We start from the raw sequence: 72,089 nt of genomic DNA on the forward strand, positions 1-72,089 counted from the left end.
GACGTCGTAAATAAGAGGAAACTACGAGTGTGATGAGTTCAAGTGCTTTGTGACGTAGTAAATAAGAGGAAACTACGAGTGTGATGAGTTCAAGTGCTTTGTGACGTAGTAAATAAGAGGAAACTACGAGTGTGATGAGTTCAAGTGCTTTGTAACAGTAAATAAGGAAACTACGAGTGTGATGAGTTCAAGTGCTTTGTGACGTAGTAAATAGGAGGAAACTACGAGTGTGATGAGTTCAAGTGCTTTGTGACGTAGTAAATAAGTGGAAACTACGAGTGTGATGTGTTCAAGTGCTTTTGCAACATAGCAAATAAGAGGAAACTACGAGTGTGATGAGTTCAAGTGCTTTGTGACGTAGTAAATAAGTGGAACCTATGAGTGTGATGAGTTCAAGTGCTTTGTGACGTAGTAAATAGGAGGAAACTACGAGTGTGATGAGTTCAAGTGCTTTGTGACGTAGTAAATAAGTGGAAACTACGAGTGTGATGTGTTCAAGTGCTTTTGCAACATAGCAAATAAGAGGAAACTACGAGTGTGATGAGTTCAAGTGCTTTGTGACGTAGTAAATAAGTGGAACCTATGAGTGTGATGAGTTCAAGTGCTTTTGCAACATAGCAAATAAGAGGAAACTACGAGTGTGATGAGTTCAAGTGCTTTGTGACGTAGTAAATAAGTGGAACCTATGAGTGTGATGAGTTCAAGTGCTTTTGCAACATAGCAAATAAGTGGAAACTACGAGTGTGATGAGTTCAAGTGCTTTGTGACGTAGTAAATAAGTGGAAACTACGAGTGTGATGTGTTCAAGTGCTTTGTGACGTAGTAAATAAGGAAACTACGAGTGTGATGAGTTCAAGTGCTTTGTGACGTAGTAAATAAGGAAACTACGAGTGTGATGAGTTCAAGTGCTTTGTGACGTAGTAAATAAGAGGAAACTACGAGTGTGATGAGTTCAAGTGCTTTGTGACGTAGTAAATAAGGAAACTACGAGTGTGATGAGTTCAAGTGCTTTGTGACGTAGTAAATAAGTGGAAACTACGAGTGTGATGAGTTCAAGTGCTTTGTGACGTAGTAAATAAGTGGAAACTACAAGTGTGATGAGTTCAAGTACTTTGTGACGTAGTAAATAAGGAAACTACGAGTGTGATGAGTTCAAGTGCTTTGTGACGTAGTAAATAAGAGGAAACTACGAGTGTGATGAGTTCAAGTGCTTTGTGACGTAGTAAATAAGGAAACTACGAGTGTGATGAGTTCAAGTGCTTTGTGACGTAGTAAATAAGGAAACTACGAGTGTGATGAGTTCAAGTGCTTTGTGACGTAGTAAATAAGAGGAAACTACGAGTGTGATGAGTTCAAGTGCTTTGTGACGTAGTAAATAAGGAAACTACGAGTGTGATGAGTTCAAGTGCTTTGTGACGTAGTAAATAAGTGGAAACTATGAGTGTGATGAGTTCAAGTGCTTTGTGACGTAGTAAATAAGTGGAAACTACGAGTGTGATGAGTTCAAGTGCTTTGTGACGTAGTAAATAAGGAAACTACGAGTGTGATGAGTTCAAGAGCTTTGTGACGTAGTAAATAAGGAAACTACGAGTGTGATGAGTTCAAGTGTGTTTCAGAACAATCAGCTAAAGGCTTAAACTGTTTCTCTGTCGGGTCAAAGGTCAAAGGTTTTCTCATCTACAGTTTGTGTTTTTTACCGTAATAACGAGAGCTCCTGAAGGCAGCGTCACTCTTTCCTCCTCTTGACTTGCTGCTGCTGTGGCTCCTCTGAGCTCACACCCGCCTCCGGCGTTTGGAAGGTCCAGGTGCCCGAGGAACATCGGTCTGACCCACATTGTGTGTTCAGAGTGAATGAATGAATGCACTGTTCTCACATATACAGTTGAGCTTGGGATCATTTAATTTTGTTGAATGTTTTAGGAGAAACAACAGCTCAATGTCCAATGCTAACTGATTCATGTAAACCAATGGACGCCGGCTAACCCATAGAAATGAGTGAGCGCTAAGCTAACATGCATATTCATAAGTTTCTAGAAAAACGCTGCTCCTTTCAACTTGGTGCAGCACCAGTGATCAGATCCCACAGTTCCACAATGAATGCATTTAGTTTTACAGTTTTATTCTGGGTTTAAGTGAGAACTTTTAACTCTAGTTTCGCAGCCAGTTTCCTCCTTGGCTGCGCTCTGGAAGCTCACCATCTGATTGGCTGCCCATCAGCTTTTCTTCGCAGCTTTTTTACAGCAGCAAAAAAAAATAAACTTAATTTTTTTCAATATGGTGGTGAAATGCGGATGCAAAAAATTCAGATACATAAATTCAGTGTATAAAAAACACCTTGATAATAAAAACACAAATTAACCTTCATACACAGTGTCCAGAGCCCAGGCACCTCCTCACCCTTCTCTCTCTCTCCTTGTTACGGCGTTTGGCAAGGGCCTTCTCTCCGCCCCATACAGAGCCTCTCGAAAGTATTCATACACCTTGAACTTTTGCACATTTTGTCATGTTCACAACCCTAAACATAAAGATTTTATTTTTATTTTTTTACTGAACGTTCACATACAAGTAACAGACAACTGTGAAGTGAAAGCAAAATGATACATGATTCTGTTATTTTTCAAAAAATAGAAAAGTGAAAAGTGGGGCGTGCATAAGTATTCATACAGCATTTTCTGAGTCCATTAAATTGCCTTTATAACATTTCTAATGACTCCAGAATGTTCACACCTTGGCCTAACGGTTAAATAGAGGCACCTGTGTGTAATCTACTCTCAGTATAATTTCAGCTGTTCTTTTAGGCCCTCAGAGCTGTGGTCGGAGTGTGTTGGTCACTGAACAACATCATGAAGGTAAAGGAGCACCAGAGAGGTCAGGGATAAAGCTGTGGAGAAGTTTAAAGCAGCGTTAAGTTATACAAAGATTTCCCAAGATTTAAACATCTCCCAAAGCAACTGTTCAATCCATCATTTAGAAATGGAAAGAGTAAAGCACCACTGCCAACTTACCAAGGCGTGGTCCTCCACCTAAAATATCAGAGCGAACAAGGAGACACTGGTAAGAAATACAACCAAGTGCCCCAAGATAACTCTGGAGGAGCTGTGAAGTCCTGCCGCTGAGCTGGGGGAATCTGGACATGGGACAACTGTAAGTCGTATCTACACAAATCTGGCCTTCATGGACGAGTGGAAGAAGAAAGCCATTATTGAAAGGAGGCCATAAGAAATCCTGTTTGAAGTTTGTAGAAGTCATATGGAGGACACAGCTCCATGTGGAAGAAGGAGCTTTGGTCAGATGAGACAAACGTTATGTATGGAGCAAACCTGACACTGCTCATGGTCCTGAGTGCACCATCCCCAGTGTCAAATATACGGGGGGGTGCATCATGCTGTGGGGCTGCTTTTCCTCAGTGGGGACTGGGGAGATTGTAAGAATAGTTGTGAAGATGGATGGAGCCAAATACAGGGACATTTTGGAGGAAAACCTGCTGGAGTCACAAGAGAACTGAGGCTGGGGCGGAGATTCACCTTCCAGCAGGACAATGACCCTAAACACAAAGATAAATCTACAATGGAATGGTTCAATAAAAACATATTAATGTGTTAGAATGGCCCAGTCAAAGTCCTGACCTAAATCCTATTGAAAATCTGTGGAAAGACCTGAAAACTGCTGTTCACAAACGTTCTCCTTCTAATGTGACAGAGCTGGAGTTGTTTTGTAAAGATGAATGGGCTAAAATGTCAGTCTCTACATGTGCAAACCTTGTAGAGTCAGACCCCAAGACTTGCAGCTGTTATTGCAGTAAAAGGGGGTTCCACAAAGTATTCATTCATCTGTATGAATACTTATGCAAGCCCCACTTTTCACTTTTCTATTTTAAAAAAAATAACAGAATCATGTATCATTTTGCTTTCACTTCACAGTTGTCTGTTACTTGTGTGTGAACGTTCAGTAAAACAATCTAAATAAAATCTTTATGTTTAGGGCTGTAAACATGACAAAATGTGCAAAAGTTCAAGGTGTATGAATACTTACGAGAGGCACTGTAGGTTCTGATCTCGTTGTGCCTTATTTAATTTAATATGTTAATGCTGCTGTTGGAGTCCTCGTCTCGGATTGGTGGATTGGTTTCCTGCCCTGATGGTGGTTCGTTCATCCTCTCCGAATATCTGATTGGTACAGCGCCTCTACGCCTCTCCAATCACCTGCCTCCACCTATCAACACAGAGGACCAATAAGTCCTCCAAAGTGCCGCTCATCTGTAGTTCAGGGCGGCTGGGACTGAGAAGTGCAGCTCGCCTCAGACTTGGTTGTGTCTCGTGTGTGTGAAGCCAAAGATTGTAAAATTGTGAGACACTCGATTGGTGAATTCGTTGTATCTGTTTGTTTTTCGTTTGGACTATTTTTGTACTCCATTTAGAGCCCACTTGTGTTATTATTATTTGCCTTACATATCTAAAATAAACTTTCTTTTACCCACAAACATCTTGGGTTTTATGTTACTTCCCTTCACCCTAGAGAAGCAGGTCGTAATACTCCTCCTCACCCTCCTCTCTCCTCCACCACTGTGCCACCACACTAACCACCGTGCCACCACACTAACCACTGTGCCACTGCCTGTTGTTTCAGAGTCGTCCAGTCTGAGGTTGGTCGATGGTCAGAGTCGGTGTCAGGGGCGGCTGCAGGTGCAGAGGGCGGGACAGGACTGGACTGATGTGTATCCAGGGCGGTCCTACATCCCTCTGTGGTTTATAAACAGAATGTGTGAGGAGCTGGATTGTGGTTCACTTGTGAGTCTGAAGTACGAAAGAGTTTCAGAAAGAGAAGTCGTTCTTCTCGATCCTCGCTTCTGTGGCGACTCTTCACTGATCGGCTGTTTTGCCTCGCGCACTGGTCGCTCTGACTTCAGTATGGATCTGAACTGTTCAGGTGAGTCTGAAACACCACAGTCATAAATAATCCTACTCATAGTTTTCAGTGACTTAAAGGGCAGTAACCATGGCGACCAGCGCAGGAAGAAATTACAGGAGCAAATACTTTACTGAAGTAAAAGTATCCAAGTACCTACTTTCATAAGTACTTTCAGTAAAAGTCAAAGTATTTGAGCCAGAATTCAGGGGGAGGAAGTGGGGCAGAGGGGAGGGGTGGTTGGGGGAGAGGGGGAGGGGTCGTTGGGGGAGGGGTCGTTGGGGGAGAGGGAGGGGTCGTTGGGGGAGAGGGAGGGGTCGTTGGGGGAGAGGGGGAGGTGTTGGGCGAGCGCTGAGCGAGCGCTGAGCGAGCGCTGAGCGAGGGCTGAGCGAGCGCTGAGCGAGGGCTGAGCGAGGGCTGAGCGAGGGCTGAGCGAGGGCTGAGCGAGGGCTGAGCGAGCGCTTAGCGAGCGCTGAGCGAGCGCTGAGCGAGGGCTGAGCGAGGGCTGAGCGAGGGCTGAGCGAGGGCTGAGCGAGGGCTGAGCGAGGGCTGAGCGAGGGCTGAGCGAGCGCTGAGCGAGGGCTGAGCGAGCACTTAGCGAGGGCTGAGCGAGCGCTGAGCGAGCGCTGAGCGAGGGCTGAGCGAGCGCTGAGCGAGGGCTGAGCGAGCGCTTAGCGAGCGCTTAGCGAGCGCTTAGCATGGGCTGAGCGACCGCTGAGCGAGGGCTGAGCGAGCGCTGAGCGAGGGCTGAGCGAGCGCTGAGCGAGGGCTGAGCGAGGGCTGAGCGAGGGCTGAGCGAGGGCTGAGCGAGGGCTGAGCGAGCGCTTAGTGAGCGCTTAGCGAGGGCTGAGCGAGCGCTTAGCGAGCGCTGAGCGAGCGCTGAGCGAGGGCTGAGCGAGGGCTGAGCGAGGGCTGAGCGAGGGCTGAGCGAGGGCTGAGCGAGCGCTGAGGGGGTTTAAAAAGAATCAAACCAAACTCAGCAGAACAAACAGTGCAGGACAAACATGGACTCCCCACAGCAAAGCTCAGGTCTAAAGAAACTCTCGCGCACTGGTCGCTCTGACTTCAGTATGGATCTGAGCTGTTCAGGTGAGTCTGAAACACCACAGTCATAAATAATCCTACTCATAGTTTTCAGTGACTTAAAGGGCAGTGAGCGAGGGCTGAGCGAGGGCTGAGCGAGCGCTGAGCGAGCACTGAGCGAGGGCTGAGCGAAGGCTGAGCGAGCACTGAGCGAGCACTGAGCGAGCGCTGAGCAAGGGCTGAGCGAAGGCTGACCGAGGGCTGAGCGAGGGCTGAGCGAGCGCTGAGCGAGGGCTGAGCGAGCGCTGAGCGAGGGCTGAGCGAGGGCTGACCGAGGGCTGAGCGAGCGCTGACCGAGGGCTGAGCGAGCGCTGAGCGAGGGCTGAGCGAGGGCTGAGCGAGGGCTGAGCGAGGGCTGAGCGAGGGCTGAGCGAGCGCTGAGCGAGCGCTGAGCGAGGGCTGAGCGAGCGCTGAGCGAGCGCTGAGCGAGCGCTGAGCGAGGGCTGAGCGAGCGCTGAGCGAGGGCTGAGCGAGCGCTGAGCGAGGGCTGAGCGAGGGCTGAGCGAGGGCTGAGCGAGCGCTGAGCGAGCGCTGAGCGAGCGCTGAGCGAGGGCTGAGCGAGGGCTGAGCGAGGGCTGAGCGAGCGCTGAGCGAGCGCTGAGCGAGCGCTGAGCGAGCGCTGGAAAACTCTGGTCTGGAAGAACCTCCCGCAGGTGCACACTGCCATTGTGTCCATGAGCTCCACACTTCAGCCGCCTTGTCTCAGTGTGAAGGTGGTGTGAGTGAATGGTGCTACATAAAGGAGAGACTTCCTGCAGAGCGGCTCAGACTGTGACCTCATCTTCATACACAGACTCGGCGCGGCTGGTCGGGGGGCGGAGCCTGTGTTCAGGATCTCCTCAGATCCAGAACCAGTCCTGGGCCGGGGTCTGTGAGGGGGCCTTGGACCGTCGCGGGGCAGAGGTGCTGTGCAGGGAGCTGGGCTGTGGGGCTCCTCTCCTCCAGGGGGCGCTCTCTCCTCTGGGGCAGACGTTCCACTGTGAGGGCAACGAGTCTAAGCTGATGGACTGTCCCCGGACCAGGACTGGCCCAGAGACCTGCCCCACTCTCAACCTCACCTGTGCAGGTAAGGGGCGGGGCCAGGGGCGGGGCCTGTAGAGGGGCGGGGCTCACCTGTGTTTGTGTGCAGAGCGGCTGAGGCTGGTGGGAGGGGCCAGTCGCTGTGAGGGGGCGGTGGAGGCGGAGCTCGGAGGAGAGTGGAGACCAGTGATGACCTCTGACCGCTGGGACCTGGAGGCGGCGGCCGCCGTGTGTCGAGGCCTGGACTGTGGATCAACTGTTTCTACAGGAGAGAGAGACGGGTTTAAGAGGAGTGAAGCGTGGGGGGTCGGGACTGACTGTGTGAAGAACAGATCTACTGTGAGAGACTGTCTCGACTATTATTTCACATCTGTTTCCCGCCGTCGCCTCGTGGTTTGTTCAGGTTGGTTTGAATCCAGAGTCTCTTCTTCTCACAGTCTCTGCTCAGAGTCAGTTCACTGAATGTGGCGACGCCCCCTAGAGGAGGACACAGATAATCCTCTGCTCCCATTGGCCGAGGCGGGGAGTACTCACTTACTTTTACTCCATTACTTTTATTTAACCTCTTACCCCCCGCTTTAACCCAGCACATGTTCACCAGCTCGGCTTTACCCAAATCTAAAGCTTCAGGACTGGAGATCACAGCCTATAGGCCAGAGCAACGCCTCATTTGAAAGCTAAGAACTAACTGATCTTTATCTTTTTAAAAGTTTTTAAAGTTCTTTTTCATCTGATTTTTGTCTCTGTTTTGTCGCTGTTGAAGCTTTAGATTTGGGTAAAGCCAAAGTGGAGAAGCTGTGCTGGGTTGAGGCGGGGCTTAAGTAGTGAATCACGCAGTACTTTTACTTGTACAGTAGTTATTGTGTATCTGATATTCTTCTCTCTGACCAGTGTTTATGGATTATTCTTTTTCCCTCAAACTGAAACATAAATCCTGGTCTCCCTGATGCTCTGAGCGTCTCCCCCTTTGTCTCCTCAGATCTGCTGAAGGTCCCGGAGGTGTCTGTGTCTGAGGGGGTGTGGGCTCCGCGGGTAGAGGGCGAGCTCTGGGGGCCGCGGGCACAGGAGGGTGAGTGGGCGTCGCCGGGAGAGGGCGGGGCCTGGGTGCAGATGGGGGCACATTTCCGGGTCAAATGCTCCGTGGAGCCGCAGTACCCGGGAGGCTCCTTCCAGCTGCTCTCTCCCACTCTCAACCTCACCCTGCCGGCCGTCAATCACTCCGCCCACTTCCTGTTTACTGACGTGAGCCCCGCCCACAAAGGGAACTACACCTGTGTTTACCTCCTGCAGGTGTTCAACCACAACTTCACCTCCACCAGCTCCCTCTACATCCACCCAGGAGGTAAGGGGTACGGGGCGCCGTCTGGGACACAATTCAGAGCAAAACCACACAGGAGTTCAGCATCAAACACAGCTCTTCTCCTCACACGTCCCTTTAATGTGGACGTGGGAGTCACTCCTGCTGAGCCCCCTCTGGGTGGAAACAAAGCCCACAGTTATATTGGTCCATGTGAGAGCTCTGGGCTCATTTCTCCTTCTGGGGATCAAATATTCCTCCACAGATTCAGAGCCAGAGGAAAATGTCCGTTCTCGCTCACGGACACATCAGTTCACTGTCAGAGGACGATCGAGAGCTTTTTGATTTTGTATCGATCGCTTCCACCTGTCAGGAATCATCATTGGGGAAACAGCTCCCCCTGGTGGCCGCGCATCATGAGCCAAACTGTTCTGTTTATTCCAGCGTGTGTTTCTTCTGAACTATAGTTGAATATATTTGAAATGTGAGGAGAAAGACGTGTGTCTGACCAGGCGAGTGTGTCATGGCCCTTTGACGCTTTAGACTTTTTAAACTTCGTCAGCGTTTGGGCCGAATTAATGATTCTCTGGCTCTAAAAACGCACTTTAACCTGAACAATAGTTCAATAAAAGTTAAAGCTGCTCAGGGACATTTGACTTCAGTGAAAGTATTGAAAGAAATGGAAGTTTCTGACCCGCAAACACAAGGAAGAATTGACTTTTTTACTTCCAGGCCTTTACAGAAAGTATCAAGTTCTAAACAGAAATACTACTCGAGTAGATTCTTAAAAACTCCACTTTAGTACTGAAGTAAATTTACTTTGTCTCTGACCACCTCTGGGTCGTATACGAGCGAATGTGTGTGTGTGTGTTCTTGTAGTTATGACATTGTGAGGACCAGTTTGAGTTTTAACAGAGTGAGGACATATTTGTAAAGTCAGGACATTTTGGGTGGTCCTCACTTCTTTAAAGGACTGTTTGAGGGTCAAGATGTGGTTTTAGGGTCAGGGTTAGAATTGGGTTAAGATTAGGGCTCAGGTTAAAGGCTTAGGGCTCAGGTTAAAGGCTTAGGGCTCAGGTTAAAGGCTTAGGGCTCAGGTTAAAGGCTTAGGGCTCAGGGTTAAAGGCTTAGGGCTCAGGTTAAAGGCTTAGGGCTCAGGTTAAAGGCTTAGGGCTCAGGGTTAAAGGCTTAGGGCTCAGGGTTAAAGGCTTAGGGCTCAGGTTAAAGGCTTAGGGCTCAGGGTTAAAGGCTTAGGGCTCAGGGTTAAAGGCTTAGGGCTCAGGTTAAAGGCTTAGGGCTCAGGGTTAAAGGCTTAGGGCTCAGGGTTAAAGGCTTAGGGCTCAGGTTAAAGGCTTAGGGCTCAGGTTAAAGGCTTAGGGCTCAGGGTTAAAGGCTTAGGGCTCAGGTTAAAGGCTTAGGGCTCAGGGTTAAAGGCTTAGGGCTCAGGTTAAAGGCTTAGGGCTCAGGTTAAAGGCTTAGGGCTCAGGTTAAAGGCTTAGGGCTCAGGTTAAAGGCTTAGGGCTCAGGTTAAAGGCTTAGGGCTCAGGTTAAAGGCTTAGGGCTCAGGGTTAAAGGCTTAGGGCTCAGGTTAAAGGCTTAGGGCTCAGGTTAAAGGCTTAAGGCTCAGGGTTAAAGGCTTAGGGCTCAGGTTTAAGGCTTAGGGCTCAGGTTAAAGGCTTAGGGCTTCGTTCCGCTTTAATGACGTGTGTCCCGTGTGTTCCAGTGTCTGAGCTCCAGACCTTGGTCCGAGCGCTGGTCCTTCTCCTGCTGATGCCGCTGAACTTCATCCCGTACTTCTTCTACCGCCGGGTACGAGCGCTTCCTGAACCGGTGCTTCCTTGTTGCCGTGGTTACACACTGCAGCGCGAGTTAGTGATTGTTTTGTGCGGTGTCGTTTCAGGCCACCAGAGGGCGGGAGAGAGCACAGAGAGCCAGGAGACGCAGAGCCCGCCCTGAAGAAGAAGAACGCACTGACGTCGTCTTTGACCAGATGTGATCCTGATACTTCTCCTGTTAGAGGTCGACCCATAAATCAGGCCAACATTTGGGTTCAAAGAAGCACCAATTATAAAGGAATGTTTTAATGAATCAGACCTGTGCCCCTATTAAAGCGCCCCCTACTGTCACGCTCAAAACAAAGACATTTTTACAGTTCTGAAGCTTCGTACGCAGGATTATAGACCAGACGTTTGGAAACATCTGCCATAAATATGCTTGAATAATATGTGCGTATCTTAGAAAAAGCCGCCGGTCTCCCTTTAGACTGCCCCATGTGGTTTTCCTTTAACCGTTGGTATTTAACCAGAACCATCGCAAATCATCAACAACCCCCATGTTTTCAGCTGGGATCATTTGGGTCAAAGCCTCGTTAGAAATCACTTCATATAAAAGATTATAAAAGCATCATAGTGACGTTTGTGCTGTTTGTGGGCTTGGACACACATCTTATAACATATTACGGAAAAAGAATAAAGACACAAATATATATTGTTACATTATATTAGGATGATTTATTCATGTGTCTGAAGTAAATGTAGGAATTCTCCTGGCGAGATCCCACGGCTCCCGGAGTGGCAGAAGGACCAGGGAGGCTTCGTTTGAAAGTTTCCAACACAAACGAGCGCGAGATTAAAGCGCAATGCAGCCCCCGCTCCAGCAGGTGGCGCCATAGATTATTATTATCATTATTATCTACCCGCTGTTTAAAGGACGCAGGTTCTTGAGTCGTCGTCTGGACTCTGCAGTTGAAGTGTTGGACGTTTGGGGGGAGGCTGTACTCGCACCTAAAGGAAAACAAACTGCAGAGTACAGATGAAGACTCAAGAGCCTTCGTCCTGACACAGACATGGTTCTATCGTTTTATTATTGTGTTTTACTGCGATTGTTCTGAGACGAGGATTTATGGAAACAAATCAAACGGAAGTGAAGAGACGACGGACGACGGACCATAAATATTGTAAATAACTTTAGACGTTTTATTGAGCTTTAGTGTCTTTTGTTTCCACGACTGTTGCATCTGTTCAGAGACAGATTAAAGTCGTCATTATGTTCATCCCCATTCAGTTTGATCACTTTAATGGTTTTCACAGAGTGTGGGGCCGGTCGTCACAGAGTGTCAGGCCGGTCGTCACAGAGTGTCAGGCCGGTCGTCACAGAGTGAGGGGCCGGTCGTCACAGAGTGAGGGGCCGGTCGTCACAGAGTGTCAGGCCGGTCGTCACAGAGTGAGGGGCCGGTCGTCACAGAGTGTGGGGCCGGTCGTCACAGAGTGTGGGGCCGGTCGTCACAGAGTGTGGGGCCGGTCGTCACAGAGTGTGGGGCCGGTCGTCACAGAGTGAGAGGCCGGTCGTCACAGAGTGTCAGGCCGGTCGTCACAGAGTGAGGGGCCGGTCGTCACAGAGTGTCAGGCCGGTCGTCACAGAGTGTGAGGCCGGTCGTCACAGAGTGAGGGGCCGGTCGTCACAGAGTGTCAGGCCGGTCGTCACAGAGTGTGAGGCCGGTCGTCACAGAGTGTGGGGCCGGTCGTCACAGAGTGTCAGGCCGGTCGTCACAGAGTGTGGGGCCGGTCGTCACAGAGTGTCAGGCCGGTCGTCACAGAGTGTGGGGCCGGTCGTCAGAGAGTGAGGGGCCGGTCGTCACAGAGTGTGGGGCCGGTCGTCACAGAGTGTCAGGCCGGTCGTCACAGAGTGTGGGGCCGGTCGTCACAGAGTGTCAGGCCGGTCGTCACAGAGTGTCAGGCCGGTCGTCACAGAGTGAGGGGCCGGTCGTCACAGAGTGTCAGGCCGGTCGTCACAGAGTGAGGGGCCGGTCGTCACAGAGTGAGGGGCCGGTCGTCACAGAGTGTCAGGCCGGTCGTCACAGAGTGAGGGGCCGGTCGTCACAGAGTGTGAGGCTGGTCGTCACAGAGTGTCAGGCCGGTCGTCACAGAGTGAGGGGCCGGTCGTCACAGAGTGTGAGGCTGGTCGTCACAGAGTGTCAGGCCGGTCGTCACAGAGTGAGGGGCCGGTCGTCACAGAGTGTCAGGCCGGTCATCACAGAGTGAGGGGCTGGTCGTCACAGAGTGTCAGGCCGGTCATCACAGAGTGAGGGGCTGGTCGTCACAGAGTGTGAGGCTGGTCGTCACAGAGTGTGAGGCCGGTCGTCACAGAGTGTGAGGCCGGTCGTCACAGAGTGAGGGGCCGGTCGTCACAGAGTGTCAGGCCGGTCATCACAGAGTGTGAGGCCGGTCGTCACAGAGTGTGAGGCTGGTCGTCACAGAGTGTCAGGCCGGTCATCACAGAGTGAGGGGCTGGTCGTCACAGAGTGTCAGGCCGGTCGTCACAGAGTGTGAGGCTGGTCGTCACAGAGTGTCAGGCCGGTCGTCACAGAGTGTCAGGCCGGTCGTCACAGAGTGTGAGGCTGGTCGTCACAGAGTGAGGGGCCGGTCGTCACAGAGTGTCAGGCCGGTCGTCACAGAGTGTGAGGCTGGTCGTCACAGAGTGTCAGGCCGGTCATCACAGAGTGTGAGGCTGGTCGTCACAGAGTGTCAGGCCGGTCATCACAGAGTGAGGTGCCGGTCGTCACAGAGTGTCAGGCCGGTCGTCACAGAGTGAGGTGCCGGTCGTCACAGAGTGTCAGGCCGGTCGTCACAGAGTGTGGGGCCGGTCGTCACAGCGTGAGGGGCCGGTTCATTTTAGTTCTTCACAAAAATACTAAAGTTTAAAAAAATATCTAAATATAAAAATATAAAAAATAAAAAATATTTTAAAGCCAGTTTAAAAAAAAAAAAAAAAAAAAAAACACACATATCAAAAGTGAGTTTGGGTAGAATTTGGATTTACATTGAAAACACTCTGGGGTCAAAGGTCGGGAACTTTGATTTTTACACTTTTTTATTTTTTCTGTAAAGTTGAGTTTTCACATTTTCTCCCATTGACTCCCATTATAAACTCACTTTTTCATGGCTCGGCCATCACACTTTAAAGTCAGATTGTTTTGGTTGTTTGTGTTTCTTCTGATCAGAGGAAACATTTGTGGTTTTTATTTTTCAAACTGAATTTCGAGCATTTACCCTGAAATTACATTTCCAATGCATTTCTATGGGAGAAACCTGACATCACAGTGAGGCTGTTTCTGTGCAGTTATGAGGCTCATGGGGGAGGGGCTTATACGGGGGGGGGGGGGGGGCGTTGGAGTGATTTGGGGGTAGTTGTCCATGGTGGGGGTAGTTGTCCATGGTGGGGGTGGTTGTCCATGGTGGGGGTGGTTGTCCATGGTGGGGGGTAGTTGTCCATGGTGGGGGTGGTTGTCCATGGTGGGGGTAGTTGTCCATGGTGGGGGTGGTTGTCCATGGTGGGGGTGGTCGTCCATGGTGGGGGTGGTTGTCCATGGTGGGGGTGGTCGTCCATGGTGGGGGTGGTTGTCCATGGTGGGGGTGGTTGTCCATGGTGGGGGTGGTTGTCCATGGTGGGGGTAGTTGTCCATGGTGGGGGTGGTTGTCCATGGTGGGGGTGGTTGTCCATGGTGGGGGTGGTTGTCCATGGTGGGGGTAGTTGTCCATGGTGGGGGTGGTTGTCCATGGTGGGGGCGGTTGTCCATGGTGGGGGTGGTTGTCCATGGTGGGGGTGGTTGTCCATGGTGGGGGTGGTTGTCCATGGTGGGGGTAGTTGTCCATGGTGGGGGTGGTTGTCCATGGTGGGGGTGGTTGTCCATGGTGGGGGTGGTTGTCCATGGTGGGGGTGGTTGTCCATGGTGGGGGTAGTTGTCCATGGTGGGGGTGGTTGTCCATGGTGGGGGTAGTTGTCCATGGTGGGGGTGGTTGTCCATGGTGGGGGTGGTTGTCCATGGTGGGGGTAGTTGTCCATGGTGGGGGTAGTTGTCCATGGTGGGGGTGGTTGTCCATGGTGGGGGTGGTCGTCCATGGTGGGGGTGGTTGTCCATGGTGGGGGTGGTCGTCCATGGTGGGGGTGGTTGTCCATGGTGGGGGTGGTTGTCCATGGTGGGGGTGGTTGTCCATGGTGGGGGTGGTTGTCCATGGTGGGGGTGGTTGTCCATGGTGGGGGTAGTTGTCCATGGTGGGGGTGGTTGTCGGGTGTTTTTGTTACAAATATGGCTGTAATTAAGCAGCTCTTTATAAAACACCTAAACACAGATTATAAAAACACCCCAAAAAGTGAGTTTATAATGGGAGTCAATGGGAGAAAACGTGAAAACTCAACTTTACATAAAAGCTAAAAAAACGACTAAATCAAAGTTGTTCCTGACCTTTGACCCAAGAGTGTTTTAAAGTTTTAAATCCTAATTCTGCCCAAACTCACTTTTATATGAGAAATGAGTCACTGTTTTCTAAATTGTCTTTAAAATATTTGAATATTCTGTATAGTTTTGTGCAGAGCTGAAGTGGATTTACATAATTATGTGAAAAATATTACTCAACAATATTTTTCCGGCAGTTGAAAAAGCGTCAGTAACTTTTACGGCTGAAACAGAAACAAATAAAGCAGAAGTGAAGAAACCAGACAGATAAATATTGTAAATAACTTTATTGACTTTTCTGATCGTTTGTTTTCAGCGACTGCATCAGGTCAGATCAGGGGGGCCCAAACTGTTAGTCTCCGAGGCCACAGTGTGGCCCGCGGGCCAAACACGGCCATGTCAAGCCAACTTCCATCCAGTCCCTTTAACTCTGGCAAAAGCCTGGTTTTAGTGGAACAGAATCAACAGCCTGTATCTACAGCAGCGACAGTGACTTGACCTCATTCACTGACCTCAAAGAAAAAGCCACATTAGATCATTATCAACATTATTTTATAAGTCATGTCTGATGTCGATGCTACGCTAACGCTCTGTGATAAACACCAAGACGCCACAAAGGAGTGAAACAGCGCCCCCAATATGACGCTGGTGGCCAAACAGTGTACTGCACCCACATTTACCATTGACAATGAATGGGAGAGAGTTGGTCTTAAGCAGATGAGGCTCAAAAGGAGGTCACTCTCTGGACAATGGGATTGTTCTGGCCACATTTGTCCCGCGGGCCCCACTTTGGGAACCCCTGGTCTAGACTCAGATTCAGTGGTCATGATGTGAATGGAGTTTTACGGCTTTAAGAGTTTGAATTTTGATACTGATGACGATGCTGATGTTGAAGATGAAGTATTTTCTGCTGTGAAACGTTTGTTTCTTTTGTGACAGATTGAAACGTGCATTAGGGGAGAGAGAGCGGGGCTGGTCGTCACTTGTTTAGACTCCAGTCTAATTCTCATCCACAAAACGTCCCACAAGAGTCGCACAGACGGAACAACAAGTCTCTTCCTTTGATACGACGAAAAACAAAACTTTCTCTAATTATTCAAAAACGACTTTAACAAACGCTCAGTTATGAAAATAGTTTCTACTAAATAAAGATACAAAGACATGGAGACAAAGAGCAAAGAGGTTCAACAGCCCATAAATACATGAATAATGGAGAACATGAGGCTTCATGTCAGCATTGTGCTAATGCTAACGCTAGAGTTAGCTAGTGTTTTGCTCCTGACTTAGTTTGTACGAGATACATGAGTTTATTTCTCGTCAGAAGATGAAAACATGAGTAAAAAACTGTGTTTCCCCCTCAATGAGGCCACACCCCCTTCTATGACGCCATGTCGTCTGTATCTATTGACGACGTACAAAGACACGCCTCTAAACATCCATATATGGGCATGACAAGAGTCTGTACTGAGTTCATCAAGTACATGAGTACTTTATAAGTTCTTTATAAGTACTTTATAAGTTCTTTATAAGTACTTTATAAGTACTTTATAAGTTCTCGAGTCATTTTGATTTCTTATTGAGAAACATCATTTTAAATAAAAAAAACTCTTCCTTAAAAAAAATGTTTCCACAGAATAAACGTCAGTAACAAGATTTTGATGAAACATGAAAAAGAATCAAAGTTGAATTATTTAAACTCTGTTAAACCAGGACTTAAAACGATCAGTTATTGAAATTATAATTATAGTTTTTTTGTTGCGACATCAGTATTTGAAGCCGTTTTATTGACGACCAGCCCCGTCTGAACTGATCAAAAACAGCAGAAATGAGAGATTTTGTAAATAAGCAAAGTTTTTTGAAACGGTGTCATTTATTTCCTGATGTTAATCCTCAGTTTATACTTTTATTCTTGTATCTTTCACTGATGACATATTTCTTGCTGATTCTGCTTCTTATACAATATTTGACTTTTATGAGTTGATTCATGTTTTAGACAAAAAAAACAATAAAAGTGAAGAAAACCTCTTCATCCCAGAGTGACGTGTCGTCTCTGCTCCTCTTCATCCCAGTCGCTCAGATCAGAGCCGACCAATCAGAGCCAGGACCGTTCTCTTTGTCCAACAAGCTCAAGATCACATGACTCTCCTTTGAGCCAATCAGCACGAGGCTGGCTGTGTCTCCACCACACGAGACGCCATGAAGGGCCCGAGTAGAACATCTGTGAACATCTGCAGCAGCTCCTCTTCACTGGTTACAATCCCACACTCACCAAACACTGACCTGTTCCTCCTGCTCTGAGGACTGGACTAAAGTCTGAGAGAGTTTCAGAGAAGAAGAAGCGTCAAAGTCGGGTCTGCTTAAACGTAAAGGTGCTTTTGTAAACATCAACACTGGAAAAGTTACTCCAGAATCATGAGCCCACACTCACCACACAGGCCCTCACTATATGTGTCTGAATGTCCACCCTCGTCTCTAAACCCTCAGGGAGTGAGAGGTGACAGAAAGTGAAGCTGAAGTATGAAGCCACATTAATGAATATTATTTCTCTCACAATAAAAACACAACTCATTTTGATGCTCAGACGGTTTTATTCCTGCATGAGGAGGAGGAGTCGCTTAGAAGAAGGTCGACTCCATCCAGCCACGTCCACAGTTTACCCGAATAATTTCTTGGCAAAACCGATGATGTGACTTCATATGTGGAAAAGACAAAAGCAACATGTGTAAGAATTAACAGCACATCTGCTTTAAAGTCTGAATGTGAGAGAATGTGCTTCAGTGAAATGTTTGAATGATTAAACTTACTGAAGGAAAGGATCAGGCTCTGGTCCAGAAGCCAGTGCCTCTGGTTCTGCCTCAGCCTCTGGTCCAGACGCCAGTGCCTCTGGTTCAGGCTCAGGAGCCGCCTGAACTGCTCAAACAAGAAACAAAACACACTTATCATGTGCAGTGACTGACTCCAACAGCTTCCACTCAAATGAACACAGAAGCTGTTTCTCCTTATCCTGTAGAGAGGAAGATCCACGAGTCCCAACAACAAGGATTCACTCAAGTCAAAGGAGGAAAATGACCCCTGACACTGGATAAAGACTCCTGTAGGAGACTCTTTGAAACAGATACAGCTGATGTGTGTGTTTGTGAAGACTCTCAGTGGTCCAGGAAGTATTAGTGAGTCTAAATCATCACCTGGACTGGGTTTGGTAGAGCTGAGGACGTTTGGAGCCTGAGTCTGATATAAGACACTCCAGCTTTGGGTTCAGTGTCACATTCTGATCACAAGAGCTAAGACTCTGTGAATAGAAACGTCCTGGACTCTGCCAAACCCCGTCCAGTCCACCATTTAGCCTCACTATGACTCTCATGAAGTGGTTGTTGACACTGACCCTCCAGCAGTGTCACTGAGGCCCAAAGACTCTGCTGTCATTTAGAAGCAGCTGTATGAGAAGTGTTTGAATGATTCAGACCCATTGATGGAACAAACAGCCCACAGTGTGCTTACGGACAAACACAAAACTGTCCCAGTGTCTGTGAGGAAATGCATTTACCTGAAGCCACAAAGACAACGGCCATCACTGAAAACACAAGGGAGGAACGCTCAGTATTAGTCACATTTATAGAAGACAGAAAAGAAGCAGAAGAAGTTTCATATCAGTGGGAAATACATGACGTTTGTCAGGTCTAAACTGTGTCTGAACGGGACAATAACATCACAGTGGCTACAGTCAGTACTTTAAGAGGTACTGCTCGTAGTTGTAGAGTATACTCACGGGCCAGGGCGCTGATCTTGAGGAGAGTCATTTGGTTTGGAGTTTGATTCACAGACCAAGTGAAGAGCGGCTGGTGTTCAGGGCTTTTATCTGTGAGTGGAATCGCCTCAGGAGCCTTTATGGGTGACGCCCCCCTCCCTCCAGGAACACCCACGTTTACTCTCCTCATACGTGTACTACTTGTACTGTGTGTATTATCTGCAAACAGATGAAGGCCCCTTTATTGACTGTGTTTTCATGAATATTATGTTAAAAAGGAAAAGTAGACAGACAACCTGAATGATCCCGTTTCCTAAAAACAAATATTATATATAATATATAAAATAGTCTTTCTGTCTGAGAGAGACTTGAAGAGGACGTTCGTGTGGACGCACTCGCCAGCACTGGTCCCACAGCAGTCGCCAAAGTCAATAGAAAATAGTGTTGTCATTTTCCTCTGCCGCCTCCTGCTGGTCATTGGCAGAAACTTGACCCTTTGTTTAATACATTTGGACGTGTGGCAGACAGAAAGGACTGATGTTCAGTCACATTTCAGTTCAGTTTCTATGTTTAAGGAGTCGCCTGATGAGCAGAACTCCTGTTACTGTTTGTGTCAGAGCGAGAGCAAGAAAACAGAAGGAAAGATTAAGTTTACATCGTCATGATGAACTTTAATACGCACAAGTAAATGTGAGTCGCTACTACCTAGTCCCAGGTCGGACATTTGGGTCGTTTGTGTATTTTGCCCCTTCGGGTCTTCGGGTCTTCAGGTCTTCAGGTCTTCGAGTCTTCGAGTCTTCGGGTCTTCAGGTCTTCAGGTTTTCGAGTCTTCAGGTCTTCAGGTCTTTGTGGCTCCACCGGCGACGACAGAAGCTGTTTTTGCATCATTCGACGGTGAGTCCAGTTTCTGGCACAGCCGTTTGCTCTGATTGACTGTTTTCTCCTGTTGTTTTACTGATCTTTAAACCTTTATTCCCAGCTGTGCTACGACCCTCCTCCACCCCCTCTCCGCCTGGCCTCTCCTCGGCTCTGCTCGCCGTCAACCGGTCACCCCGGGTCTCCTCTTCTACCACCACCAGTGTCCAGGCTCTGGGGGAGATTCTTCATCAACACCGTGCATTTGACTTTAGTTTATTGGTATTTGAGCAGCAACAAAAGGAGTTCATTTTCAGACTCAAAAGAATCAAACAAGAAGCTGCAGTTTGTGTAAAATCACACTCCTGTAATGAAGAGGAAAACTCTTGTAGGGTATGAGGGTTTATTAATCAATTAATGTGTTTATTAATTAATTAATAGGTTGTAGATTAGCTTTAAAATTTAGCGGGGCACCAGTTCGAAAAGCGAACATAATAAAAGTAAGAATAGTAGGCTGAACTACAGATTTATCTTTAACGTACACATTGACCCGTAGTCTGAAATAATAAACACAGACATTACCAAAGCAAACTGTGGTTTATGGAGGTTTAATGATCAAAATCAATTACAAGACAGCATTAAATATTAAAGTGCAAACAGGATAACCTAGAAGGCTAAAAGGATGAATAATCAGATCAAATGTTCTAAAATGGTATCTGAAAGTCAGTAATGTGAGTCTTATTGAGCCAGGTCTGTGAGATGCGCTTACGACCGTGAGAAAGGTTTTCCAAGCCAACTGTGGTCCGGCGTTCCAAAGTCCTGGTGTCTGACGGCCTGTGGTCGGGGTCTCTCGGGTGGCGATCTCAAGCTGATGGGCCTTTGCACGCTAGCTTGACGAGCTAGACTCAAATGGTTGGGCTGAAAGCTCAGCGATCAAAAATGTTGTTGTTGTTCTTGTAGGAAAAATGCAAATGTTCTTAAAAGAAGTAACTGATAGTTCCAAAATCACGTCAAATGATGGGCTCAAACTTTATATTCCAAGTGGTCCATCTGAGACAAAGAGAGGTCAGAGTTCAGCGGGGGATGTCAGCCATGTGCTGTCCCTTCCGGCCCTCTCCCCTCCGGTCCAACTCTCACAAGTAGCTGTTTTTTTAAGAAGCCTCGTTTCTCTCTATTTCTGCCTCCTTTATACCAGGGGGCAGCCCGACATTTCGACAGTATGTTTGTACATTGCATCTTTGTTGACCAGGGGAAGAATTCATCATTAGAACAGATTGGTTGAGTTCATTCTCACTGTTCATGAATTAAAGAACTGGCTTATTACTCAAATTGGATGTTTGAGATTCAGTCTTTAGTCCAATTCGAAGGTCAATAAAAAGTTCTCGTCTCTGGTTGTGAAGTCTAAAGGACAAGATCGTCACAGTCTTCATTTTGTCCTGAACTGTGTTCGATCTAATAAGCCATTCACAAGACAGGAAGTGAAGACATTCCAAAACCATAAAATGGTCTGGGGGTTTTGGAGTGGGGGTTTTGCTCCTCTCTGGAATGCGTTAACCATGGCGAAGGGCAATAGGCCACCTTCACACGCTACACTCTCCTGGACCATGTGGATTACATTAAAGCTGCAGTGGTGGATCAGCCGGACGTCTGACCGTGCGTGGTCAGTTTGATGGGCTTTGATACAGTTTCAGAAGTGCACACTTTACTAGGACGTCTTTCTGAATCCATGAATAAATGAAGCTGCTGAAGGCGTCTTCCTTCCGTTGTGGCCCTGAGGATGAGTTTGTCTTGTAAACACTTCCTCAGCAGCAGCACGTACGCTTCAGGCAAAAACACACAGTATTCAAAGTGTTTGCACACAACTCTGAGATCAACAGGTGCATCCAACAAATATCATGTAAAACAACATGTTTCTCTCCATAAGTCAGTTCAAAAAGACACACACGGGTTATAAAGTTTTAATACACACACATCTGCTTCATACTTTTGGAAGGAGAAGCAAACATTATTAATACATCTGACACTGACATGAAAAACTGTTCAAAACATGTTTGGAAGCCATGATGTCATTCAGTTGCTTTGTAGTGCTAATAATGCCACTTTTCTGTTGAAAAGAACAGTGTATAGAGACGTACATGACCTTAACATGAAGGACCAGGTGATCATGACTCATGATCACACAGACAAGCTGAAATCTGAGGGTTTAACATCTGAAATAAAAAGGCTGGATCTTTCCTCTGGCAGCCTCCTGATACATTTACTGTGATCAAAGTGTGTCAGGAACTCCAGAGATAATGACTGTAATTAGACTCATGCGTGTTCAGTAAGAGCCTCCAAAAAAGTGTCAAAAGAGGCGACAACAAGTGATGAAAAAGCAACAAAACGGTTCCTAAAAGACCACGTCATCTACAGACTGTGTGAGCCTTTCTGAGTCTCATGATGAAGAGAACATTGTCCTCTGTTGGATAAACACTTTAAGGCTTGTCAAGTCTGTGTGTTTTTGCCTGGAACTCACGAGAAACATTTAGAGACAAACTTTCCCTACGGCGGAAACGGAAGAAAAATGCCTTCACCAGCTTTATTTATGATAATCAGCTTTAACTGCCAAAGTCAGAATGACTTGGATCAAAAATAACAGATCTTCTCTGTCAGACAAACAAAGCAGTAAAATACAGCAGCGCCCGAAAGTATTCATGCACCTTTGTCATGTTTACAACCCTAAACATGAAGATTTTAGTTTTAGTTTTTACTGAATGTTCACACACAAGAAACAGAAAACTGTGAAGTGAAAGCAAAATGATACATGATTCTGTTACTTTTCAAAAAGTAGAAAAGTGAAAGTGGGCATGCACGGTAGCACAGCGGTTAGCGCTCGTGCTTCACAGCTACACCGCGTTCCAAATGATTATGCAAATTACATTTTTCTCTGATTTTCTAAATTGTCAACTCAAATGAGAGTCAGTATCATTTTCAAGTCTTTAACTGGTCGAGGATCATTTAAATGTGGTGGAAAAAATTTCCCAGTGATAACAGTATTTTTTTCAAAAATAAATATAGTAAAAACCTCAAAATCCACTGTTCCAAGTTATTATGCAACTCATTGTTTCAATACATTTTAAAGCTTGTAATTAACTGAAAATGGTCATTTGTTGAATTTGTAGCATTAGGAGGTCATATTTACTGACATCAAAAGCTATTTCAATCAAAAACATCTTAACAGGTGAAGTTATATTTGAACATAGGACCTTCTTTAAGCTTCAAAATTCTTAAATCCATTAAAATTGTGAGTTTTTGGACAGTTTCTGCACGGATTTCTTTGCAGGATGTTAGAATAGCCTCCCAGAGCTGCTGTTTGGATGAAAACTGCCTCCCACCCTCATAGAAGTTTTTTTTGTTGTGGCTCCAAAGGTTCTCAATAGGGTTGAGGTCAGGGGAGGAGGGGGTCCACATCATGAGTTTCTCTCCTTTTATGCCCATAGCAGCCAGTGATGCAGAGGTTTTCTTTACAGCAGGACATGGTGTGTTGTCATGAGGAAGATGATCTTGTTCGGGAAAACACGGCTCTTCTTTTTGTAGCATAGAAGAAAGTGGTCAGTCAGAAAGAGGTCATTTTCCCACCTTCAGGGATCCTAAAAGGGCCTAAAGGGACTGACCAGCTCTCTCACTTATGATTGTTGGGACATTGTGGCCATTCACCAACCATCCACTACTCCATCCATCTGACCATCCAGGGCTACACGGCCTCATCAGTGAACAAGACTGTTTGAAAATGAGTCCTCATGTATTTCTGAGCCACTGCAGCCGTTTCTGTTCATCAGATTCAATTAACTGTGTAGGGGAGGCCGGATAGAAGGTTTATGCACAACTGCAGCCTCTGGAGGATCCTACACCTTGATGTTTGGGGGACTCCAGAGGCACCAGCAGCTTCAAATACCTGTCTGCTGCTTTGTAGCTGCTGCTCTCTTAATCTGATGTGTTTGTCTGGCAGAAACCGTCCATATTGTGCCTTTATCTGCACAAACCCGAGTGTGTCTGAATCATCCACAAATCTCTTATCAGTACGATGATTACGCTTAATCTTTCATGAAATATCGAAGGTTTTCATACCTAGACCAAGGCATTCAACTATTTCACGCTTTTCATCAGCAGAAAGACCCTTTTTCTTTCCCATATTGCTTGAAAATGATGATCAGCTTAATAAAGTGGAACACCCTTTTTCAGTAGTTTTTCCCTTAACTGGGCTTAACCTGAAAACTAATCATCCCAGGTCTGAGATTAATGTCAGTGATTCATAGAGCCCCACGACACCATCCATGAGTTTCATTATTATTATTATTTTTTTTACCTTTTTGACACAAAAATCCAATTTGCATAATAATTTGGAACGCAGTGTACATGGGTTCGATTCCCACCAGGACGGGGTCTTTCTGTGGGGTTTGCATGTTCTCCCCGTGTCTGTGTAGGTTCCTCCGGGTGCTCCGGTTTCCCCTACCACTAAAAACATGTACAATAGGTGAATCCTCCAGCCAGGTGTTTCTGACCACCAGCCTGGCTCCACATCATGGAGATGGGTCCCCGAGCGCCGGCCCCCGCTGGCAGCTCCCTGCTCCTACAGGTCGCCCCAGCGGCACTGAGGACGGGTCAAATGCAGAGAATGAATTTCCCTACAGGGATTGATAAAGTATAACTTAGCTTAGCTTAGCTTAGCTTAGTTTTGCTTAGCTTAACTTAGCTTAGCTTAGCTTAGCTCAGCTCAACTCAACTCAACTGAGTCAATGGTGGTAACCTATAGCCCACACATACAATATAATATGAGGGGGGGGGGGGCTGGGCTGGACGTTCAGTTCCTCCACAGATGTGTCAAGGCTAAACATCTGGGACTGCTTTACTTTTTGCATTTGGGGCTAATTTTGCAAGTTTGTGATTTATTTCTTTGCGTTTGGGTTTTAAAGTCGTTTCCGAATTGGGTTAAATGTAATGTAATACCCTCAATGGGAGCTTGGGGGCGCTGTTTTAGCAAACGTCTTATATGGTCGTAATTCAGGGATGAAACAGACGACCACTTGTGTAAACTCTGGGGAAAATGTCTTCATGCCATTAAGACCAACCAAAGTCAAAAGAACTAAACTAGACGTTCCATTTCTATATATTTAAAGTGTCCCCCCCACAACTTATCAATTCCTATCCTTAGTGTGGAAGTATGGAGGACCGTGGCTGCCAAAACAATGAATATATCTATAAATCAATAAAATAAAGATAAAATGACAGTGTTCCGTTTCTCCAGGTCTCTGCTCCAGGACCTCCAGGATCCTAAACCCACCCTCATCAAACACCAGATTTTTAGATTCAGTCAAATAACGGAGCATAAAACGCTCATCAGATCAGCCCCAGAAAGACACGACCCCCGAGAACCACCAGGAAGTTCAACCAGATGCAGGACGAGGCTGAAAACAAGCCGTTGATCTTTACTTTGACCAGAGGTGACCTCGGCCTGAGGCTCCTGCTTTAATGTGGGGAGAGACCAGACCAGCGTCAGAGAAACAGCGTCACGTTGTTCATAAGTGACAAATGCTGATTGACAAAACTCACAAAATCTCATGAAAAATCGATTTGAATGAAAAATTGAGATGGTAAAGTCAAATCGATCCATATTTTCTCTTTTGTGCCCTTTGTTTTATAGTGAGAGGCTGACTCTGCATTAGCCATGTTTGGAACAGTTATGGAGCATTGTCAGTGACAGAGTGAGCGCTCTCACTATGTAACAGATCTGTGACGTGTGAGGAGCTTTCACTGTGGAACAGCTCAGTGAGTTTGGAAAAGTTTATCTTCAGTAAACGGTCCTGATGTGGATCTGTCTCTGCAGCTCAGAAGGTAATGATGTCCTTTCTCTCTTTTTATCACAGCTTTAGTGGGAATTCTGCTCAAAAACTCAAATACTTTTTATACACATTCTTTTAACTCAATTAAAATAACACTGGTATAGAAAAAAGTACCGTAAAGGCACCGGTACCGAAAAGCAGGTATCGTTAAAGTTGTGGTATCGGAAAAAAAAACGAACGGTACCAGCCCTACTCAGAAGCTCGCGTTTGTTTACTTTGGAAAAGCTGCTTCTTCAGGACCGTTATGGACTCTGCAGCAAAAAGAATCCACTGAACCTCCACAAAAACACGGCACAGACGCACAAAAGCATTCAGTCAAACAATGGGGAACACAAAACCCACAAAACCCACAAAACCCACAGAAACCCACAGAAACGCAGCTGCACCAAGAGAGGGGGAGGTTTCACGCCTCATTTACACGAGTCCGTTACGTCCACGTCTGCCATAACAACAGGAAATGAATCAAATCAAAGTGGTGGTTGACACCTGTCCGTCTGCGGCTCGAATACTCATCGATTCTATTTTTGACGGATGCCGGAGCGTCGTCAAAGGCTTTTTCTCCAGTGCAGTACTTTGTTTATGCTGCATAATGAGCCATGTGCTCCACAAAAGGCCAAAACACGGAGATTGGCCCAGTTTAACAGTGACGTCAAGGCGGAACTGACTCTCCGTGTTTCGGTGGGACGATAAACAGCGTAACACCACTTCAGAACAACATAACAACATCTCCTGGAGAAGTTTAGCCCGCGCCCCGCGTCTCGTCTCTTCAGAAGATATTTAGCCGAAAAAAGCTAACGCCGGGCCTGTCCACCGTGACTGCGCCGAGACACACCGCACGGCCTTCGCTTTCCTCTCACACGGACTCACTACGATCTAACACTCCGGGAAACTCCGGGAAACTCCGGGACCGAGGCCACGTTTGCTTCAGACGTTGGACATGAGGATGGGGATGATCAGAGGAGGACAGAGACGAAGACAGAGGACACAGACAAGCAGAAGACCGAGGAGGGAAGAAGAGGATCTGAGTGGAGGATGAAGAGGAGGATGAAGAGGAGCAGGAGGAGGATGAAGAGGAGGAGGAGGAGACACAGACCAACGGCTCCATGTGATGTTTCTTGAGGCTGAGGTAAACCCGTTGACTCTAAGCATTGCCTAAAAAATGAAGCTATAATGGAGGAAATGTACATGAGCTCATACTGCATGTTAAACTCGGAAAATAAAGCTGGCATTCGTGATTTAAATGCGATTAAAAGTCTCCATCATTACAAGACGGATTAAAGACACGTGTGACAAAACGTACTCGTGTGAATGAGGTTTCAGAAAAGTTGTAATTGGCACTGATTTCGGGGAGTTTGATTGATTTAGCGTTTAAGAGACAGAATGCAAACATTGAAACACGCTCCTCCATGTCCTCATGTGGAGACTGAGCCCAGACCTGATGACCACAACTGCCCTAAAAGCTGTTGTGGTCACACAGATCATGTGTCATGATCTGTGTGATCATGACACATGATCACACAGACAAGCTGAAATCTGAGGGTTTAACATCTGAAATAAAAAGGTTGGATCTTTCCTCTGGCAGCCTCCTGATACATTTACTTTGACACACAGTGTCAAATATACGGGGGGGAGCATCATGCTGTGGGGCTGCTTTTCCTCAGCGGGGACTGGGGAGACTGTAAGAATAGTTGTGAAGATGGATGGAGCCAAATACAGAGATATTTTGAAGGAAAACCTGCTGGAGTCACAAGAGAACTGAGGCTGGGGCGGAGATTCACCTTCAGCAGGACAATGACCCTAAACACAAAGCTAAATCTACAATGGAATGGTTCAATAAAAACATATGAATGTGTTAGAATGGCCCAGTCAAAGACCTGACCTAAATCCTATTGAAAATCTGTGGAATAATCTGAAAACTGCTGTTCACAAACGTTCTCCTTCTAATGTGACTGTTTTGTAAAGATGAATGGGCTAAAATGTCAGTCTCTACATGTGCAAATCTTGTAGAGTCAAACCCCAGGATTTGCTGCTTTTATTGTAGCCAAAGGGGGTTCCAGTATTCATTCATGCTGGAGATCTGTAAGTAAGTAAGAAATGTGCAACTTTTGATCAGTTTCAGCAACAGTAACTTTATATCTTAACATTGTCGGCAGATTGTCGGCGTGTTCGTTTATTGGAGAAAAGAGGACAATATTATATCAATCAATTAATTAATTAATTAATCAAGAAAGGTTTATTCCCTATACAATTATAATTCTAATACAAAATTACCTGAGCGCTTGTCTTTCCCTGTCAACAATACGTGCACGGGACTTCGTCGTCCGCATTTCCCTGCGCTCATATATTTATACAATGATAATATTGAATATGCATGAAGAGGCGGTGCAGGGGCTCCTTCCTTCTTGGTACTCTTCCATCACGTATATCTGACTCCTTGACCTCGCACACTTGATGTTGCTTTGTTCACACCTTGCAGGCTTTCTCTGAATGGCAGGAAGTTCACCGTCTACATTAGTTCCTGTTTTTCTTCAACATGGTTACAAGAAAAGGCATAGAGCAAGTGTTTGCAGGTTGTTGCATGTGCGTGCAGTTTCTAAACCTCCCAAGTGTCTGTAATATTAAGCATAATCATTAATGCATTTAAAACATTGGTTAAGCACATTTTATGGTTAAATTTCTCAACAACATGATATTGCGTTACCTGTTAGTACATGTTTTTACTGTATTTTTTCAAAGCGCCATGTGTGTGGATGAATGAAGCTTTCACTTGTACTTGACCGTAACAATCAATGTGCCTAATGTGCATAAAGCTTAGCATTTTCTGCGGTTGTTCCCCGGTTAGTAATATGTGTAAACCGAATTAAGAAGTAACGAGTATTGTAACTGAACTAGCCTTTTCGCAAACGTTAATACAGTACTGTAACGTTAGGAAACTAGCCTCTGCGCACATGTTTCTCACACTGTAGCTAACTAGCCTCTGCGCACATGTTTCTCACACTGTAGCTAACTAGCCTCAGTGCACATGTTGTTAATGCTGTAAGTAGGTCGTCTCAGGGCTCTTGTGGCTAATGTCGTAGTTGGTTAGCCTCGGCGCACATGGTGCTAACACTGTAGCTAACTAGCCTCAGTGCACATGTTATTAATGCTGTAAGTAGCTCGTCTCAGAGCTCTTATAGTTTATACAGTAGCTAACTAGCCTCTGCGCACATGTTGTTCATACTGTTGCTATCTAGCTTTCGTACGTGTTTGCTTGTGCATGTTAGCTTTTCTGCACTTGTTAGTATTGAAGCGCGCTCCTTAGTGCAGAGCAGACTGCAAACAAGCTGCTAATTTGAAATGTCGTGTATTGCAATGTTGATTGTCCAAATAACACCGCCTTATGTTTGTACAGGTGCAAAATGTTGGTGGTTGTCAAGTATGGAGAAATTCAGAAGTACATTCTCATGTCTTCAACAGGAGATGGCCTTGAAGACTTCAACACATTTCAATCAAAGGGTTGGTATTTGCATTAGCACACATAAATGCTAAATATGTAAAGACATATTTTTAATCTCAAATCATTTGACATAGTCTTTTGAAAGACTTAAGATTTCCTCCACTTGATGGCAGTGCAAAGTTAGAGTATCAGGACGCTTTGGCTTCCGTTTCCTGCTAATTTACAGTAGCAGAAAGCTAGACAACACAGAACATAAATGTCTCGCTATTACTTTATTCATTTCAGACCGCAGATCCTCCCCAAACAAATATTTTCAAACTGCTGGCCTTTTTTCCTTGTTTTGGTGTTTAAAAATGTTCTTACCCAGTAGTGTGTGCTGACTGTCATCTTGTAAACCAATTAATGTTAACCAAACTAATGTTTATGATTTCAGTAATCTTGAAACTGGGCCTTCCACTTGGCACTCAGCTGCACATGACGGATGAAACTGGGACAGAAGAAGAGGCTGATGTGTTTGAAGAGCTTTTGGGAAGGGGAAACCTCGTTGTAAATGTGTCATCTGAAAGATCCACAGGTGAGCCTGGGCCCAGTTTAGTCCATTTTTTCAGAAGTAGCGTAACAATGTTTGTTTTTCAGTTGAACTGGATTTGTCAAATCCACTGGACTCACCGGGATCGGACACTTCCAATGTATCTGGATCATCTGAACTGTCGTCCAGCGCCTTATCATCTGATTCAGTTTCAACAATTATCATCAGGAGCAATGGAGGCAAAATAACAGACCATGAAAGGGAGTCAGCTAGAAAGGTATCACTTTTACAACATCAAGTTTCTTTTAGAAGGTAAGAGATGCACTCCAGTCAAAAGATGGAGGCCAAAGTATAATCGACCAGTACATGGACACAAAGATAATGCGTGACAAAATCAGAAGAAACATTGTGACTCTCCTTGTAGCAAAAATGATAGAAGTTCATGGGTAAGCAAACATGGGTAATTAACTATTCAATTGTACTTGTAAATCATCATTCAGCTATTCATGCTTCAGTGTCTTTGCACTTAGACGGGCTCCACCAGTGTCTGTGCGGGTGAAATATGCACTTGGCATAATCAACCTGTTCCCTTGCCTGAGAGATCCGCACTCGGAGAATGGATTTGTAAGTACTTTTGTACTATAATGCTTGTCTTGCTAAATACAATTCCATTTCCTTTTTAAGGAGCATTTTTCTGATCCTCTGGGTGGGTCTGGTTACCTGTCCTGGCGTTTAAAAACATGCCAGCGAAACTCTGTTCCACCAAAGAGGCCCACTTCAAACTTTGACCAGGAAGTTAGTCCAAAGAGAAAGAGGCAGCTTCAACCTGAAGACCAGCTATTCGGAGACGACTGCCAAGAAGCCATTGCGATGACGCATTCAACCAATCCAACCATCATAAAAGACAAGATGAGGGCTACTTTTCAACATCGCCAATCTCTGGTACACGACCAACAAGGTTCCTTCTCCATTTTGGAGGTCTTTCCAAGATTTCTGGACACACCAGGTTTAGTAAGTGTAAAAGTAGTTGTATTGTGTTTTAAAATGTCCACATCACTGTCATTGATTGACTGCGGAATTCTTCCGCAGTCAATTATTGGTTTTCATGTTCTTTATTATTATTCCTCTTCCATCTTTTTCCCGATTTTCTAGAGCTTTCAGCACCTTCATGCTTTGTGCAATTTATGCAAGTTATGCATCAAAACATTCCGCATGTTGAGGAGAAGGTGCTATTACTTTTGGGACTTCTGCAACTTACGTTTTTTCCGCAATCAGCCGAAATGTCGGAGATTTTTCCCATTGACTTATAATGGGGCTGCCGCAAATCCATGCTTTTCTGCACTTTTTTCTGCATTTTATGCAATTTCTGCACTTTGTGCATGTTCAGCTTATGCAACTTGTGGGTTTTGAAAAAAAATTGTCCTTCTGCAGTTTTCCAGTTTTTTTATACGAGAGTTTGAAATTGTTGCATTGGTGTGTATGTGCGAATCCAGCCAATCGGGAGACTCCAGGACGCTTTGGCTTCCGTTTCCTGCTAATTTACAGTAGCAGAAAGCTAGACAACACAGAACATAAATGTCTCGCTATTACTTTATTCATTTCAGACCGCAGATCCTCCCCAAACAAATATTTTCAAACTGCTGGCCTTTTTTCCTTGTTTTGGTGTTTAAAAATGTTCTTACCCAGTAGTGTGTGTGCTGACTGTCATCTTGTAAACCAATTAATGTTAACCAAACTAATGTTTATGATTTCAGTAATCTTGAAACTGGGCCTTCCACTTGGCACTCAGCTGCACATGACGGATGAAACTGGGACAGAAGAAGAGGCTGATGTGTTTGAAGAGCTTTTGGGAAGGGGAAACCTCATTGTAAATGTGTCATCTGAAAGATCCACAGGTGAGCCTGGGCCCAGTTTAGTCCATTTTTTCAGAAGTAGCGTAACAATGTTTGTTTTTCAGTTGAACTGGATTTGTCAAATCCACTGGACTCACCGGGATCGGACACTTCCAATGTATCTGGATCATCTGAACTGTCGTCCAGCGCCTTATCATCTGATTCAGTTTCAACAATTATCATCAGGAGCAATGGAGGCAAAATAACAGACCATGAAAGGGAGTCAGCTAGAAAGGTATCACTTTTACAACATCAAGTTTGTTTTAGAAGGTAAGAGATGCACTCCAGTCAAAAGATGGAGGCCAAAGTATAATCGACCAGTACATGGACACAAAGATAATGCGTGACAAAATCAGAAGAAACATTGTGACTCTCCTTGTAGCAAAAATGATAGAAGTTCATGGGTAAGCAAACATGGGTAATTAACTATTCAATTGCACTTGTAAATCATCATTCAGCTATTCATGCTTCAGTGTCTTTGCACTTAGACGGGCTCCACCAGTGTCTGTGCGGGTGAAATATGCACTTGGCATAATCAACCTGTTCCCTTGCCTGAGAGATCCGCACTCGGAGAATGGATTTGTAAGTACTTTTGTACTATAATGCTTGTCTTGCTAAATACAATTCCATTTCCTTTTTAAGGAGCATTTTTCTGATCCTCTGGGTGGGTCTGGTTACCTGTCCTGGCGTTTAAAAACATGCCAGCGAAACTCTGTTCCACCAAAGAGGCCCACTTCAAACTTTGACCAGGAAGTTAGTCCAAAGAGAAAGAGGCAGCTTCAACCTGAAGACCAGCTATTCGGAGACGACTGCCAAGAAGCCATTGCGATGATGCATTCAACCAATCCAACCATCATAAAAGACAAGATGAGGGCTACTTTTCAACATCGCCAATCTCTGGTACACGACCAACAAGGTTCCTTCTCCATTTTGGAGGTCTTTCCAAGATTTCTGGACACACCAGGTTTAGTAAGTGTAAAAGTAGTTGTATTGTGTTTTAAAATGTCCACATCACTGTCATTATTATTATTATTATTATTATTTTTATAGATTGACCAAGACTTTGAGATTATGTTTGGCAAAGAAGTGTCCAGTAGATTTGTCTCCAAATGGCCCACTTATTTCAAACCAAGGATCCTCGCTGAAAGTAAAAACCTCAACGGTAGCGGCCGCTTTGGAGACCTCTTGGAGGATGGACTTGGTAATCTTAACTAAAACATTCTTTGTACTGTGCTTTTGTGTAGTTTTAATTAATCATGCATCAGCTTCAGCATCCCCTGCTGGAGGCCGAACCACAAACTGAATAATTGTGTCTAGTTAAAAATATTGTTTTATACGCTGAACAAAACAATGTCTGCATTGATTCAGTATGAATATTTTTATACTTAACATGTTATCAACATCTATTATAGCCAGTTACTCTTATTTATGCTTTACTCTTCCATCTTGTTGATACTGTACTTTTTTTTCCCTAGGATGGGATAGCGACATGTCCAGTGCTTTGCTGTTGGGCCACTTGCTTCCACCAACTCCAAAAGGATATAAAAGAAGTGGCAAGTTGAGCTCAACTCAAACTATCGACAACCTTGTAAAATATCTGCAAGTATGTTGGAAATAATTGGCTAAAATGGAATTCTTTTGGGGGGGGACTAGACAAAGTGCTCACGACGTCAATGATAGAATTAGTTATTGGATGGAAGGTGCTCTTTGGTGTTTGGGGAACTAAGACTGAAAAAGAAAAAAAAATCGCACTCCTCCCACATCATAACTCTCTATATTTATAAAGCCTTTATTGTGCTGGGCTGATGAATCTTAAGATCTTTAAAAGAAGCCTTTGTCAAGAAGGCTGTAGCGAGCCGATTACTTGAATATCTTGTGCTTAATGTTGTCATGCTTAATGTCAATACTATATTTTACAGATTGGAGTGAGCCTGGACAACTGTTTCTCCTGTGTGTTGGTAATGGAAGCACAACATCCAGAGGTTCTACGTCATCGTTGACCACAAGGCACTGCCATTCCAGGCAGAGACGTCCCTCGCAGCGCTTGATGAACTCTTCAAGGTGCACTTCATCTTCAGTTTGAACTATGCAGAGTCGCTCAACAACTTCTACACCTTCATACAAACAACGGTCTACAACATCGACATTGGAAAAGTGAAGGAAAACCCCAGAGTCAAAGAGCTCAGAGCCAGAATCTTAAATGCTGAACCCCCAGGGACCATCTAAAACGTATGGACAATGTTTTTCTGTTTCATCTGTCTTCCGTCTTCCGCTGTTATTGATTCAGATTGTGAACATTGTTTTTTTTTCCAGTATTGACTCATGGTTTGACATTTTATTTGAAACACTTGATAGATGAACACCATCAGTTGTTTAAGTCATTGTTTCCACACAAAAGATTGATACCAAAACATCATTTTATGATACGTTATCCTCGGTGCATTTGCAAAATAGGTCCACTGCTTCACGTGTGGTGTATGAGATTTGAAGCTACACATAACTTTTTTAAAAGAGCTCTAAAAAACTTTAAGAATGTCACAAAATCATTAGTCAAACTACATCAAAAACAATTGGCTTACCATTGGGAAAATTTCAACTTTGAAAGATTTGAGTTTGGACCTCTGGAATCTATTGAAGTTGGAATGTTGAAGTGTCAACCACAAACTGGGTAAAAGACTATGATGGAACTGAATATCAGGTATGGTTGTTTGCACTGACTGGTTTTAGATACTCCAACGTTTAAATAGATTAATGCCATAATTGTGAATGATGGTCAGCCATTTCTCATGACTTGTCAAGTACAAGTTCTTTATTTTGATGAACACTTGAATGCATAGGGCCAGATCTTGTGGCGGTGCACGGGGCGGCGCAGGCTCTTGGCGAATTATTTTCCGAGTGGCGGCGCTATATGTGCCATTCGCCTCCGCCACCTGTGAGGGGGCGTCACAAGAGGAGGCGACTGCACTGATGGAAACACGGCTGACATTCACTTCCTCGTTTACATTGCGCTGTCTTGCGTTCTTTCTTAAGCCTTAGGCTCTCACAGGTCAAACTAAAAACTTTATTTACCCCATCGTGAGCCATGTTCACGTCTCGAGAGAAAAAGAGCTACAGCGTCCGCTGTGGCGCGGATCTGCACACGCTCGGCGTGAACGCGAAGCAAAACAAAAGCACATGTTCACCCCACACAACCACACACCCACTCTCCTGGACGCGGAGTCGATCTGGTTGGAGGAAAATGTGTGTCTCCACCCACTTAAATGCGCTAAGTCTGGAGTGGCAAGATCACAAAGTGCTGCTACTGAGGCAAAATGTCACGCTATCGTCTCCGTTTTGATGCACAAGATCAGGCCCATACTGTGTTGAAGATACAGAGGACTCCTTTTCTGTTATCGCTCGGGGAGAATTATATTAGTGCAAACCTTTTGGTATGCAATTTTCAAATGCACTAGATGACAATACATACTTTGTACCCCATTGTCATACTGTTTGAATTGTCACACTGCTGTTGTATGGGGTGCCTGTTTAAAGATACAGTTTCACTTGAAATAAAGTGAAATAAAGTGAAAAAAAGTGTTTGTTCCATTTTTTTTCTGTTTAATGGGAGCATAAATTGGAATTGCATCAACTAACTAATTTGAATTGTTAAAAGGAATACACTTGCATAGTGTAATAGAAAGAGCACTGAACACTACTTAAACTTCATAAGGTGTTAAAACATGTCTATATAGTGTCGTTAGATTTGCACTGTACACTAGTGTAAAATAATCAACTCCTGAATAGTGTCAAATTCTACAATCTTTAGTGTTATCGTGTCACTTTTCTAGTGTTAAATGTTCAACATCTTCAAAAGTGTAGTTTTAACAATATCTGGTGTGGAGCATATATGACAACATTAAAGTGTCAAACAATATGAGAGTTGAATTAACACTTGTGAATTTGCTGTGTATGAAGTCACATTAATGAATATTATTTCTCTCACAATAAAAACACAACTCATTTTGATGCTCAAACGCTTTTATTCCTGCATGAGGAGAAGGAGTCGCTTAGAAGAAGGTCGACTCCATCCAGCCACGTCCACAGTTTATCCGAATAACTTCTTGGCAAAACCGATGATGTGACTTCATATGTGGAAAAGACAAAAGCAACATGTGTAAGAATTAACAGCACATCTGCTTTAAAGTCTGAATGTGAGAGAATGTGCTTCAGGGAAATGTTTGAATGATTAAACTTACTGAAGGAAAGGATCAGGCTCTGGTCCAGAAGCCAGTGCCTCTGGTTCTGCCTCAGCCTCTGGTCCAGACGCCAGTGCCTCTGGTTCAGGCTCAGGAGCCGCCTGAACTGCTCAAACAAGAAACAAAACACACTTATCATGTGCAGTGACCAATGGCCGCTGGCTGCCCTGCTTTTTGACCACAAACGTGGGGGCCGCCATTGCTCCGCCGTTGCTGCAGTACCTCCATATCGCCGCTAGGCCCCCATTGAAAAGCATTGGACTTTAGACACGTTAAAAACTACTTTAAAGCCTGGTTTCAATTGTTTCAACGCTAGACTAGGCTAGATCTTCCTCCTGAGATAAGGCTGGGTTAATAACAATATATGAAACCAGGCTGGTTTTCGTAATATGATTTTTTGAAATCTCGTATTTAATGAGGCTCGGACTGTTAGCATTGGAGCAGCGCGAGCTACACGTCACGCAAGGGCCGAGTCTACGGTGAAAATCCCGCCCGTATGTCCTTTTTAGGAACATGCTTCGTCAGAGCTGGGGAGGGGGAGCCTGTAAATCCGCCATGAATTGCCCCACGGCCGTGGTCATTCTGGTAAACGGGGAGGAGTGAGCATAAGACGTCCATTATTTTCTACAGTCTATGGCAGTGACTGACTCCAACAGCTTCCACTCAAATGAAAACAGAAGCTGTTTCTCCTTATCCTGTAGAGAGGAAGATCCACGAGTCCCAACAACAAGGATTCACTCAAGTCAAAGGAGGAAAATGACCACTGACACTGGATAAAGACTCCTGTAGGAGACTCTTTGAAACAGATACAGCTGATGTGTGTGTTTGTGAAGACTCTCAGTGGTCCAAGAAGTATTAGTGAGTCTAAATCATCACCTGGACTGGGTTTGGTAGAGCTGAGGACGTTTGGAGCCTGAGTCTGATATAAGACACTCCAGCTTTGGGTTCAGTGTCACATTCTGATCACAAGAGCTAAGACTCTGTGAATAGAAACGTCCTGGACTCTGCCAAACCCCGTCCAGTCCACCATTTAGCCTCACTATGACTCTCATGAAGTGGTTGTTGACACTGACCCTCCAGCAGTGTCACTGAGGCCCAAAGACTCTGCTGTCATTTAGAAGCAGCTGTATGAGAAGTGTTTGAATGATTCAGACCCATTGATGGAACAAACAGCCCACAGTGTGCTTACGGACAAACACAAAACTGTCCCAGTGTCTGTGAGGAAATGCATTTACCTGAAGCCACAAAGACAACGGCCATCACTGAAAACACAAGGGAGGAACGCTCAGTATTAGTCACATTTATAGAAGACAGAAAAGAAGCAGAAAGAAGTTTCATATCAGTGGGAAATACATGACGTTTGTCAGGTCTAAACTGTGTCTGAACGGGACAATAACATCACAGTGGCTACAGTCAGTACTTTAAGAGGTACTGCTCGTAGTTGTAGAGTATACTCACGGGCCAGGGCGCTGATCTTGAGGAGAGTCATTTGGTTTGGAGTTTGATTCACAGACCAAGTGAAGAGCGGCTGGTGTTCAGGGCTTTTATCTGTGAGTGGAATCGCCTCAGGAGCCTTTATGGGTAGCGCCCCCCTCCCTCCAGGAACACCCACGTTTACTCTCCTCATACGTGTACTACTTGTACTGTGTGTATTATCTGCAAACAGACGAAGGCCCCTTTATTGACTGTGTTTTCATGAATATTACGTTTAAAAAGGAAAAGTAGGCAGACAACCTGAATGATACCGTTTCCTAAAAACAAATCTATTATAGAAAACGCTATCTCAATGGCCGCCGCCATGTTTATTTCCCATACTGACTTTGAAGCTAAGCAGGGACGGGCCTGGTTAGGACTGGGATGGGAGACCGTTTGGGAACACCAGGAAGCCTGGCGACAGTACTGCGTGTGTGCGTGGTTGGTGCTGCCGTGCGTGTGCGCGCATCCAGACAGGGCGGTGTGTGCGTATGTGTGTGTGTGCGCGCGTGCGTGTGCGTGCGTGTGCGCGTGTATGTGTGCGCGCATCCAAACAGGGCGATGTGTGTCATCGTCACTCGCCGCTACCCTGCAGACGCTCCGCACAGGTACAGTTACCTCCTCCAAAAGACATCTGCGGGTCTTTGTTTAAGTACACGCAAAACATTGCCCAAAACCTGCTCCAACACGAGCCTCTAATGAAACGCGCTGCTCCGACTGATTTAGCCTCAGTGTGAGTAACAGCGAAAATGAAACTACAACTTAACGAGCGCATGGCCTGCACTGCGTAGTTTTTTTTCTTTCTTTTTTTTTACTTTGCTGCTGGACCATTTGTTTTCTATTTTGCTTTCACGTATTGTGAGCCCAGAGGTACATTTTATTCTAAAGCAGCTTGGAAAGCATTGCCAATTTTATTGTCAGGTTATCAATACTGTCTAACAACGATCATTAGGCTATTTCAGTTCAAAACCTACTCATTATTTGTTTGATTGTGCACTACCGTCATGCACCAAACCACGGGTCCTGCACCGTGACCCAAACCATTAGAGCTGAACCCCTAATATTTATCCATATTTCTCCCACTGTCTCTTGATTTCTATTCCCTGAGTTTAGCAAACATATTGTCGTTGTAGTTAATAAGAAAGGAGTACGGGTGCATCAAACACTCCAATTGCAGTTGGTTTGAAATTATTTTTGGCATTCTTTATTTTACACATTTGTAGTGGCCATAGTTTTTGGAATGGGTTGGGAACCACTGGTCTACAGCTGAACTGTGTGACGGGTTGGACATTTCTTTGTACTCACTCATAATCTCAGAATATCAAATGTGGAGACTAGCGAGGCCCGGCCGAAGGCCGGGTCTCAGCTAGTATTATATATAATATATAAAATAGTCTTTCTGTCTGAGAGAGACTTGAAGAGGACGTTCGTGTGGACGCACTCGCCAGCACTGGTCCCACAGCAGTCGCCAAAGTCAATAGAAAATAGTGTTGTCATTTTCCTCTGCCGCCTCCTGCTGGTCATTGGCAGAAACTTGACCCTTTGTTTAATACATTTGGACGTGTGGCAGACAGAAAGGACTGATGTTCAGTCACATTTCAGTTCAGTTTCTATGTTTAAGGAGTCGCCTGATGAGCAGAACTCCTGTTACTGTTTGTGTCAGAGCGAGAGCAAGAAAACAGAAGGAAAGATTAAGTTTGCATCGTCATGATGAACCTTTAATACGCACAAGTAAATGTGACTCGCTACTACCTAGTCCCAGGTCGGACATTTGGGTCGTTTGTGTTTTTTGCCTCTTCGGGTCTTCGGGTCTTCGGGTCTTCGGGTCTTCAGGTCTTCAGGTCTTCAGGTCTTTGTGGCTCCGCCGGCGACGACAGAAGCTGTTTTTGCATCATTCGACGGTGAGTCCAGTTTATGGCGCAGCCGTTTGCTCTGATTGACTGTTTTCTCCTGTTGTTTTACTGATCTTTAAACCTTTATTCCCAGCAGTGCTACGACCCTCCTCCACCCCCTCTCCGCCTGGCCTCTCCTCGGCTCTGCTCGCCGTCAACCGGTCACCCCGGGTCTCCTCTTCTACCACCACCAGTGTCCAGGCTCTGGGGGAGATTCTTCATCAACGCCGTGCATTTGACTTTAGTTTATTGGTATTTGAGCAGCAACAAAAGGAGTTCATTTTCAGACTCAAAAGAATCAAACAAGAAGCTGCAGTTTGTGTAAAGTCACACTCCTGTAATGAAGAGGAAACTCTCCTGGACCATGTGGATTACATTAAAGCTACAGTGGTGGATCAGCCGGACGTCTGACCGTGCGTGGTCAGTTTGATGGGCTTTGATACAGTTTCAGAAGTGCACACTTTACTAGGACGTCTTTCTGAATCCATGAATAAATGAAGCTGCTGAAGGCGTCTTCCTGCCGTTGTGGCCCTGAGGATGAGTTTGTCTTGTAAACACTTCCTCAGCAGCAGCACGTACGCTTCAGGCAAAAACACACAGTATTCAAAGTGTTTGCACACAACTCTGAGATCAACAGGTGCATCCAACAAATATCATGTAAAACAACATGTTTCTCTCCATAATTCAGTTCAAAAAGACACACACGGGTTATAAAGTTTTAATACACACACATCTGCTTCATACTTTTGGAAGGAGAAGCAAACATTATTAATACATCTGACACTGACATGAAAAACTGTTCAAAACATGTTTGGAAGCCATGATGTCATTCAGTTGCTTTGTAGTGCTAATAATGCCACTTTTCTGTTGAAACGAACAGAGTATAGAGACCTACAGGACCTTAACATGAAGGACCAGGTGATCATGAATCATGATCACACAGACAAGCTGAAATCTGAGGGTTTAACATATGAAATAAAAAGGCTGGATCTTTCCTCTGGCAGCCTCCTGATACATTTACTTTGTCAAGTGTGTCAGGAACTCCAGAGATAATGAATGTAATTAGACTCATGCGTGTTCAGTAAGAGCCTCCAAAAAAGTGTCAAAAGAGGCGAAAACAAGTGATGAAAAAGCAACAAAACGGTTCCTAAAAGACCACGTCATCTACAGACTGTGTGAGCCTTTCTGAGTCTCATGATGAAGAGAACATTGTCCTCTGTTGGATAAACACTTTAAGGCTTGTCAAGTCTGTGTGTTTTTGCCTGGAACTCACGAGAAACATTAGAGACAAACTTTCCCTACGGCGAAAACAGAAGAAAAATGCCTTCACCAGCTTTATTTATGATAATCAGCTTTAACTGTCAAAGTCAGAATGACTTCGATCAAAAATAACAGATCTTCTCTGTCAGACAAACAAAGCAGTAAAATACAGCAGCGCCCGAAAGTATTCATGCACCTTTGTCATGTTTACAACCCTAAACATGAAGATTTTATTTTGATTTTTTTACTGAACATTCACACACAAGTAACCGACAACTGTGAAGTGAAAGCAAAATGATACATGATTCTGTTATTTTTCAAAATGCATAAGTATTCATACAGCATTTTCTGAGTGCATTAAATTGCCTTTATAACATTCCTAATGACTCCAGAATGTTCACACCTTGGCCTAACGGTTAAATAGAGGCACCTGTGTGTAATCTACTCTCAGTATAATTTCAGCTGTTCTTTTAGGCCCTCAGAGCTGTGGTCGGAGTGTATTGGTCACTAAACAACATCATGAAGGTCAAGGAGCACCAGAGAGGTCAGGAATAAAGCTGTGGAGAAGTTTAAAGGAGCATTAGGTTAAACAAAGATTTCCCAAGATTTAAACATCTCCCGGAGCAACTGTTCAATCCATCATTTAGAAATGGAAAGAGTAAAGCACCACTGCAGACTTACCAAGACACGGTCGCCCATCTAAAATACTAGATCAAACAAGGAGAGCACTGGTAAGAAATACAACCAAGTGCCCCAAGATAACTCTGGAGGAGCTGTGAAGTCCTGCCGCTGAGCTGGGGGAATCTGTACATGGGACAACTATAAGTCGTATCTACACAAATCTGGCCTTCATGAACGAGTGGAAGAAGAAAGCCATTATTGAAAGGAGGCCATAAGAAATCCTGTTTGAAGTTTGTAGAAGTCATATGGAGGACACAGCTCCATGTGGAAGAAGGTGTTTGGTCAGATGAGACAAACGTTATGTATGGAGCAAACCTGACACTGCTCATCGTCCTGAGTGCACCATCCCCAGTGTCAAATATACGGGGGGGAGCATTATGCTGTGGGGCTGCTTTTCCTCAGCGGGGACTGGGGAGACTGTAAGAATAGTTGTGAAGATGGATGGAGCCAAATACAGAGATATTTTGAAGGAAAACCTGCTGGAGTCACAAGAGAACTGAGGCTGGGACGGAGATTCACCTTCAGCAGGACAATGACCCTAAACACAAAGCTAAATCTACAATGGAATGGTTCAATAAAAACATATGAATGTGTTAGAATGGCCCAGTCAAAGTCCTGACCTAAATCCTATTGAAAATCTGTGGAATGATCTGAAAACTGCAGTTCACAAACGTTCTCCTTCTAATGTGACTGTTTTGTAAAGATGAATGGGCTAAAATGTCAGTCTCTACATGTGCAAATCTTGTAGAGTCAAACCCCAGGATTTGCTGCTTTTATTGTAGCCAAAGGGGGTTCCAGTATTCATTCATGCTGGAGATCTGTAAGTAAGTAAGAAATGTGCAACTTTTGATCAGTTTCAGCAACAGTAACTTTATATCTTAACATTGTCGGCAGATTGTCGGCGTGTTCGTTTATTGGAGAAAAGAGGACAATATTATATCAATTAATTAATTAATTAATCAAGAAAGGTTTATTCCCTATACAATTATAATTCTAATACAAAATTACCTGAGCGCTTGTCTTTCCCTGTCAACAATACGTGCACGGGACTTCGTCGTCCGCATTTCCCTGCGCTCATATATTTATACAATGATAATATTGAATATGCATGAAGAGGCGGTGCAGGGGCTCCTTCCTTCTTGGTACTCTTCCATCACGTATATCTGACTCCTTGACCTCGCACACTTGATGTTGCTTTGTTCACACCTTGCAGGCTTTCTCTGAATGGCAGGAAGTTCACCGTCTACATTAGTTCCTGTTTTTCTTCAACATGGTTACAAGAAAAGGCATAGAGCAAGTGTTTGCAGGTTGTTGCATGTGCGTGCAGTTTCTAAACCTCCCAAGTGTCTGTAATATTAAGCATAATCATTAATGCATTTAAAACATTGGTTAAGCACATTTTATGGTTAAATTTCTCAACAACATGATATTGCGTTACCTGTTAGTACATGGTTATACTGTATTTTTTCAAAGCGCCATGTGTGTGGATGAATGAAGCTTTCACTTGTACTTGACCGTAACAATCAATGTGCCTAAAAGCTGCATAAAGCTTAGCATTTTCTGCGGTTGTTCCCCGGTTAGTAATGTGTGGAAACCGAATTAAGAAGTAACGAGTATTGTAACTCAACTAGCCTTTTCGCAAACGTTAATACAGTACTGTAACGTTAGGAAACTTGCCTCTGCGCACATGTTTCTCACACTGTAGCTAACTAGCCTCAGTGCACATGTTGTTAATGCTGTAAGTAGGTCGTCTCAGGGCTCTTGTGGCTAATATCGTAGTTGGTTAGCCTCGGCGCACATGTTGCTAACACTGTAGCTAACTAGCCTCAGTGCACATGTTGTTAATGCTGTAAGTAGCTCGTCTCAGAGCTCTTATAGTTTATATTGTAGCTAACTAGCCTCTGCGCACATGTTGCTAACACTGTAGCTAACTAGCCTCTGTGCACATGTTGTTAATGCTGTAAGTAGGTCGTCTCAGGGCTCTTGTGGCTAATATCGTAGTTGGTTTGCCTCTGCGCACATGTTGCTAACACTGTAGCTAACTAGCCTCAGTGCACATGTTATTAATGCTGTAAGTAGCTCGTCTCAGAGCTCTTATAGTTTATACAGTAGCTAACTAGCCTCTGCGCACATGTTGTTCATACTGTTGCTATCTAGCTTTCGTACGTGTTTGCTTGTGCATGTTAGCTTTTCTGCACTTGTTAGTATTGAAGCGCGCTCCTTAGTGCAGAGCAGACTGCAAACAAGCTGCTAATTTGAAATGTCGTGTATTGCAATGTTGATTGTCCAAATAACACCGCCTTATGTTTGTACAGGTGCAAAATGTTGGTGGTTGTCAAGTATGGAGAAATTCAGAAGTACATTCTCATGTCTTCAACAGGAGATGGCCTTGAAGACTTCAACACATTTCAATCAAAGGGTTGGTATTTGCATTAGCACACATAAATGCTAAATATGTAAAGACATATTTTTAATCTCAAATCATTTGACATAGTCTTTTGAAAGACTTAAGATTTCCTCCACTTGATGGCAGTGCAAAGTTAGAGTATCAGGACGCTTTGGCTTCCGTTTCCTGCTAATTTACAGTAGCAGAAAGCTAGACAACACAGAACATAAATGTCTCGCTATTACTTTATTCATTTCAGACCGCAGATCCTCCCCAAACAAATATTTTCAAACTGCTGGCCTTTTTTCCTTGTTTTGGTGTTTAAAAATGTTCTTACCCAGTAGTGTGTGTGCTGGCCGTCATCTTGTAAACCAATTAATGTTAACCAAACTAATGTTTATGATTTCAGTAATCTTGAAACTGGGCCTTCCACTTGGCACTCAGCTGCACATGACGGATGAAACTGGGACAGAAGAAGAGGCTGATGTGTTTGAAGAGCTTTTGGGAAGGGGAAACCTCATTGTAAATGTGTCATCTGAAAGATCCACAGGTGAGCCTGGGCCCAGTTTAGTCCATTTTGTCAGAAGTAGCGTAACAATGTTTGTTTTTCAGTTGAACTGGATTTGTCAAATCCACTGGACTCACCGGGATCGGACACTTCCAATGTATCTGGATCATCTGAACTCTCGTCCAGCGCCTTATCATCTGATTCAGTTTCAACTATTATCATCAGGAGCAATGGAGGCAAAATAACAGACCATGAAAGGGAGTCAGCTAGAAAGGTATCACTTTTACAACATCAAGTTTGTTTTAGAAGGTAAGAGATGCACTCCAGTCAAAAGATGGAGGCCAAAGTATAATCGACCAGTACATGGACACAAAGATAATGCGTGACAAAATCAGAAGAAACATTGTGACTCTCCTTGTAGCAAAAATGATAGAAGATCATGGGTAAGCAAACATGGGTAATTAACTATTCAATTGCACTTGTAAATCATCATTCAGCTATTCATGCTTCAGTGTCTTTGCACTTAGACGGGCTCCACCAGTGTCTGTGCGGGTGAAATATGCACTTGGCATAATCAACCTGTTCCCTTGCCTGAGAGATCCGCACTCGGATAATGGATTTGTAAGTACTTTTGTACTATAATGCTTGTCTTGCTAAATACAATTCCATTTCCTCTTTAAGGAGCATTTTTCTGATCCTCTGGGTGGGTCTGGTTACCTGTCCTGGCGTTTAAAAACATGCCAGCGAAACTCTGTTCCACCAAAGAGGCCCACTTCAAACTTTGACCAGGAAGTTAGTCCAAAGAGAAAGAGGCAGCTTCAACCTGAAGACCAGCTATTCGGAGACGACTGCCAAGAAGCCATTGCGATGACGCATTCAACCAATCCAACCATCATAAAAGACACGATGAGGGCTTTTCAACATCGCCAATCTCTGGTACATGACCAACAAGGTTCCTTCTCCATTTTGGAGGTCTTTCCAAGATTTCTGGACACACCAGGTTTAGTAAGTGTAAAAGTAGTTGTATTGTGTTTTAAAATGTCCACATCACTGTCATTATTATTATTATTATTTTTTTTTTATAGATTGACCAAGACTTTGAGATTATGTTTGGCAAAGAAGTGTCCAGTAGATTTGTCTCCAAATGGCCCACTTATTTCAAACCAAGGATCCTCGCTGAAAGTAAAAACCTCAACGGTAGCGGCCGCTTTGGAGACCTCTTGGAGGATGGACTTGGTAATCTTAACTAAAACATTCTTTGTACTGTGCTTTTGTGTAGTTTTAATTAATCATGCATCAGCTTCAGCATCCCCTGCTGGAGGCCGAACCACAAACTGAATAATTGTGTCTAGTTAAAAATATTGTTTTATACGCTGAACAAAACAATGTCTGCATTGATTCAGTATGAATATTTTTATACTTAACATGTTATCAACATCTATTATAGCCAGTTACTCTTATTTATGCTTTACTCTTCCATCTTGTTGATACTGTACTTTTTTTTCCCTAGGATGGGATAGCGACATGTCCAGTGCTTTGCTGTTGGGCCACTTGCTTCCACCAACTCCAAAAGGATATAAAAGAAGTGGCAAGTTGAGCTCAACTCAAACTATCGACAACCTTGTAAAATATCTGCAGGTATGTTGGAAATAATTGGCTAAAATGGAATTCTTTTGGGGGGGGACTAGACAAAGTGCTCACGACGTCAATGATAGAATTAGTTATTGGATGGAAGGTGCTCTTTGGTGTTTGGGGAACTAAGACTGAAAAAGAAAAAAAAATCGCACTACTCCCACATCATAACTCTCTATATTTATAAAGCCTTTATTGTGCTGGGCTGATGAATCTTAAAGGGGGGGTATTATGCAAAAATGACTTTTTCAAGCTTAACATCATGTTATTAAGTCATTCCCTCATTAAAACCATGCCTGAAGTGTTGCCTGGGCACATTCACGTATTTTCGAGTAATCTGTAGAAACTCTGATGGCGGCCATTTTAGGGATAAAACGCCTGATTCCTTCAGGAAACGCCCTCGACCTCCAGGATACGCCTCCGACCTTTCGTCACCAGCCGAGTAGCCAACCACTGCTCCTCAGCAGAACCCCCTCCCCGCAGTGTCTAGCCCTAAGATGTAAACAGAGTCATCATGGAGGATTAGCTTCATGTGTTGTGAACCGGAGCCACAGCAGACTTTTACAAAAACACACATCAGTGTTTCTGTTACCGAAACACCCAGGATTAAAACCGGTGACAAGAACGCTTATTTCAGTGTCTGGTTCTGCGCTGGGCCTTGATGATGCACAGAGCCTCCGGAGAAAGCTAATGCTAAGCTAAACCTCGAGTCATCACGTGAAAACGAGAAATATGCACAAATAAAGTCAATAAAACCACCACACACATAAAGAACCGTTTAACAATGATCACACACGGAGCCTGGCTTGTTGATTTGGAAGTTTATTGCTCACATTTCATCTACAATGGGTCATAGACGAGTGGCTTTCTCCCGGAGCTAACAAGCTAGCCGCGACAAGCTAACGGGAAAATTCACTGAATACAAGCAGCATATTATGCATTGAAAACGTCACTAAAACAGGCAACTGCTTGAAGCAGCCTTTATGGTGATCACACACGGAGCCTGGCTTGTTGATTTCGTAGTTTACTGCTCACATTTCATCTACAGTGAGTCGTGGCCGAGTGGTTTTCTCCCGGAGCTAAGGCACTATTAGCCGCGACAGGCTAACAACCTTCACCTTCACAACATTCATTGAAAACAGGCAGCATACTGTGCACAAATAACGTCAATAAAGCAGCAACTACTCGAAGCAGCCTTTACGATTATTACACAATGAGCCTGGCTTTACACATTTATGGTTTATTGCAGACTTTTCATCAACAATGAGCTGTAGTCGATTATAACAAGCTAACGGGTAACCTCGAAAAACCATTGTCCACCTGCGGAGATAATGTCCGTCTTTTGAATCGTATGGGCTCCTGCAGATCCTGGTGTCGTCCATGGGGGTATAGTTAGAGATCCATAGGGCATGGCAGATGCAAAGAGAAGCCTCCAAACAGCAGTTATTTGTCAGGCAAGAGCCCCTTCCAAGCGTCCGGTGTGGAAGGTTCGTCTCCAAATAATATCCTGTGTGGCCATTGTTCACAAAGTGATAAACAGTAGCTCCTTTCCAACAATAAAAATTAAAATGCACCGATCGTATTTTCAATACTTGAGACAACGAGCGCAGTGTTGTTGTGATGCCACAGACAGCGTGTGGAGGGGGCGTGTCGGAAAGGGTCAGAGGTTCTTAAAGAGACAGAGGCCTATTTCAAGTCATCCGCTACCGCCATTTTGAAAGAGCAATTTTATACAAGGCAGTTATTCTAATTTACTGCATTGACAGACCAACAGAAGGTTTCGTCATCATTGTAGTGTGCTATAGACTGGTGCTATGTGGCTGAAAAAAGCATAATACCCCCTCTTTAAGATCTTTAAAACAAGCCTTTGTCAAGAAGGCTGTAGCGAGCCGATTACTTGAATATCTTGTGCTTAATATTGTCATGCTTGATGTCAATACTATATTTTACAGATTGGAGTGAGCCTGGACAACTGTTTCTCCTGTGTGTTGGTAATGGAAGCACAACATCCAGAGGTTCTACGTCATCGTTGACCACAAGGCACTGCCAGGCAGAGACGTCCCTCGCAGCGCTTGATGAACTCTTCAAGGTGCACTTCATCTTCAGTTTGAACTATGCAGAGTCGCTCAACAACTTCTACACCTTCATACAAACAACGGTCTACAACATCGACATTGGAAAAGTGAAGGAAAACCCCAGAGTCAAAGAGCTCAGAGCCAGAATCTTAAATGCTGAACCCCCAGGTACTATCTAAAAAGTATGGACAATGTGTTTCTGTTTCATCTGTCTTCCGTCTTCCGCTGTTATTGATTCAGATTGTGAACATTGTTTTTTTTTTTCCAGTATTGACTCATGGTTTGACATTTTATTTGAAACACTTGATAGATGAACACCATCAGTTGTTTAAGTCATTGTTTCCACACAAAAGATTGATACCAAAACATCATTTTATGATACGTTATCCTCGGTGCATTCGCAAAATAGGTCCACTTCTTCACGTGTGGTGTATGAGATTTGAAGCTACACATAACTTTTTTAAAAGAGCTCTAAAAAACTTAAAGAATGTCACAAAATCATTAGTCAAACTACATCAAAAACAATTGGCTTACCATTGGGAAAATATCAACTTTGAAAGATTTGAGTTTGGACCTCTGGAATCTATTGAAGTTGGCATGATTGAAGGAGGCGAAGCTTTGAGTTCTCTTTTAAATGTTGAAGTGTCAACCACTAACTGGGTAAAAGACTATGATGGAACTGAATATCAGATTGGTATGGTTGTTTGCACTGACTGGTTTTAGATACTCCAACGTTTAAATAGATTAACGCTGAAGAATTATAAAATATATACAAGGTTTTATACTGTTTTTTATTCTTATTACTGTTTAGCTTGACTTAACAAAATGTATGCAAAGTATTCTCAGTTTTCTGTTACAGCGGAAAAGTACCAGAGCACCAAAGTGTGTGAGCACAAAACCCCCGTGCCCCAAAAGTAAGATAAACAACTGCCTTCCTCCAGAAGGATCCTATCAGTTGCCACATTCCATTGAAGACATAAAATTGGGGGTCGCGGGGCGGAACTATGTGATGCAGCAGAAGCACTGGAGCCAATGGAACCAATGAGATTTAGTTTTAGGCTCATGAATATTCCAATGTTTAATGCTTCCTTAGTAAAAATCCAGTCTCCTATGGCAATGGACAGCTGGTAGACTCGATGTTAGGGAACTAGGGAAGCAGAGCTCTGTATTAGATGACCTGTTAGGGAAATAAACCTTTGTGATTTAATCTTCTGAATCCGGGTCATCTGTGCTGGTATGTGTTATTAGCTGGTAGTGTAGCGTTGTTTGTCAATAACTCTCCTTCCAGTGTTGAACACGTTTGGTGTTGTCCGCCGTTTGGGTAATTAATTAGGAAGTGGACAACACAGGAGAAGGAGTGAAAAAACTCCTTACTCTTCATGTGGTGACCTCGACGTGCTGCAGGAGGGGTTACAGACAGACAACACGGGACGCGGCTGAGGACCGGTCTCCTAAAAAACTATTTGCGGTAGACATACCAGACATTCTTTTCCACATCCAGCCATCAGCGATTTCACGGACGTCCAATTAGATTAAGGTAAGACGACTTTTGACTTCTACTATTGTGTGAGTCTCAAAGTACGTCTATTTGGCTATTTTCCAAAGTTTAGTTTAAAGATTTTTACTGAAATCGACTGTTGGCTGGTATAATCTGTGAATTGATGGTGGAAGGAATAAGGGACACACGTTAAAATTATAAACTGTTGAAAATAAAGTAGAGAAAAAGTAGTGAAATGACAAAAGAAGTGAGAAATAGTGAAGAAGAAGAAGAAGAAGTAGAGGACTGCACGCTGGGTTTTACCCTTTAAAAGCCGAAAGGTGCGTAGGTAGGACCTCCCAAGCCCACGGACGCGTGGACTAAAATTAAAACGTTGAAATAAGTCGTTGACGGATTTGGGGGCCGTCTAAAATAGTGGGTTAGAGTCCCAAATAGAAGAGAAAAATTAATTAAAGAAGTGTGAGAAGAAAAAAAAAAAAGATTTAATTAAAGAAGTGTAAAAGAAGTGTAATAATGTGTGAAGTGAATTAAAGAGATACGTGAAGTTGTTTTCGCGGAGAGAGAAAAAAAAAAGAATTAAAGGTAAGAAAAAGAAAAAGAAAAAGAAAAAGCGACTAGAAGGTAAGAGAAATGTCGAGAAAACATGATTGTGAGAAATGGGTTATGTGGTTGTGCCAGGGAACGGGCTTCCTGAAGGGAAGGTCAAAGAAAGAGGTAAGGAAGGCAACAGAGGCGTGTGCACGAATGTATCAAGAACAAAAGAGAAATCCTAAGGAACCACATGATTTAGGAACACTCTGTGGAACGCTTACGGCGGGAGTAGAACTCTGCGCTATGGAAATGCAAGATGCGGAAGCAATGAAGAAAAAAAGAAAATTGGGGAAGCAAGACCTAAAACTTACAGACCTCACAATAAGAAGATATTTTAAGATCAAACAAAGAATCGAACCGGTCTTGGAGGCTGCCGTATCTAAATGGACAAAGGAAAAAAAGATTTTCTCCCCCACTTCGGGGGGCGGGACAAAACAGCCCCTCCCACAGGGAGGAGGCCCCGTCTTGGGCCCTTCGGCCCCCCTTTCATATGAGGCGGGGGGAGCTGGTGGCTCTCTCTACCCTCAAAAATCACTTCACGGACTTCTGGATGTGGCTCCATCAGACCAACTAACGAAAGAAGAGGCACGAGAAGCCTTCGATAGAATTCAGAAAATGACCAAAGAAGCGCATGATACAGCATTGGAAAGACAACGAGAACTTTATGAAGACCAGGTTAAAACAATGAAAGAGGAAGCAGAAGGGAGGAAAGCAGAAGTTGATGAGCTTAGACGGAAACTAGAGGAATTCACACTTAAAGCCAAACCAGACCCAGTGGCAAAAGGAACATATCCCCTAATTCCCACTGGGGCGCCAGCGGTGGGAAATGTTCTCCCTATGGCATATAAACCACTTAAATGTACAGAAATACAACAGATGAAAAACACCCTGCCACCCCTACAGGAAGGGGGCAGGAAGTGGTTTCGCACTCTTCAAATGCAGTGCGCAAATGCCACATTAGCAGTAGGAGATTTGAGAGGCCTGGTGGCGTCGTGTGCTCCTCCGCACGCAGTGGATCAACTCCTGAGAACATCCGGTTTGGACAATCTGCCCCTGCATCAACCTTTTGACCCACATGTGGAAGGCTTTTTAGCGGTGGTGGAGTTAATGTATCCCCCTCCACATCCGCAGCCCCCAACCTTTTCCGCCTATTTACCTGGGATGTGCCCTACTAAATTCTTGGAAGAATGTGTTCAGGTCTATGTGAGCTCAATGCAAAATCACCCATACAGAAACCCCCAAACAATGTGTCTGTTCCTCCAGGGGGTGTTGGATGTTTTGCCGGAACCAATTAAAACAAGCCTGATGAGTGTTCCAGGATTGTCTTCGGACTCAACTCTCTTTTTGACACATTTAAAACATCACGCCGATCTGTATAACAAAAAACAACGCGAGCGTGAAACAAATTTTAAAGAAATGCAAGAAGAATTGCTAAAATCTCAGCTGAACCAAGCACGGCAACAGGCCAGAGCTGCGAGAAAAGACTGAAAAAACAAGGCCCAGGGGCAAATGGTGGCAACAACCTCGACAACTGAAACAGCAGACACGCCTGCCCCATCACCCGCAAGCGCCTTATACACCTCCCAATCACAGCCCTTAGGGCAACATAACCCCAACATGCTCCTACCAATGCCCCAAACCCAAACACACATCCACTTACATGGGAACTAAGGTGGGAGGGGCAGAGGGAATAATAGGGGACAGTTTAGAGGCAGAGGGTTCGGCGGGCAGGGCTATGGGGGACGGCAGCAACAAAATAACAGAGACAAGTCATGTTTCCAATGTGGAGGAACCGACCATTGGGCCAAACAGTGCCCTCAGTCAGGATGTTACAATTGTGGAGCCACAGATCACTGGGCTAGAGACTGTTCCTAACCCCCAGCCCAAGCTAATCCAGGAGGACGAGGTGGGCCTCGTCTGAGAAATCCAGCGGGAGGGCCTGGCCCTGCACCGTGGAGGCGTGGGGGTGGAGGACATAACTACCCTGTGTACGACACCCAAGGATGTTTTCCCTACGACAGGGATGACCACTGCTAGGGGTGCCCGGTGAGTCCTGTCTCCACCCCAGAACCGTTTGTTCCTGTAGAGGTTGGTGGGGAAAAGTTGATGATGCTCGTGGATACGGGTGAGATGCATTCTACGATGAGGAAGGCTGCCCCGCACATGCTAAGTGATAAACACATCAACCTTTCAGGGCTCACGGGAAAAGCGACCCCTCTACGGATGACAAAGAAATTGAAGAGACATTTTACAAGCTACGGGAGCTTCCATCTAATGCTCCCCGGACGCAATGCAGGTCACATGGTCTAATGGACAGAAAATCACCTGCACACCTTCAACCTATCATGGACTTTATGTTTTTCGAGAGGACCCTGAATATCCTGGTGTTTCAATCTACTGGCTCCTCCTTGAACCCAATACCCCACAGATGAATGGAAACCATGGTTCTCGATGCTGCACCCATAAGCCCCTCCCAAAGACCCACTGCATTGCACTCTTTTCTATGATAGAGCATTAGACCCTCAATATCAGTTAGACTTTGAACAAGAGTTAAAGGGAAACACATATACGATAACAGCCACCCATTTCTATGTCCACAAAACGGGAGTTGTTGCCCCAGTTGTCCTGCCTGAAATTGTGAAACCTTTTTATAAAAGAGACTTGCTTACTGACCCACATATGTCTCTATTCTTAGGCTCTGGTCATGAAGCGCGCGAACTAGGGCCTCTGACTTATAAATTGAACCACACCCTGGAATGGGAACAGACCGGACTTCTTGGCATAATGTATAGTCCATTTGAAAAAGCTTATAAAGTTGACATTGGTTCTTGTACTGATGCAGTTGTAGTCTCACGGTCACACAGCCGTGAACTTACAGATCATGAGGGGACAGCTCAAATGCTGGCTGGGTTCTCAGGAGAGCTATGGGCGGAAGGGCCCGCTGATATCGGACATTGTAATAAAGTTGATCCAGTGGTTCTAACGGTGCTCCCTGGTGCACATGTGTATGTCCCCCAGAGGCCATTTCGCCATGACAAACAGAAACAGGGCATAGAACAGGCCTTAACAGAATTATGGGACGCAGGAGTTCTGGAACTCTCCCCGTTGTTTAGGACCTACCACTGGTCCCACACTTTGCCTAATAATGGTGAAAGTGGGTCTGGGAGCCCCACTGAAGGGGGTGGGAAAGCAAATCCAGCAAACCCATAAACTTGAACTAGAGATAAAGAAGGACAAAAGCTCCTCTCTAAAGTCGTGGCTACAAAAGCTTGGCCCACTTAGGTGCCCATACGGGGTGTGGGGTGTAATACTAGCTCTCTGCATACTACTAATATTAATGGCTTTAAAATTAAAGATCAAAACAATTGTGATAAAATGGTTGAAGGTCAATCAGTGAAAGAATTAAAACAGACACTGTATAACATGTTTAAAAAAGTAGGCTAAAAACAAGGTGGAAATGTAGTCATTTATTGTAATCAAATCGGAATGATACTGGTTAAAAGGCGAGGAGCAGTATCCAACCGCCACACTTATAATGGGTTACCCATTATACAGAACAAGTGATTGAAACTTGGAATAAAAAAGGAAAATACACACACCCAGGTTGCAAGGAGTATGCTAACTATGCTAACCTTTCAAACTGGGTAAATCCAATAAATTGGACCGCAATTAGAGATAAGGTGAGTAGACTCAAGGACCAAAATCCACAATGGACTTGGTTGAATTGGCTAGAGTCCGGTTCCTGGATCCACATCCTTCAAAAAGTGAGTATTATAATAGGTGTTGTGTTTTGTTTTGTTGTGTTGTACCTCTCATTCGCAGCATGATAACCAGGGCTTTAGCCCTCTCAGGAGGCCCTGAGGATCTGGAGATGGGTTTTACAGAGACGCCTGAAGGGGGCGTCTAAGATCTGTATACCGAAAGAGCCAGAATGGCGTTTAAAAATGATAGGACCCAGACGAAGGCTATGATGGAAAATGTGGAGGAGATTTTATCTAACCAAACATTTAAGAGTGTTGTTTTGTTTTGTTTTGTTGTGCTTTGTGTTGCAGGAATGTTTATTTTTATAGCAATACGTGATGGTGCGCGAGGCACAGAAAAAATAAAGTGTACTGTTGACCTTGGTACTCCATCGCTGACCTTTCGTTGGGAGAGGTTGGTGAGTGGAGACTATGTCTGGGAGGAAAAAGATGATTTTGAAACTCTTCAGGAACTGATTGAATATGCTCAGATGAAGATGGAGACCTGGTGGTGGTTTTTATACTCAGGGAAACGGTGAATCACTGTTCAATCAAGGTTTTACATTTATTAATTAAGGGACTTAGTGTTTTAGTTGATCTCTATCGAGATCAGAAGGGGGAATGAAGAATTATAAAATATATACAAGGTTTTATACTGTTTTTTATTCTTATTACTGTGAAGCTTGACTTAACAAAATGTATGCAAAGTATTCTCAGTTTTCTGTTACAGCGGAAAAGTACCAGAGCACCAAAGTGTGTGAGCACAAAACCCCCGTGCCCCAAAAGTAAGATAAACAACTGCCTTCCTCCAGAAGGATCCTATCAGTTGCCACATTCCATTGAAGACATAAAATTGGGGGTCGCGGGGCGGAACTATGTGATGCAGCGGAAACACTGGAGCCAATGGAACCAATGAGATTTAGTTTTAGGCTCATGAATATTCCAATGTTTAATGTGATACAAATACTCTGCTTCCTTAGTAAAAATCCAGTCTCCTATGGCAATGGACAGCTGGTAGACTCGATGTTAGGGAACTAGGGAAGCAGAGCTCTGTATTAGATGACCTGTTAGGGAAATAAACCTTTGTGATTTAATCTTCTGAATCCTGGGTCATCTGTGCTGGTATGTGTTATTAGCTGGTAGTGTAGCGTTGTTTGTCAATAACTCTCCTTCCAGTGTTGAACACGTTTGGTGTTGTCCGCCGTTTGGGTAATTAATTAGGAAGTGGACAACACAGGAGAAGGAGTGAAAAAACTCCTTACTCTTCAACGCCATAATTGTGAATGATGGTCAGCCATTTCTCATGACTTGTCAAGTACAAGTTCTTTATTTTGATGAACACTTGAATGCATAGGGCCAGATCTTGTGGCGGTGCACGGGGCGGCGCAGGCTCTTGGCGAATTATTTTCCGAGTGGCGGCGCTATATGTGCCATTCGCCTCCGCCACCTGTGAGGGGGCGTCACAAGAGGAGGCGACTGCACTGATGGAAACACGGCTGACATTCACTTCCTCGTTTACATTGCGCTGTCTTGCGTTCTTTCTTAAGCCTTAGGCTCTCACAGGTCAAACTACAAACTTTATTTACCCCACCGTGAGCCATGTTCACGTCTCCAGAGAAAAAGAGCTACAGCGTCCGCTGTGGCGCAGATCTGCACACGCTCGGCGTGAACGCGAAGCAAAACAAAAGCACATGTTCACCCCACACAACCACACAATCACTCTCCTGGACGCGGAGTCGATCTGGTTGGAGGAAAATGTGTGTCTCAACCCACTTAAATGCGCTAAGTCTGGAGTGGCAAGATCACAAAGTGCTGCTACTGAGGCAAAATGTCACGCTATCGTCTCCGTTTTGATGCACAAGATCGGGCCCATACTGTGTTGAGGATACAGAGGACTCCTTATCTGTTATCGCTCGGGGAGAATTGTATTAGTGCAAACGTTTTGGTATGCAATTTTCAAATGCACTAGATGACAATACATACTTTGTACCCCATTGTCATACTGTTTTAATTGTCACACTGCTGTTGTATGGGGTGCCTGTTTAAAGATACAGTTTCACTTGAAATAAAGTGAAATAAAGTGAAAAAAAGTGTTTGTTCCATTTTTTTTCTGTTTAATGGGAGCATAAATTGGAATTGCATCAACTAACTAATTTGAATTGTTAAAAGGAATACACTTGCATAGTGTAATAGAAAGAGCACTGAACACTACTTAAACTTCATAAGGTGTTAAAACATGTCTATATAGTGTTGTTAGATTTGCACTGTACACTAGTGTAAAATAATCAACTCCTGAATAGTGTCAAATTCTACAATCTTTAGTGTTATCGTGTCACTTTTCTAGTGTTAAGTGTTCAACATCTTCAAAAGTGTAGTTTTAACAATATCTGGTGTGGAGCATATATGACAACATTAAAGTGTCAAACAATATGAGAGTTGAATTAACACTTGTGAATTTGCTGTGTATGAAGTCACATTAATGAATATTATTTCTCTCACAATAAAAACACAACTCATTCTGATGCTCAAACGGTTTTATTCCTGCATGAGGGGGAGGAGTCGCTTAGAAGAAGGTTGACTCCATCCAGCCACGTCCACAGTTTACCCGAATAATTTCTTGGCAAAACCGATGATGTGACTTCATATGTGGAAAAGACAAAAGCAACATGTGTAAGAATTAACAGCACATCTGCTTTAAAGTCTGAATGTGAGAGAATGTGCTTCAGGGAAATGTTTGAATGATTAAACTTACCGAAGGAAAGGATCAGGCTCTGGTCCAGAAGCCAGTGCCTCTGGTTCTGCCTCAGCCTCTGGTCCAGACGCCAGTGCCTCTGGTTCAGGCTCAGGAGCCGCCTGAACTGCTCAAACAAGAAACAAAACACACTTATCATGTGCAGTGACTGACTCCAACAGCTTCCACTCAAATGAACACAGAAGCTGTTTCTCCTTATCCTGTAGAGAGGAAGATCCACGAGTCCCAACAACAAGGATTCACTCAAGTCAAAGGAGGAAAATGACCCCTGACACTGGATAAAGACTCCTGTAGGAGACTCTTTGAAACAGATACAGCTGATGTGTGTGTTTGTGAAGACTCTCAGTGGTCCAGGAAGTATTAGTGAGTCTAAATCATCACCTGGACTGGGTTTGGTAGAGCTGAGGACGTTTGGAGCCTGAGTCTGATATAAGACACTCCAGCTTTGGGTTCAGTGTCACATTCTGATCACAAGAGCTAAGACTCTGTGAATAGAAACGTCCTGGACTCTGCCAAACCCCGTCCAGTCCACCATTTAGCCTCACTATGACTCTCATGAAGTGGTTGTTGACACTGACCCTCCAGCAGTGTCACTGAGGCCCAAAGACTCTGCTGTCATTTAGAAGCAGCTGTATGAGAAGTGTTTGAATGATTCAGACCCATTGATGGAACAAACAGCCCACAGTGTGCTTACGGACAAACACAAAACTGTCCCAGTGTCTGTGAGGAAATGCATTTACCTGAAGCCACAAAGACAACGGCCATCACTGAAAACACAAGGGAGGAACGCTCAGTATTAGTCACATTTATAGAAGACAGAAAAGAAGCAGAAGAAGTTTCATATCAGTGGGAAATACATGACGTTTGTCAGGTCTAAACTGTGTCTGAACGGGACAATAACATCACAGTGGCTACAGTCAGTACTTTAAGAGGTACTGCTCGTAGTTGTAGAGTATACTCACGGGCCAGGGCGCTGATCTTGAGGAGAGTCATTTGGTTTGGAGTTTGATTCACAGACCAAGTGAAGAGCGGCTGGTGTTCAGGGCTTTTATCTGTGAGTGGAATCGCCTCAGGAGCCTTTATGGGTGACGCCCCCCTCCCTCCAGGAACACCCACGTTTACTCTACTCATACGTGTACTACTTGTACTGTGTGTATTATCTGCAAACAGACGAAGGCCCCTTTATTTACTGTGTTTTCATGAATATTACGTTTGAAAAGGAAACGTAGGCAGACAACCTGAATGATACCGTTTCCTAAAAACAAATATTATATATAATATATAAAATAGTCTTTCTGTCTGAGAGAGACTTGAAGAGGACGTTCGTGTGGACGCACTCGCCAGCACTGGTCCCACAGCAGTCGCCAAAGTCAATAGAAAATAGTGTTGTCATTTTCCTCTGCCGCCTCCTGCTGGTCACTGGCAGAAACTTGACCCTTTGTTTAATACATTTGGACGTGTGGCAGACAGAAAGGACTGATGTTCAGTCACATTTCAGTTCAGTTTCTATGTTTAAGGAGTCGCCTGATGAGCAGAACTCCTGTTACTGTTTGTGTCAGAGCGAGAGCAAGAAAACAGAAGGAAAGATTAAGTTTACATCGTCATGATGAAATTTAATACGCACAAGTAAATGTGACTCGCTACTACCTAGTCCCAGGTCGGACATTTGGGTCGTTTGTGTTTTTTGCCTCTTCGGGTCTTCAAGTCTTCAAGTCTTCAAGTCTTCAAGTCTTCAAGTCTTCAAGTCTTCAAGTCTTCGGGTCTTCGGGTCTTCAGGTCTTTGTGGCTCCGCCGGCGACGACAGAAGCTGTTTTTGCATCATTCGACGGTGAGTCCAGTTTCTGGCACAGCCGTTTGCTCTGATTGACTGTTTTCTCCTGTTGTTTTACTGATCTTTAAACCTTTATTCCCAGCTGTGCTACGACCCTCCTCCACCCCCTCTCCGCCTGGCCTCTCCTCGGCTCTGCTCGCCGTCAACCGGTCACCCCGGGTCTCCTCTTCTACCACCACCAGTGTCCAGGCTCTGGGGGAGATTCTTCATCAACGCCGTGCATTTGACTTTAGTTTATTGGTATTTGAGCAGCAACAAAAGGAGTTCATTTTCAGACTCAAAAGAATCAAACAAGAAGCTGCAGTTTGTGTAAAGTCACACTCCTGTAATGAAGAGGAAACTCTCCTGGACCATGTGGATTACATTAAAGCTGCAGTGGTGGATCAGCCGGACGTCTGACCGTGCGTGGTCAGTTTGATGGGCTTTGATACAGTTTCAGAAGTGCACACTTTACTAGGACGTCTTTCTGAATCCATGAATAAATGAAGCTGCTGAAGGCGTCTTCCTTCCGTTGTGGCCCTGAGGATGAGTTTGTCTTGTAAACACTTCCTCAGCAGCAGCACGTACGCTTCAGGCAAAAACACACAGTATTCAAAGTGTTTGCACACAACTCTGAGATCAACAGGTGCATCCAACAAATATCATGTAAAACAACATGTTTCTCTCCATAATTCAGTTCAAAAAGGCACAGATGGGTTATAAAGTTTTAATGCACACACATCTGCTTTATACTTTTGGAAGGAGAAGCAAACATTATTAATACATCTGACACTGACATGAAAAACTGTTCAAAACATGTTTGGAAGCCATGATGTCATTCAGTTGCTTTGCAGTGCTAATAATGCCACTTTTCTGTTGAAAAGAACAGAGTATAGAGACCTACATGACCTTAACATGAAGGACCAGGTGATCACGACACATGATCACACAGACAAGCTGAAACCTGAGGGTTTAACATCTGAATAAAAAGGCTGGATCTTTCCTCTGGCAGCTCCTGATACATTTACTTTGATAAAAGTGTGTCAGGAACTACAGAGATAATGAATGTAATTAGACTCATGCGTGTTCAGTAAGAGCCTCCAAAAAAGTGTCAAAAGAGGCGACAACAAGTGATGAAAAAGCAACAAAACGGTTCCTAAAAGACCACGTCATCTACAGACTGTGTGAGCCTTTCTGAGTCTCATGATGAAGAGAACATTGTCCTCTGTTGGATAAACACTTTAAGGCTTGTCAAGTCTGTGTGTTTTTGCCTGGAACTCACGAGAAACATTTAGAGACAAACTTTCCCTACAGCGAAAACAGAAGAAAAATGCCTTCACCAGCTTTATTTATGATAATCAGCTTTAACTGTCAAAGTCAGAATGACTTCGATCAAAAATAACAGATCTTCTCTGTCAGACAAACAAAGCAGTAAAATACAGCAGCGCCCGAAAGTATTCATGCACCTTTGTCATGTTTACAACCCTAAACATGAAGATTTTATTTTGATTTTTTTACTGAACGTTCACACACAAGTAACCGACAACTGTGAAGTGAAAGCAAAATGATACATGATTCTGTTATTTTTCAAAATGCATAAGTATTCATACAGCATTTTCTGAGTGCATTAAATTGCCTTTAGAACATTCCTAATGACTCCAGAATGTTCACTCCTTGGCCTAACGGTTAAATAGAGGCACCTGTGTGTAATCTACTCTCAGTCTAATTTCAGCTGTTCTTTTAGGCCCTCAGAGCTGTGGTCGGAGTGTGTTGGTCACTGAACAACATCATGAAGGTCAAGGAGCACCAGAGAGGTCAGGGATAAAGCTGTGGAGAAGTTTAAAGGAGCATTAGGTTAAACAAAGATTTCCCAAGATTTAAACATCTCCCGGAGCAACTGTTCAATCCATCATTCAGAAATGGAAAGAGTAAAGCACCACTGCAAACTTACCAAGACACGGTCGCCCATCTAAAATACTAGATCAAACAAGGAGAACACTGGTCAGAAATACAACCAAGTGCCCCAAGATAACTCTGGAGGAGCTGTGAAGTCCTGCCGCTGAGCTGGGGGAATCTGGACATGGGACAACTATAAGTCGTATCTACACAAATCTGGCCTTCATGGACGAGTGGAAGAAGAAAGCCATTATTGAAAGGAGGCCATAAGAAATCCTGTTTGAAGTTTGTAGAAGTCATATGGAGGACACAGCTCCGTGTGGAAGAAGGAGCTTTGGTCAGATGAGACAAACGTTATGTATGGAGCAAACCTGACACTGCTCATCGTCCTGAGTGCACCATCCCCAGTGTCAGATATACGGGGGGGAGCATCATGCTGTGGGGCTGCTTTTCCTCAGCGGGGACTGGGGAGACTGTAAGAATAGTTGTGAAGATGGATGGAGCCAAATACAGAGATATTTTGAAGGAAAACCTGCTGGAGTCACAAGAGAACTGAGGCTGGGGCGGAGATTCACCTTCAGCAGGACAATGACCCTAAACACAAAGCTAAATCTACAATGGAATGGTTCAATAAAAACATATGAATGTGTTAGAATGGCCCAGTCACAGTCCTGACCTAAATCCTATTGAAAATCTGTGGAATGATCTGAAAACTGCTGTTCACAAACGTTCTCCTTCTAATGTGACTGTTTTGTAAAGATGAATGGGCTAAAATGTCAGTCTCTACATGTGCAAATCTAGTCAAACCCCAAGATTTGCTGCTTTTATTGTAGCCAAAGGGGGTTCCAGTATTCATTCATGCTGGAGATCTGTAAGTAAGTAAGAAATGTGCAACTTTTGATCAGTTTCAGCAACAGTAACTTTATATCTTAACATTGTCGGCAGATTGTCGGCGTGTTCGTTTATTGGAGAAAAGAGGACAATATTATATCAATTAATTAATTAATTAATCAAGAAAGGTTTATTCCCTATACAATTATAATTCTAATACAAAATTACCTGAGCGCTTGTCTTTCCCTGTCAACAATACGTGCACGGGACTTCGTCGTCCGCATTTCCCTGCGCTCATATATTTATACAATGATAATATTGAATATGCATGAAGAGGCGGTGCAGGGGCTCCTTCCTTCTTGGTACTCTTCCATCATGTATATCTGACTCCTTGACCTCGCACACTTGATGTTGCTTTGTTCACACCTTGCAGGCTTTCTCTGAATGGCAGGAAGTTCACCGTCTACATTAGTTCCTGTTTTTCTTCAACATGGTTACAAGAAAAGGCATAGAGCAAGTGTTTGCAGGTTGTTGCATGTGCGTGCAGTTTCTAAACCTCCCAAGTGTCTGTAATATTAAGCATAATCATTAATGCATTTAAAACATTGGTTAAGCACATTTTATGGTTAAATTTCTCAACAACATGATATTGCGTTACCTGTTAGTACATGTTTTTACTGTATTTTTTCAAAGCGCCATGTGTGTGGATGAATGAAGCTTTCACTTGTACTTGACCGTAACAATCAATGTGCCTAATGTGCATAAAGCTTAGCATTTTCTGCGGTTGTTCCCCGGTTAGTAATGTGTGGAAACCGAATTAAGAAGTAACGAGTATTGTAACTCAACTAGCCTTTTCGCAAACGTTAATACAGTACTGTAACGTTAGGAAACTTGCCTCTGCGCACATGTTTCTCACACTGTAGCTAACTAGCCTCAGTGCACATATTGTTAATGCTGTAAGTAGGTCGTCTCAGGGCTCTTGTGGCTAATATCGTAGTTGGTTAGCCTCGGCGCACATGTTGCTAACACTGTAGCTAACTAGCCTCAGTGCACATGTTGTTAATGCTGTAAGTAGCTCGTCTCAGAGCTCTTATAGTTTATACAGTAGCTAACTAGCCTCTGCGCACATGTTGTTCATACTGTTGCTATCTAGCTTTCGTACGTGTTTGCTTGTGCATGTTAGCTTTTCTGCACTTGTTAGTATTGAAGCGCGCTCCTTAGTGCAGAGCAGACTGCAAACAAGCTGCTAATTTGAAATGTCGTGTATTGCAATGTTGATTGTCCAAATAACACCGCCTTATGTTTGTACAGGTGCAAAATGTTGGTGGTTGTCAAGTATGGAGAAATTCAGAAGTACTTTCTCATGTCTTCAACAGGAGATGGCCTTGAAGACTTCAACACATTTCAATCAAAGGGTTGGTATTTGCATTAGCACACATAAATGCTAAATATGTAAAGACATATTTTTAATCTCAAATCATTTGACATAGTCTTTTGAAAGACTTAAGATTTCCTCCACTTGATGGCAGTGCAAAGTTAGAGTATCAGGACGCTTTGGCTTCCGTTTCCTGCTAATTTACAGTAGCAGAAAGCTAGACAACACAGAACATAAATGTCTCGCTATTACTTTATTCATTTCAGACCGCAGATCCTCCCCAAACAAATATTTTCAAACTGCTGGCCTTTTTTCCTTGTTTTGGTGTTTAAAAATGTTCTTACCCAGTAGTGTGTGCTGGCCGTCATCTTGTAAACCAATTAATGTTAACCAAACTAATGTTTATGATTTCAGTAATCTTGAAACTGGGCCTTCCACTTGGCACTCAGCTGCACATGACGGATGAAACTGGGACAGAAGAAGAGGCTGATGTGTTTGAAGAGCTTTTGGGAAGGGGAAACCTCATTGTAAATGTGTCATCTGAAAGATCCACAGGTGAGCCTGGGCCCAGTTTAGTCCATTTTGTCAGAAGTAGCGTAACAATGTTTGTTTTTCAGTTGAACTGGATTTGTCAAATCCACTGGACTCACCGGGATCGGACACTTCCAATGTATCTGGATCATCTGAACTCTCGTCCAGCGCCTTATCATCTGATTCAGTTTCAACAATTATCATCAGGAGCAATGGAGGCAAAATAACAGACCATGAAAGGGAGTCAGCTAGAAAGGTATCACTTTTACAACATCAAGTTTGTTTTAGAAGGTAAGAGATGCACTCCAGTCAAAAGATGGAGGCCAAAGTATAATCGACCAGTACATGGACACAAAGATAATGCGTGACAAAATCAGAAGAAACATTGTGACTCTCTTTGTAGCAAAAATGACAGAAGATCATGGGTAAGCAAACATGGGTAACTATTCAATTGCACTTGTAAATCATCATTCAGCTATTCATGCTTCAGTGTCTTTGCACTTAGACGGGCTCCACCAGTGTCTGTGCGGGTGAAATATGCACTTGGCATAATCAACCTGTTCCCTTGCCTGAGAGATCCGCACTCGGAGAATGGATTTGTAAGTACTTTTGTACTATAATGCTTGTCTTGCTAAATACAATTCCATTTCCTCTTTAAGGAGCATTTTTCAGATCCTCTGGGTGGGTCTGGTTACCTGTCCTGGCGTTTAAAAACATGCCAGCGAAACTCTGTTCCACCAAAGAGGCCCACTTCAAACTTTGACCAGGAAGTTAGTCCAAAGAGAAAGAGGCAGCTTCAACCTGAAGACCAGCTATTCGGAGACGACTGCCAAGAAGCCATTGCGATGACGCATTCAACCAATCCAACCATCATAAAAGACAAGATGAGGGCTTTGCAACATCGCCAATCTCTGGTACATGACCAACAAGGTTCCTTCTCCATTTTGGAGGTCTTTCCAAGATTTCTGGACACACCAGGTTTAGTTAGTGTAAAAGTAGTTGTATTGTGTTTTAAAATGTCCACATCACTGTCATTATTATTATTATTTTTTTTTTTTATAGATTGACCAAGACTTTGAGATTATGTTTGGCAAAGAAGTGTCCAGTAGATTTGTCTCCAAATGGCCCACTTATTTCAAACCAAGGATCCTCGCTGAAAGTAAAAACCTCAACGGTAGCGGCCGCTTTGGAGACCTCTTGGAGGATGGACTTGGTAATCTTAACTAAAACATTCTTTGTACTGTGCTTTTGTGTAGTTTTAATTAATCATGCATCAGCTTCAGCATCCCCTGCTGGAGGCCGAACCACAAACTGAATAATTGTGTCTAGTTAAAAATATTGTTTTATACGCTGAACAAAACAATGTCTGCATTGATTCAGTATGAATATTTTTATACTTAACATGTTATCAACATCTATTATAGCCAGTTACTCTTATTTCTGCTTTACTCTTCCATCTTGTTGATACTGTACTTTTTTTTCCCTAGGATGGGATAGCGACATGTCCAGTGCTTTGCTGTTGGGCCACTTGCTTCCACCAACTCCAAAAGGATATAAAAGAAGTGGCAAGTTGAGCTCAACTCAAACTATCGACAACCTTGTAAAATATCTGCAGGTATGTTGGAAATAATTGGCTAAAATGGAATTCTTTTGGGGGGGGACTAGACAAAGTGCTCACGACGTCAATGATAGAATTAGTTATTGGATGGAAGGTGCTCTTTGGTGTTTGGGGAACTAAGACTGAAAAAGAAAAAAAAATCGCACTACTCCCACATCATAACTCTCTATATTTATAAAGCCTTTATTGTGCTGGGCTGATGAATCTTAAGATCTTTAAAACAAGCCTTTGTCAAGAAGGCTGTAGCGAGCCGATTACTTGAATATCTTGTGCTTAATGTTGTCATGCTTGATGTCAATACTATATTTTACAGATTGGAGTGAGCCTGGACAACTGTTTCTCCTGTGTGTTGGTAATGGAAGCACAACATCCAGAGGTTCTACGTCATCGTTGACCACAAGGCACTGCCATTCCAGGCAGAGACGTCCCTCGCAGCGCTTGATGAACTCTTCAAGGTGCACTTCATCTTCAGTTTGAACTATGCAGAGTCGCTCAACAACTTCTACACCTTCATACAAACAACGGTCTACAACATCGACATTGGAAAAGTGAAGGAAAACCCTAGAGTCAAAGAGCTCAGAGCCAGAATCTTAAATGCTGAACCCCCAGGTACTATCTAAAAAGTATGCACAATGTGTTTCTGTTTCATCCGTCTTCCGTCTTCCGCTGTTATTGATTCAGATTGTGAACATTGTTTTTTTTTCCAGTATTGACTCATGGTTTGACATTTTATTTGAAACACTTGATAGATGAACACCATCAGTTGTTTAAGTCATTGTTTCCACACAAAAGATTGATACCAAAACATCATTTTATGATACGTTATCCTCGGTGCATTCGCAAAATAGGTCCACTGCTTCACGTGTGGTGTATGAGATTTGAAGCTACACATAACTTTTTTAAAAGAGCTCTAAAAAACTTAAAGAATGTCACAAAATCATTAGTCAAACTACATCAAAAACAATTGGCTTACCATTGGGAAAATATCAACTTTGAAAGATTTGAGTTTGGACCTCTGGAATCTATTGAAGTTGGCATGATTGAAGGAGGCGAAGCTTTGAGTTCTCTTTTAAATGTTGAAGTGTCAACCACTAACTGGGTAAAAGACTATGATGGAACTGAATATCAGATTGGTATGGTTGTTTGCACTGACTGGTTTTAGATACTCCAACGTTTAAATAGATTAACGCCATAATTGTGAATGATGGTCAGCCATTTCTCATGACTTGTCAAGTACAAGTTCTTTATTTTGATGAACACTTGAATGCATAGGGCCAGATCTTGTGGCGGTGCACGGGGCGGCGCCGGCTCTTGGCGAATTATTTTCCGAGTGGCGGCGCTATATGTGCCATTGGCCTCCGCCACCTGTGAGGGGGCGTCACAAGAGGAGGCGACTGCACTGATGGAAACACGGCTGACATTCACTTCCTGGTTTACATTGCGCTGTCTTGCGTTCTTTCTTAAGCCTTAGGCTCTCACAGGTCAAACTAAAAACTTTATTTACCCCATCGTGAGCCATGTTCACGTCTCGAGAGAAAAAGAGCTACAGCGTCCGCTGTGGCGCGGATCTGCACACGCTCGGCGTGAACGCGAAGCAAAACAAAAGCACATGTTCACCCCACACAACCACACAACCACTCTCCTGGACGCGGAGTCGATCTGGTTGGAGGAAAATGTGTGTCTCAACCCACTTAAATGCACTAAGTCTGGAGTGACAAGATCACAAAGTGCTGCTACTGAGGCAAAATGTCACGCTATCGTCTCCGTTTTGATGCACAAGATCGGGCCCATACTGTGTTGAGGATACAGAGGACTCCTTATCTGTTATCGCTCGGGGAGAATTGTATTAGTGCAAACGTTTTGGTATGCAATTTTCAAATGCACTAGATGACAATACATACTTTGTACCCCATTGTCATACTGTTTTAATTGTCACACTGCTGTTGTATGGGGTGCCTGTTTAAAGATACAGTTTCACTTGAAATAAAGTGAAATAAAGTGAAAAAAAGTGTTTGTTCCATTTTTTTTCTGTTTAATGGGAGCATAAATTGGAATTGCATCAACTAACTAATTTGAATTGTTTAAAGGAATACACTTGCATAGTGTAATAGAAAGAGCACTGAACACTACTTAAACTTCATAAGGTGTTAAAACATGTCTATATAGTGTTGTTAGATTTGCACTGTACACTAGTGTAAAATAATCAACTCCTGAATAGTGTCAAATTCTACAATCTTTAGTGTTATCGTGTCACTTTTCTAGTGTTAAATGTTCAACATCTTCAAAAGTGTAGTTTTAACAATATCTGGTGTGGAGCATATTTGACAACATTAAAGTGTCAAGTGTCAAACAATATGAGAGTTGAATTAACACTTGTGAATTTGCTGTGTATGAAGTCACATTAATGAATATTATTTCAACTCATTTTGATGCTCAAACGCTTTTATTCCTGCATGAGGAGAAGGAGTCGCTTAGAAGAAGGTCGACTCCATCCAGCCACGTCCACAGTTTACCCAAATAATTTCTTGGCAAAACCGATGATGTGACTTCATATGTGGAAAAGACAAAAGCAACATGTGTTAGAATTAACAGCACATCTGCTTTAAAGTCTGAATGTGAGAGAATGTGCTTCAGGGAAATGTTTGAATGATTAAACTTACTGAAGGAAAGGATCAGGCTCTGGTCCAGAAGCCAGTGCCTCTGGTTCTGCCTCAGCCTCTGGTCCAGACGCCAGTGCCTCTGGTTCAGGCTCAGGAGCCGCCTGAACTGCTCAAACAAGAAACAAAACACACTTATCATGTGCAGTGACCAATGGCCGCTGGCTGCCCTGCTTTTTGACCACAAACGTGGGGGCCGCCATTGCTCCGCCGTTGCTGCAGTACCTCCATATCGCCGCTAGGCCCCCATTGAAAAGCATTGGACTTTAGACACGTTAAAAACTACTTTAAAGCCTGGTTTCAATTGTTTCAACGCTAGACTAGGCTAGATCTTCCTCCTGAGATAACGCTGGGTTAATAACAATATATGAAACCAGGCTGGTTTTCGTAATATGATTTTTTGAAATCTCGTATTTAATGAGGCTCGGACTGTTAGCATTGGAGCAGCGCGAGCTACACGTCACGCAAGGGCCGAGTCTACGGTGAAAATCCCGCCCGTATGTCCTTTTTAGGAACATGCTTCGTCAGAGCTGGGGAGGGGGAGCCTGTAAATCCGCCATGAATTGCCCCACGGCCGTGGTCATTCTAGTAAACGGGGAGGAGTGAGCATAAGACGTCCATTATTTTCTACAGTCTATGGCAGTGACTGACTCCAACAGCTTCCACTCAAATGAAAACAGAAGCTGTTTCTCCTTATCCTGTAGAGAGGAAGATCCACGAGTCCCAACAACAAGGATTCACTCAAGTCAAAGGAGGAAAATGACCCCTGACACTGGATAAAGACTCCTGTAGGAGACTCTTTGAAACAGATACAGCTGATGTGTGTGTTTGTGAAGACTCTCAGTGGTCCAGGAAGTATTAGTGAGTCTAAATCATCACCTGGACTGGGTTTGGTAGAGCTGAGGACGTTTGGAGCCTGAGTCTGATATAAGACACTCCAGCTTTGGGTTCAGTGTCACAATCTGATCACAAGAGCTAAGACTCTGTGAATAGAAACGTCCTGGACTCGGCCAAACCCCGTCCAGTCCACCATTTAGCCTCACTATGACTCTCATGAAGTGGTTGTTGACACTGACCCTCCAGCAGTGTCACTGAGGCCCAAAGACTCTGCTGTCATTTAGAAGCAGCTGTATGAGAAGTGTTTGAATGATTCAGACCCATTGATGGAACAAACAGCCCACAGTGTGCTTACGGACAAACACAAAACTGTCCCAGTGTCTGTGAGGAAATGCATTTACCTGAAGCCACAAAGACAACGGCCATCACTGAAAACACAAGGGAGGAACGCTCAGTATTAGTCACATTTATAGAAGACAGAAAAGAAGCAGAAGAAGTTTCATATCAGTGGGAAATACATGACGTTTGTCAGGTCTAAACTGTGTCTGAACGGGACAATAACATCACAGTGGCTACAGTCAGTACTTTAAGAGGTACTGCTCGTAGTTGTAGAGTATACTCACGGGCCAGGGCGCTGATCTTGAGGAGAGTCATTTGGTTTGGAGTTTGATTCACAGACCAAGTGAAGAGCGGCTGGTGTTCAGGGCTTTTATCTGTGAGTGGAATCGCCTCAGGAGCCTTTATGGGTGACGCCCCCCTCCCTCCAGGAACACCCACGTTTACTCTCCTCATACGTGTACTACTTGTACTGTGTGTATTATCTGCAAACAGACGAAGGCCCCTTTATTTACTGTGTTTTCATGAATATTATGTTAAAAAGGAAAAGTAGACAGACAACCTGAATGATCCCGTTTCCTAAAAACAAATATTATATATAATGTATAAAATAGTCTTTCTGTCTGAGAGAGACTTGAAGAGGACGTTCGTGTGGACGCACTCGCCAGCACTGGTCCCACAGCAGTCGCCAAAGTCAATAGAAAATAGTGTTGTCATTTTCCTCTGCCGCCTCCTGCTGGTCATTGGCAGAAACTTGACCCTTTGCTTTGTAAATACACTGCGTTCCAAATTATTATGCAAATGACATTTTTCTAAGATTTCCTAAATTGTCAACTCAAATGAGAGTCAGCATCATTTTCAAGTCTGTAACTGGTCGAGGATCATTTAAATGTGGTTGAAAAAACCTCCCAGTGATAACAGTATTTTTTTCAAAAATAAATATAGTAAAAACCTCAAACTCCACTGTTCCAAATTATTATGCAACTCATCGTTTCAATACATTTTAAAGCTTGTAATTAGCTGAAAATGGTCATTTGTTGAGTTTGTAGCATTAGGAGGTCATATTTACTGAAATCAAAAGATATTTCAATCAAAAACATCTGAACAGGTCAAGTTATATTTTACCATAGGACCTTCTTTGAGCAGCTTCAAAATTCTTAAATCCATTAAACTTGTGAGTTTTTGTAGAGTTTCTGCTTGGATTTCTTCTTCTTATAGAAGTTTTTCTTGTTGAGGCTCCAAAGGTTCTCAATAGGGTTGAGGTCAGGGGAGGAGGGGGTCCACATCATGAGTTTCTCTCCTTTTATGCCCATAGCAGCCAGTGATGCAGAGGTTTTCTTTACAGCAGGACATGGTGCGTTGTCATGATGAAGATGGTCTTGTTCGGGAAAGCTCGGCTCTTCTTTTTGTAGCATAGAAGAAGGTGGTCAGTCAGAAACTCCACAGATGATGTTGTTCTGTTGGACCTTCAGCTGCCCTGGGGCGGTTTGCAGCCGAGTGTGTAGCGGCCGGGATGAGGATCAGCACCTCCAAATCCGAGGCCATGGTTCTCCTTCCCCTCTACAGGTCGGTGGGGAGTCCTTACCTCAAGTGGAGGAGCTCAAGTATCTCGGGGTCTTGTTCACGAGTGAGCGACGGATGGAGCGTGAGATGGACAGACGGATCGGTGCGGCGTCAGCAGTGATGCGGTCGCTGTATCGGTCTGTCGTGGTGAAGAGGGAGCTGAGTCGGGGCAAAGCTCTCGATTTACCGATCGATCTACGTTCCCGCCCTCACCTATGGTCATGAGATTTGGGTCATGACCGAAATTTTTTTTTTCTTTTATTACATTCATTGTGTCTTCTTGAGTAATAAACTTTAGTTTTTTTGTTTTCTTTTTGAAAGACACTAGGTAGAAACAAACAAAGCTGCTCAAATACCTTACGTGTTTCAACGGACAAGGAACTACTTCCGTCTTCGTCAGACGTGTCTCCCGACGTGCATAATAAGAGACGCATCATGCACGTTGGGAGACGCTTCTAACGAAGACGGAAGTAGTTCCTTGTCCGTTGAAACGCGTAAGGTATTTGAACAGCTTTGTTTGTTTCTACCTAGTGTCTTTCAAAAAGAAAACAAAACAAATAAAGTTTAATGACCGAAAGGACAAGATCACGAATACAAGCGGCCGAAATGAGTTTCCTTCGCAGGGTGGCTGGGGGTGAGGAGCTCAGTTACCCGGGAGGAGCTCGGAGTAGGGTCGCTGCTCCTTCACGTTAAAAGGAGCAGCTGAGGTGGCTCGGGCATCTGTTCCGGATGCCTCCTGGTCGCCTCCCGCGGGAGGTGTTCCAGGCATGTCCTAGTGGGACAAGGCCCCGCTGAAGACCCAGGACACAGTGGTGGGACTATGTCTCCGAGCTGGCCTGATGTGGCCTCGGGGTCAGAACATCTGGAGGAGGTGTGTGTGGATCGGGAAGTCAGACTGCTGCCCCGCGATAAAGAGGAAGGAAATGGAAAAATGGATGGAACTTGGTTGCATTTCTTCCCAGTGCTCTCCTTGTTCGTCCACATATTTTAGGTGGACGGCGTGTCTTGGTAAGGTCACAGTGGTGTTGTACTCTTTCTATTTCCGAATGATGGATTGAACGGTGTATTGAATCTTTGAAGAGGTTAATAGACGGAGACATGGCGGAAGTAAGGTGCGGCATCTCGGCAGGCGCTGCTGTTACTCTCCCAAAACCATGACGGAAACCGCCGGATCTCCCTCCTATACTGCTCTGGCTATGCCCAGAATGGCACCTTGTTCCTATAAATAGAACAACGCAGGTTCTCCTGCATAAAATGACCGTGGGCCTGTACATGCTGGCTATCATCGTCATGCAACTGTATGGAAACTGGTCCGCGGCTGATAGAGAACGTACGGGTCTTGCGCAGGACCGTCTGGCCCCGCCTAACTTGGTGGAGCAGCATGCAGTCATGGATGGCCTGCAACACGCCGTGCCGCTGGATCTATGGAGCCAATTTACAATATTCACCCATGTATTGGATAAAGGGAAAGCTATTGCGCCGAGGACGGAGCGCGGATCGTCCCGAGAAGCGCTCGGACGACGTGGCGAAACCCTGCTTTGCATTGTTCTACTCTTGTGTGGGGACGTTCACTTAAACCCTGGACCCGTGGACTTGCCCGTGGCTTCACAACAGCAACAGGTAAACGCAACACCCAGGCTGAGTGTTCCGGTGGTTTACCCTGACACTGCTCTCACACGAGATCACATCACAACAAACTGCTTGCCTGGGATACAGACTGCGCTTTCCTCCCTATGCATAAGCGCGCATCGAACCCGCGTGGCTCTAAAACAACAACGAATAAAACTTTTTCAAACTGTCAATCATGCGCGCGTGCTGTGGAACCCGGCCTCAAAACCGAAGGGTGTCTTTGGAGGGCACTTAAATATACGACAAAGTATTGCCTCAAAGACTAAGCAAACTGAGCACCTGCTAACGGACTCTAACCTGGACTATTTATGTCTAAGCGAAACGTGGTTTTGTCCCTCTACCCCTTTATCTGTATTTACCGTCCCAGGCTACAACATGTATAGACGGGATAGAGAAAAGGGAAAAGTGTTCTGATATACGTGAAAGAGAATCTTCAAAGCGAGGAAATAGACCTCACCAAGCATAAACTTGAATGTGTGGGGGTTACTATTACACTCTCTCCTGAAATGTCTAATTATTGCTGTCTATCGCCCCCCCTAGTGCATCTTATGATTTTTATCCTGAATTGTCTGAAATGCTCAAAAAGTTTGAGGGCAAAGAAATCCTACTCCTTGGAGACTTCAATCTAAATTGGTGCGACATGGCTCGTAAAAAAAAAACTGAAGGACTTAACGAAAACCTATCAAATGACTCAAATGATAAATAAACCTACCAGAATAACGAAAACTTCTCAAACACAAATAGATTTAATCTTTACAAACAAACCTGAAAGGATAATAAAAACCTATAATCTAATTACTGGTCTATCTGACCATAACCTCACATTAGTAGCGAGAAAACTGAATAAAACTAGACATAAGTACCAAGAAGTGAATAATAGTATGTTGTTCATACCTCAAAAAGACCTTCCCTTTTTAGATAATGATATACAGTTAACTAATTGGAATTCCATCATTGAAAATAAATCGTGTGAACAAGCATGCAGCGACCTAACACTGACTTTGCAAGATCTCATTTTAAAATATACAAAAAAGAAGCAAACGAAACAGCTCCAAAAACAGAGTCTCCCCTGGTTTAATGGAGAACTCTGGGATTTAATGAAAAAAAGAGACGCCACTCTAAAAAAGTTCATAAAAAGCGGACTGTCAATTGACCCCTACTATACAAAGGCCTAAGAAACAGAGTTACAGCACTGACTAGAAAAGCCAAAGCCACCTTCTTCCTTTTAATGAATATTTTATCAATTCTGCACAAAAATTAGCTCAATCATTCCCAATATCGTGTTCATCTAACCTACCCCAAGTCAATGAAGCAATGCTCTTTACACTGAAACCTGTAAATGAAGAAACAGTTGTAAGAGTTATTGATCAATTAAATAATAGTAAAGCTAAAGATATTTATGGGATGGAT

General features: G+C 44.1%; 1 protein-coding gene and 2 long non-coding RNA genes across 3 annotated transcripts; all 3 read left to right on the forward strand.

The window, feature by feature from the left end:
• Window positions 1-28,412: 28,412 nt before the first annotated feature.
• Window positions 28,413-30,880, forward strand: LOC306959895 (uncharacterized protein; the record flags this gene model as incomplete). The annotated part of the gene is made up of 7 exons (XM_079552147.1): window positions 28,413-28,511; window positions 28,886-29,026; window positions 29,089-29,258; window positions 29,291-29,427; window positions 29,512-29,605; window positions 29,666-29,923; window positions 30,869-30,880. The coding sequence occupies exons 1-7, from the start codon at window positions 28,415-28,417 to the stop codon at window positions 30,878-30,880; spliced, it is 909 nt and encodes a 302-aa protein (XP_079408273.1). The 5' UTR covers window positions 28,413-28,414.
• A 61-nt stretch (window positions 30,881-30,941) lies between these two features.
• Window positions 30,942-31,691, forward strand: LOC306959472. Its single transcript, XR_013792620.1, has 4 exons — window positions 30,942-31,108; window positions 31,141-31,277; window positions 31,362-31,455; window positions 31,516-31,691. It is a non-coding gene; the product is annotated as an uncharacterized lncRNA (long non-coding RNA).
• An 11,787-nt stretch (window positions 31,692-43,478) lies between these two features.
• On the forward strand, window positions 43,479-43,930 carry LOC306959474. The gene is made up of 3 exons (XR_013792622.1): window positions 43,479-43,582; window positions 43,615-43,751; window positions 43,836-43,930. It is a non-coding gene; the product is annotated as an uncharacterized lncRNA (long non-coding RNA).
• The last annotated feature ends 28,159 nt before the right edge of the window (window positions 43,931-72,089 follow it).

Source organism: Gobius niger (genome assembly GCF_951799975.1).
Source record: "Gobius niger genome assembly, chromosome: 2".
Classification (NCBI taxonomy): domain Eukaryota; kingdom Metazoa; phylum Chordata; class Actinopteri; order Gobiiformes; family Gobiidae; genus Gobius; species Gobius niger.